This window comes from Durio zibethinus, chromosome 8, assembly GCF_047325235.1.
Source record: "Durio zibethinus cultivar Kanyao isolate XHJ-2024 chromosome 8, ASM4732523v1, whole genome shotgun sequence".
Classification (NCBI taxonomy): Eukaryota; Viridiplantae; Streptophyta; class Magnoliopsida; order Malvales; family Malvaceae; genus Durio; species Durio zibethinus.
In genome coordinates this window covers 19,480,472-19,552,560 of record NC_143169.1, presented here as the reverse complement: position 1 = coordinate 19,552,560, position 72,089 = coordinate 19,480,472, and the positions used below count along the sequence as shown (strand labels likewise).

The 72,089-nt window shown below is 49.2% G+C and overlaps 1 pseudogene; it reads left to right on the top strand.

Moving 5' to 3' along the window:
• Positions 1-22,616: 22,616 nt before the first annotated feature.
• Positions 22,617-51,781, top strand: LOC149517446 (TOM1-like protein 9; annotated as a pseudogene).
• The last annotated feature ends 20,308 nt before the right edge of the window (positions 51,782-72,089 follow it).

The window sequence follows — 72,089 nt, the reverse complement described above, 5'->3', positions numbered from 1 at the left end:
ATATTGGCCCCCTATCCCTCATCAAATCTCGAGAACTCACAGCCCCTTAAATAGTATTTGAGATTTTACAGGTTTGCTGCTAGTAGCCATTAAAGTGTTTGGAATGGGGACACATTTTTCAAATGGTCACAAAATCCTGTACACTTCGAGTTTTTAGCTGAATTTTTTTATGCATGCCAAAAAAATTACAAGGATCACGTCTACCAAGTTTGGGGCCAAAACTCCTTTTGAAAAAATTTTAAAAAAATCCCGAACCGTAAAAAGTTTCAAAAATCGTGAAAAATAAAAAACGAGTCGTCTTGCCATGAAACTTCACATGAAGGCTTAAGCTACCATTGTATGAATTTACAAGCCATAAAAATGGCATTGGCATGGTAGAAATATGAAGATGTGCCTAAACCCACCTACCACCCTATCGATCCACAGCTTGCGCATCCCGCCTCTCTGGCCGGCGTAGTGCCCGCACGCCCGCTCGTTTCGTCGGTTGGCTTAGGCATACGAAGTTCATTCCTAGTCTAAGATCAGACCAGACTAAGGGTTGCGGCAGCAGGATCGGTAGCACGTTGGGGGGGACCCAGCCGATCCCCGGCTTGTGCATCCTGCCCCTCTGGTCTGCTGAGCTCCCGTACGCTCATTTCATTGGTTGACTTAGGGATACGGAGTTCATTCCCAGTCTAAGCATACAGAGTTCATTCCTAGTGTAAGATCAGACCCGACCAAGGGTTGCGGGTGCACGGCTCGGGCATGTGCTGGTGCCGTATTTTTTTCTGCCCGGGGCACCATCGCCGGAGCGTCACCGGAGAACTTGACCGGCGGCATTGGGGTTCCAGCGAATGGGGGGGTTGTGTGCACATGATGTGCGATGGGTGCTGGTACTTGGCCCTTATATTGGCCTCCTATCCCTCATCAAACCTCAAGAACTCACAACCCCTTAAAGAGCGTTTGAGATTTTACAGGTTTGCTGCCAGTAGCCATTAAAGTGTCTGAAATGGGGACACCTTTTTCAAATGGTCACAACATCCTGTACACTTTGATTTTTTAGCTGAATTTTTTTGTGCATACCAAAAAAAATACAAGGATCACGTCTATAAAGTTTGGGGCCAAAAGTCCTTCTGAAAAAATTTTAAAAAAATCCTGAACCGTAAAAAGTTTCAAAAATCATGAAAAATTAAAAACGAGTCATCTTGCCATGAAACTTCACATGAAGGCTTAAGGGACCATTGTATGAATTTAGAAGCCACAAAAATGGCATTGGCATGGCAGAAATATGAAGATGTGCCAAAACCCACCAACCACCCTATCGATCCACGGCTTGCGCATCTCGTCTCTCTGGTCGGCGTAGTGCCCTCTCGCCCGCTCGTTTCGTCGGTTGGCTTAGGCATACGGAGTTCATTCCCAGTCTAAGATTGGACCAGATCGAGGGTTGTGGTAGCAGGATCGATAGCATGTAGGGGTGGACCCGATTGATCCTCGGCTTACGCATCCTGCCCCTCTGGCCAGCTGAGCGCCCGCACACTCGTTTCATGGGTTGACTTAGGCATACGGAGTTCATTCCCATTCTAAGCATACGGAGTTCATTCATAGTTTAAGATCAGACCGGTCCAAGGGTTGCAGGTGCACATGTGGGCTCGGGCATGTGCTGGTGCCGCATTTTTTTTTTGCCCGACGCACCATCGCTGGAGAACCTAACCGACGGCATTGGGGTTCCAGCGGTTGGGGGGGTTGTGCGCATATGATGTGCGATGGGTGCTGGTACTTGGCTCTTATATTGGCCCCCTATCCCTCATCAAACCTTGAGAACCCACATGCCCTTAAAGAGCATTTGAGATTTTACAGGTTTGCTGCCAGTAGCCATGAAAGTGTTTGAAATGGGGATACTTTTTTCAAATGGTCACAAAATCCTGTACACTACGAGTTTTTAGCTGAATTTTTTTGTGCATGCCAAAAAAAATACAAGGATCATGTTGACCAAGTTTGCTGCCAAAAATCCATCTGAAAAAATTTGAAAAAAATCTCGAACCGTAAAAAGTTTCAAAAATCGTGAAAAATAGAAAACGAGTCGTCTTGCCATGAAACTTCACATGAAGGCTTAAGGGACCATTGTATGAATTTACAACCCATAAAAATGGCATTGGCATGGCAGAAATATGAAGATGTGCCCAAACCCACCTACCACCCTATCGATTCGCAGCTTGCGCATCGCTGCTCTCTGGCCAGTGTAGTGCCTGCCCATCTGCTAGTTTCATCGGTTGGCTTAGGCATATGGAGTTCATTCCCAGTCTAAGATCAGACCAAATCGAGGGTTGTGGCAGCAAGATCGGTAGCACATAGGGGGGACCCGGTCGATCCCCGACTTGTGCATCCTGCCCCTCTGGCCGGCTGAGCGCCCACACGCTCATTTCGTGGGTTGACTTAGGCATACGGAGTTCATTCCCAGTCTAAGCATACAGAGTTCATTCCCAGTGTAAGATCAGACCGGAGCGAGGGTTGTGGGTGCACATGCTAGGATTAGGCATGTGCTGGTGCCATATTTTTTTTCGCTCGGGGTACCATCGCCAGAGCATCACCGGAGAACCTGACCGGCGGCGTTGGGGTTCTGGCAATTAGGGGGTGTGCGCACATGATGTGCGATGGGTGCTGGTACTTGGCCCTTATATTGGCCCCCTATCGCTCATCAAACCTCGAGAACTCACAGCCCCTTAAAGAGCACTTGAGATTTTATAGGTTTGCTGCCAGTAGCCGTTAAAGTGTTTGAAATGGGGACACTTTTTTCAAATGGTCACAAAATCCTGTACACATCGAGTTTTTAGCTCAATTTTTTATGCATGCCAACAAAAATACAAGGATCACGTCTACCAATTTTGGGGCCAAAAATCCTTCTAAAAAAATTTTAAAAAAATCTCGAGCCGTAAAAAGTTTAAAAAATCATGAAAAATAGAAAACGAGTCGTCTTGCCATTAAACTTCACATGAAGGCTTAAGGGACCATTTTATGAATTTAGAAGCCATAAAAACGACATTGGCATGACAGAAATATGAAGATTTGCCTAAACCCACCTACCACCCCATCGATCCACGGCTTGCGCATCCCGCCTCTCTGCCCGGCGTAGTGCCCGCCAGCCCACTCGTTTCGTCGGTTGGCTTAGGCATACGGAGTTCATTCCCAGTCTAAGATTGGATCTGACTGAGGGTTGCAGCAGCGAGATTGGTAGCATGCAGGGGGTGACCCGGCCGCCCCGACTTGTGCATCCTGCCCCTCTGGCCGGCTGAGCATCTGTAGGCTCGTTTCGTGGGTTGACTTAGGCATACGAAGTTCTTTCCCAGTCTAAGCATATGGAGTTCATTCCTAGTGTAAGATCGAACTGGACCGAGGGTTTCAGTGCACATTCTGGGCTTGGGCATGTGCTGGTGCCGCATTTTTTTTGCCCGGGGCACCATCACCGGACCATCGTCGGAGAACCTGATCGACGGCATTGGGGTTTCGACGACTGGGGGGGCGGGGGGGTGTGCGCACATGATGTGCGATGGGTGCTGGTACTTGGCCCTTATATTGGCCCCCTATCCCTCATCAAACCTTGAGAACTCACACCCCTTTAAAGAGCATTTGAGATTTTACAGGTTTGCTGCCAGTAGCCATTAAAGTGTCTAAAATGGGGACACTTTTTTCAAATGGTCACAAAATCCTGTACACTTTGAGTTTTTAGCTGAATTTTTTTATGCATGCCAAAAAAAATACAAGGATCATGTCTACCAAGTTTGGGCCCAAAAATCCTTCCAAAAAAATTTTAAAAAAATCCCGAACTGTAAAAAGTTTCAAAAATCGTGAAAAATAGAAAACGAGTCGTCTTGCCATGAAACTTCACATGAAGGCTTAAGGGACCATTGTATGAATTTAAAAGCCATAAAAATGGCATTGGCATGGCAGGACTATGAAGATGTTCCTAAACCCACCTACCACCATATCGATCCACGGCTTGCGCATCCCGTCTCTTTGGCCGACGTAGTGCCCGCCCGCCCGCTCGTTTCATCGGTTGGCTTAGGCATACGGAGTTTATTCATAGACTAAGATCAGATTGGATTGAGGGTTGTGGCAGCAGGATCAGTAGCACACAGGGGGGTCCCGACCGATCCCCGACTTGCGCATCATGCCCCTCTGGCCGTCTGAGTACCTGCACGTTCATTTCGTGGGTTGACTTAGGCATACGGTGTTCATTCCCAGTCTAAGCATACGGAGTTCATTCCCAGTGTAAGATCAGACCGGACCGAGGGTTGCGGTTGCACATGCTGGGATGGAACATGTGCTGGTGCCATATTTTTTTTCGTTCGGGGCACCATCGCCAGAGCATCGCCAGAGCATCGCCGGAGAACCTGATCGACGGTGTTGGGGTTTCGACGATTGGGGGGTGTACGCACATGATGTGCGATGGGTGCTGGTACTTGGCCCTTATTTTGGCCCTCTATCCCTCATCAAACCTTGAGAACTCACACCCCCTTAAAGAGCATTTGAGATTTTACAGGTTTCCTGCCAGTAGCCATTAAAGTATTTGGAATGGGGACACTTTTTTCAAATGGTCACAAAATCCTGTACACTTTGAGTTTTTAGCTGAATTTTTTTATGCATGCCAACAAAAATACAAGGATCATGTCTACCAAGTTTGGGGCCAAAACTCCTGAAAAAATTTTTAAAAAATCCCGAACCGTAAAAAGTTTCAAAAATCATGGAAAATAAAAAACAAGTCGTCTTGCCATTAAACTTCACATGAAGGCTTAAGGGACCATTGTATGAATTTAGAAGCCATAAAAATGGCATTGGCATGATAGAAATATGAAGATGTGCCTAAACCCACCTACCACCCTATCGATTCACGGCTTACGCATCCCGCCTCTCTGGTCGGCGTAGTACCCACCCGTCCGCTCGTTTCGTCGGTCGGCTTAGGCATACAGAGTTCATTCCTAGTCTAAGATCAGATCGGACAGAGGGTTATGGCAACAGCATCGACAGCACGTAGGAGGGGACCCAGTCAATCCCCAGTGTCATGAACCAACCTTGTATAGGGCCATGACCAAGACTTTGGTTGCCATGAGCCAACCATGTATAGGGCCATGGCCGGGTAGATCCGTTGTGCTAGGAAAAGTGTCCCCATTTCAAACATTGTAATGGTTACTGGTGGCATAGCTCTAAAATCTCTAAGGCTCTTTAGAAGGCGTGAGCCGACAGCGTAGTGTTGGGCTGTCTCATCGGTTGCTATACGAGCTTAGGCCACCCACCAAGGGCTGTCCCCCTGGCCCTGGTGATGGAAGGAGGTCCCGATGTATGATTCCTGTTTATAATAAACTCACCCCAATTGAATGTCTCGATTGTTACCTCGATGTGTTTTTCTTTTTCTCGATGCGAAGATGCCTTCTTGTGTGTGTGCTTGAGATTGATCTCGATATATTGTGTCCTATTGTGAATGCTTGGGACTAACCAGGGCTTATGGTTATTTGTTCAAATATCGATCTATTGAAGGTTGACTTGGTTGGGAGTGCCCATTTAAGTGCCGCACAGTCTATTGCTTGTTGAGAGAAAGCTTAGTCCGTGACACGTGGTATCAGAGCACGGTTGAGAAGTGCTAGAAAAATGAATGAGATGGCCACAAATTGTGGATCGAATCATCAATAGAGAATTGAGGAACTTGAGGCCGCGGTGGCCGAAATGAAAATTCATATGGCGACTAAAGATTGAGTGAGGGAGATCGAGACAACCCAGTGGGAGTTATTCGATACTCTCCATAATGTGAGTGAAGAGGCTAGAGACACCTTGAACATTCTCCAAAAGGAGTTTGAAGAGCTCAGAGCACAGGTGAGCATTCTACAAATGGCTGTGGCTAGATTGGGTTCGAGCTCGATGGAAAGGGGAAAAAGGCCCAAGGTGCCGGAGCCTTGATGCTATGAGGGGGCAAGGGATGCTAAGGAACTTGAAAATTTCTTGTTTGACATGGAGCAGTACTTTCGAGCTGTACACACAAATTCAGAGGAAGACAAGGTGACAATGGCATCGATGTACCTCGTAGGGGATGCCAAGCTATGGTGGTGCTCCAAGTTTGTCGATGACGAGTGCCCAATTAAGACTTGGATTGATCTGAAGCGAGAATTGAAAAACCAATTTTTCCCTGAGAATGTGGAGTATATGGCTCGAAGAAGACTTCAAAAGTTGGTGCAAACAAGAACGGTGCGAGAGTTTGTAAGGAGCTTTTCTATCCTGATGTTGGATATTCGAGACATGTCTGAAAAGGATAAGATGTTCTATTTTCTTGAGGGCCTCGAGCCTTGGGCGAGGATAGAACTACAAAGGCAGAAAGTGCAAGACGTGGCCACGGCCATGGCTGTAGCTGAATGTCTTCACGATTACAATGATGGCTCCTCAAAATGAAAAAATCCTCCATCAACTGGCAGTAGCTTTAACTTTGAGAGTGGGGGAAAGATGAGTAGGTTGGACTGGCCTTTTAGTGGGGGATCAGACAGGAGGTCCTTTGGTCGAGATAGCACCCAACCCAAGACAAGTAACGCAGGGATTTTCAAGCCTAGGCAACCGTTAGCTTGCTTTCTTTGCAAGGGGCCGCATCGAGTGGCTGAATTGAATGCCCGCACAGGGGAGCCCTTAATGCCTTAAGGACCTCATCTCAAGAGTATGTAAAAGTGCCAAAGAGCATTGAAGAAGCTGAAGAGGAGCCAGCTAGGACGGGTTCAATAAGGTTCCTCAATGCCTTTTGCACCCAATTAAACACTATAAAGAAGGAGCAGAGTAGAGGCTTGATGTATGTGAACTTGACGATCAATGAGAAAGCCACCAAGGCCATGGTGGATACGGGTGCAACCGACACTTTCATCACACCAAAAGAAGCAAAAAGGTGTGGTCTTCAGATTAGTAAAGACTTTGGATGAATGAAGGCAGTCAATTCACCAGCCTTTGCGATCAGTGGAAGCTCTAAGAGTGTGACAACCCGATTGGGGCCATGGGAAGGGAAGGTAGACTTTACAGTTTCCCCTATGGATGACTTTGATGTTGTTCTCAGATTGGACTTCATGATGTTGGATCAGGTTATCCCTATTCCTACCATTAGCTACATATTGTTCTTAGGGGAACACCCATGTGTGGTGTCAGCCAACATCTTACCAAAGAGTGGGAAGAAAATGATTTTTGCTTTGCAGTTCAAGAAAGGGGTAAAGAGAGGGGAACCCTCCTTTGTGGCGGTGTTGATCTACAAAAAAGGGTCGAAAGTAGAACCAATACCTGATGGTGTGGAAAAAGTGTTAGAAGAATTCGAAGAGGTGATGCCAGAGATGTTGCCTAAGGTTCTACCCCCTTGACGAGCAGTGGACCATGAAATTGAGCTCCTCCCAGAAGCGAAACCCCCTGTTATAGCTCCCTACCGCATGGCCTCGACAGAGTTGGTCGAACTAAGAAAGCAGTTAGATGAGCTACTATAAGCCGGGTTCATCAGACCATCAAAAGCTCTTTTCAGAGCACTAGTGCTATTTCAAAAGAAGCATGATGGAAGTTTGTGATTATGTGTTGACTACAGGGCCCTGAACAAAGTCACTGTAAGAAACAAATATCCCATTCCCCTTATAGCAGACTTGTTTGATCAATTGAGTCGGGCCAAGTACTTCTTCAAATTAGACCTGAGATCTGGCTACCATCAGGTCAGAATCGCTGAGGGAGATGAGCCAAAGACCACTTGTGTGACATGGTATGGTGCATTTGAATTTCTTGTTATGCCCTTTGGACTGACCAATGCTCCTGCCACATTTTGTACATTGATGAATCAGGTGTTCCATGACTACTTAGACAAATTTGTAGTCATCTATTTAGACGATATAGTGGTATTTAGCTCCATTTTGGAAGAACATCAAGAGCACCTGCGCTAGGTACTTCAAAGATTACAGGACCACCAGTTATACATAAAAAGGGAAAAATGTGCATTTGCTCAGACCCAAATCCATTTTCTTGGTCACATTATCAAACGTGGCCACATTCAAATGGACATGGAAAAGGTTAGGGCCATCAAGGAGTGGATAACACCGAAGAACGTTAGTAAACTCTGCTCATTTTTGGGACTAGCCAATTATTATAGAAGGTTTGTGGAAGGGTACTCTCACAAGACCACGACCCTCACGGAGCTATTGAAGAAGGAGCGTAAATGGTGTTGGACGAGTGAATGCCAAGAAGCCTTTCAGGGATTGAAGGATGCTATTATGAAGGATCCCATCTTAGCTCTCCCTGATATTAAAAAGCCCTCTAAAGTTCAGACGGATGCATCTGATTTTGCTATTGGAGGAGTACTTTTGCAACAACATCACCTGGTAGCATTTGAAAGTAGAAAGCTAAGTGAAGCTGAAAGGAAATATACGACCCAAAAAAAAGAACTCCTGGTAGTGGTTCACTGCTTGAGGGCTTGGTGACATTACTTGTTGGGTTCACACTTTGTCGTGAAGACAGACAATACGACTGTTAGCCATTTTCTCACCCAACCAAGGCTTATGGCAAAACAAGCTAGGTGGCAGGAATTTTTAGCGAAATTCAACTTTTATTTTGAGCACACCCCTGGAAAGACCAATCAAGTGGCTGATGCATTGAGCAGGCGAGCAGATTTAGCGGCCCTTAGAAGAATTACCCCAATGGTGGCTAGCAAAGCCACTATAGATATTCACAAGTTGATTGGAGATCTCTTAGGGAAGGACCCGTAAGCTTGTGCCATCCTGAAGCTAGTGGAAGAAGGGAAGTCCAAGTACTTCTGGCAAAAAAATGGAGTCTTATGGACCAAGGGGCCTTGAATGTTTGTGCCAAGAGCAGAAGGTCTGAGACAAATGCTAATGAGGGAATGTCATGAAACACCATAGGTAGGACACCCGGGTTGGCAACGTACTTTGGCGTTATTGAAATGGGGATACTATTAGCCTTACATGTGACAAGATGTGATGGACTATACGAAGACTTACCTCATTTGCCAACAAGACAAGGTTGAAAGAAAGAAATCTACAGGCATGCTTGAACCACTACCAGTACCCACCAGACCGTGGGAAAGCATCTCCCTCGATTTCATTTCGAGCCTACCCAAGGTTGGTGACCTTGGAGCTATTTTGGTAGTGATTGACCGATTCTCTAAGTATGCCACATTCATTCCCGCTTACAAGTATTGCACTGTGAAAGACACAGCTTGACTATTGTTCAAACATGTGGTCAAATACTAGGGCCTCCCTCAAAACATTGTCAGCGATCGAGATCCGAGATTCATGGGGTCCTTCTAGAGAAAACTTTTCAAGATATTGGGGTCCCAACTCAACATCTCCTTAAGCTATCACCCTCAAATCGATGGTCAAACGGAACGGTTCAACGGATTATTAGAGGAATACTTGAGGCATTTTGTTCAAGCCAATCAAAAATACTGGCCTTCATTATTGGACGTGGCTCAACTCTGCTTTAATTCCAACAAAAGCTCTTCTACCAATAAGAGCCCATTTAAGGTGGTCATCGAACAATTACCAAGGCTACCCCACACTTCCTTAGAACAATATAGAGGAAAGAATCTGAGAGCCTTCAATCTCAATAAAGAATGGAAGCAAAACACAGAGATTGTGTAAGCCTACCTGGAGAAAGCATCAAAGAGGATGAAGAAATGAACAGACAAGGGTCATAGAGCTCAACATTTTCAAGTTGGTGATTTGGTTCTTGTCTGACTAGTTCCTGAACAAACCAGTTTCTTGAGAAAGAGAGATCGTAGATTGGTGCACAAATATGAAGGTCCAGTAAGGGTCCTTTCCAAGGTGAGGAATGCTTCTTACAAAATCGACCCACCAAAGTGGATGAAGGTGCACCTAGTATTTCATGTGAGCAACCTGAAACATTTCCATACAGATCCTACAGATGCTAGTTGAAGAGAGCCAACCAGAGCCGCCATCACCATGAAGCCACCCTCAGAGCATCAAGTCAAAAAGATCTTAGCTGACAGGGAAACCAAGATATCTTGAAGACTAGTTCAGGAGTACTTAGTGAAGTGGAAGGGATTAGGACTAGAAGAAACCAGCTGGGAGAGAGAACACAACCTCCAGAGATTTCAAAGAAAGATCGAAGAATTTCAAGCCAGTAAGTTGGCGAGGACGTCGATAGAATAGGTGGGGGGAAGATGTCATGAGCCAACCTTGTATAAGGCCACGACTACGACTTAGGTTGCCATGAGCCACCCATGTATAGGGCCATGGCCGGGTAGATCCCTTGTGCTAGGAAAAGTGTCCCCATTTCAAACATTGTAATGGTTACTGATAGCATAGCTCTAAAATCTCTAAGGCACTTTAGGGGGGGCGAGCCGATAGTGTAGTGTTGTATTGTCTCACTGGTTGCTATGCGAGCTTAGGCCATCCACCAAGGGTTGCCCCCTGGCCTTGGTGATGGTGGGAGGTCCCGATGTATGATTCCCATTTATAATAAAACTTACCATGATTGAATGTCCTGATTGTTGCCTCGATGTGTTTTTCTTTTTCTCGATGCAAATATGCCTTCTTGTACGTGTGCTTGAGAATGATCTCGATATATTGTGTCTTATTGTGAATGCTTGGGACTAATCAGGGCTTATGGTTATTTATTCAGAAATCGATCTATTGAAGGCTGACTTGGTTGGGAGCACCCATTCAAATGCTGCACAGTCTATAGCTTGTTGAGAGAAAGCTTAGTCCGTGACACCCGGCTTGTGCATCCTGCCCCTCTGGCTGACTGAGCGCCCGTCCGCTCGTTTCATGGGTTGACTTAGGCATACAAAGTTCATTTCCAGTCTAAGCATACGGAGTTCATTCCCAGTCTAAGCATACGGAGTTCATTCCCAATATAACATCGAATCAGACCGAGGGTTACGGGTGCACATGCTGCGCTTGGGCATGTGCTGGTGCCGCATTTTTTTTTGCCTGGGGCACCATCACCGAAGCATCGCCGGAGAACCTGATCGACGACATTGGGGTTCCAGCGATTGGTGGAAGGGGGTGGTGTGCATACATGATGTGCGATGAGTGCTGCTACTTGGCCCTTATATTGGCCCCCTATCCCTCATCAAACCTCGAGAACTCAAACCCCCTTAAAGAGCATTTGAGATTTTATAGGTTTGCTGCCAGTAGCCATTAAAGTGTCTGAAATGGACATACTTTTTTCAAACAGTCACAAAATCCTGTACACTTCGAGTTTTTAGTTGAATTGTTTTGTGCATGCCAACAAAAATACAAGGATCACGTCTACCAGGTTTGGGGCCGAAACTCCTTCTGAAAAAATTTTAAAAAAATCTCGAACCGTAAAATGTTTCAAAAATCGTTAAAAATAGAAAACGAGTCGTCTTGCCATGAAACTTCACATGAAGGCATAAGGGACCATTGTATGAATTTACAAGCCATAAAAATGGCATTGGCGTGGTAGAAATATGAAGATGTGCCTAAACTCACCTGCCGCCCTATCGATCCACGGCTTATGCATCCCGCCTCTCTGGCCGGCGTAGTGCCCGCCTGCCCGCTCGTTTCATCGGTTGGCTTAGGCATACGGAGTTCATTCCTAGTCTAAGATCAGACCAGATCGAAGGTTGCGATAGCAGGATCGGTAGCATGTTGGGGGGACCTGACTGATCCCCAGCTTGTGCATCCTGCCCCTCTGGCCAGCTGAGCGCCCACACACTCGTTTCGTGGCTTGACTTAGGAATACGGAGTTGATTCCCAGTCTAAGCATACGGAGTTCATTCCTAGTGTAAGATCGGACCGGACCAAGGGTTGTGGTGCACATGCTGGGCTCGGGCATGTGCTGGTGCCACATTTTTTTTTGCCCGGGGCACCATCGTCGGAGCATCGTCGGAGAACCTAACCGGCGGCATTGGGGTTCCAACGATTGGGGGGGCTGGGGGTGTGCGCACATGATGTGCAATGGGTGCTGGTACTTGGCCCTTATATTGGCCCCCTATCCCTCATCAAACCTCAAGAACTCAGACCCCCTTAAAGAATATTTGAGATTTTACAGGTTTGGTGCCAGTAGCCATTAAAGTGTCTGAAATGGGGACACTTTTTTCAAATGGTCACAAAATCCAATACACTTTGAGTTTTTAGTTGAATTGTTTTGTGCAAGCCAACAAAAATACAAGGATCACGTCTACCAAGTTTGGGGCCAAAACTACTTCTGAAAAGTTTTAAAAAAATCCCGAACCTTAAAAAGTTTCAAAAATCATGAAAAATAAAAAACAAGTCGTCTTGCCATGAAACTTCACATGAAGGCTTAAGGGACCATTGTATGAATTTACAAGCCATAAAAATGGCATTGGCATGGTAGAAATATGAAGATGTGCCTAAACCCACCTACCACCCTATCGATCCATGGCTTACGCATCCCGCCTCTCTGGTCGGCGTAGTGCCCGCCCGCCTGCTCATTTCGTCGGTTGGCTTAGGCATACGGAGTTCATTCCTAGTCTAAGATCAGACCAGACCAAGGGTTGCGACAGTAGGATCTGCAGTACACAGGGGTGGACCCGATCGATCCCCAGTTTGCGCATCCTGCCCCTCTGGCCGACTGAGCGCCCACACGCTCGTTTCGTTGGTTGATTGAGGCATTCAGAGTTCATTCCCAGTCTAAGCATACAGAGTTCATTCCCAGTGTAAGGTCAGACCATACCGAGGGTTACGGGTGCACATACTGGGATCGTGCATGTGCTGGTGCTGCATTTTTTTCTCACCCGGGACACCATCGTCGGAGCATCACCAGAGAACCTGACCGACGGCATTAGGGTTCTGGAGATTGGGGGGGCGGGGGGTTGTGCGTACATGATGTGCGATGGGTGCTGGTACTTGGCCCTTATATTGGCCCCTTATCCCTCATCAAACCTCGAGAACTCACACCCCCTTAAAGAGCATTTGAGATTTTACAGGCTTGTTGCCAGTAGCCATTAAAGTTTCTGAAATGGGGACACTTTTTTCAAATGGTCACAAAATCCTGTACATTTTGAGTTTTTAGCTGAATGGTTTTGTGCATGCCAAAAAAAATACAAGGATCACGTCTACCAAGTTTGGGGCTGAAACTCCTTCTGAAAAAATTTTAAAAAAATCCCGAACCGTAAAAAGTTTCAAAAATGGTTAAAAATAGAAAACGAGTCGTCTTGCCATGAAACTTCTCATGAAGGCATAGGGGACCATTGTATGAATTTACAAGCCATAAAAATGGCATTGGCATGGCAGAAATATGAAGATGTGCCTAAACCCACCTGCCATCCTATCGATCCACGACTTGCGCATCCCGTCTCTCTAGCCGGCATAGTGCCTGCCTGCCCGCTCGTTTCGTCGATTGGCTTAGGCATACAGAGTTCATTCCCAGTCTAAGATTGGACCAGATAGAGGGTTGTGGCAACAGGATTGGCAGCACGTAGGGGGGACCTAGCCGATCCCCGACCTGCACATCCTACACCTCTGGCCGACTGAGCGCCCGCACGCTCGTTTTGTGGGTTGACTTAGGCATACGGAGTTCATTCCCAATCTAAGCATACGGAGTTTATTCCCAGTGTAAGATCGGATCGGACCAAGGGTTACGGGTGCACATGCTGGGCTCAGGCATGTGCTGATGCCGTATTTTTTTTTTGCTCGTGGCACCATCGCTGGGGCATCGTCGGAGAACCTGACCGGTGGCATTGGGGTTCCGGAGATTGGGGGGCTGGGGGGTGCGCGTACATGATGTGCGATGGGTGCTGGTACTTGGCCCTTATATTCGCCCCCTATCCCCCATCAAACCTCAAGAACTCACACCCCCTTAAAGGGCATATGAGATTTTACAGGTTTGCTGCCAGTAGCCATTAAAGTGTTTGAAATGGGGACACTTTTTTCAAATGGTCACAAAATCCTATACACTTGGAGTTTTTAGCTGAATTTTTTGTGCAAGCCAAAAAAAATACAAGGATCACGTTTACCAAGTTTAGGGCCAAAACTCCTTCTGAAAAAATTTTAAAAAAATCCCAAACCGTAAAATGTTTCAAAAATTGTGAAAAATAGAAAATGAGTCGTCTTGCCATGAAACTTCACATGAAGGCTTAAGAGACCATTGTATGAATTTACAAGCCATAAAAATGGCATTGGCATGACAGAAATATGAAGATGTGCCTAAACCCACCTACCACCCTATCATCCATAGCTTGCGCATCCCGCCTCTCTGGCCGGCGTAGTGCCCGCCCGCTCGCACGTTTCGTCGGTTGGCTTAGGCATACGGAGTTCATTCTCAGTCTAAGATCAGACCGAATCGAGGGTTGTGGTAGCAGGATCAGTAGAACACAGGGGGGACTCGACCGATCCTCGGCTTGGAATCTCCTTCATTGTGCCAAGTCAGCATAAAACACAAACGTGCGGGCACTAGAACAATGGGAAGGGCTGATTACGCAAGTTAAAGAGAAATAGGTTAAGAAGATAGAATTCTGGAAATGCTCTTGTATTCATTGAAACAAAAGTGTTTGATGGTGTACAAATGAGGGTAGAGCAGCCCTCTATTTATAGTTGAGGCTCTAGCTACAACTTAATGGCATATCCCTAGAATAAAGGCTAAAATCATGGGATTACAATCAATCAGGATGCTAACTCCTGATTTTCAAGGTCAACCAAATCTGCCAGGATGCTCCTACCTATTTCCAAAAGCTTCCCTTGCGTGTCCAGCACCTTGGGCCCTTTTGGATGTGGTGTGGCCAGCTTGTATGCTAGGCCTTGGTCTCACGGGCTGGCCTGCAAGTCGGGCAGGCGTTCTGAGCTCATTCGTTAGGCTTTTCGGGCCTCAACCTCTGGCTCACCTGTTGGCCTGCCTGATGTGCCTGGCGTTCCTACCCAGGGTGTGACATAGGGGGGGACTCGATCGATCCCTGGCTTGCGCATCCTGCCCCTCTGGCTAGCTGAGCACCCGCACACTCGTTTTATGGGTTGACTTAGGCATATGGAGTTCATTCCCAGTCTAAGCATACGGAGTTCATTCCCAGTGTAAGATCGGATCGAACCGAGGGTTACGGGTGCACATGCTGGGATCGAGCATGTGCTGGTACCGTATTTTTTTTCGCTCGAGGCACCATCGTCGGAGCATCGCCGGAGAACCTGACCGACGAGATTGGGGTTCCGGCGATTGGGGGAGCAGGGGGTGTGTGCACATGATGTGCGATTGGTGCTGGTACTTGGCCCTTATATTGGCCCCCTATCCCTCATCAAACCTCGAGAACTCACACCCCCTTAAAGAGCATTTGAGATTTTACAGGTTTGCTGCCAGTAGCCATTAAAGTGTTTGAAATGGGGACACTTTTTTCAAATGGTCACAAAATCCTGTACACTTCGAGTTTTTAGTTGACTCTTTTTGTGCATGCCAACAAAAATACAAGGATCATGTGTACCAAGTTTGGGGCCAAAACTCCTTCTGAAAAAATTTTAAAAAAATCCCGAACCATAAAAATTTTAAAAATCATAAAAAATAGAAGATGGGTCGTCTTGCCATCAAACTTCACATGAATTTACAAGCCAAAAAAATGGCATTGGCAGGGCAGAAATATGAAGATGTGCCTAAACCCACCTACCACCTTATCGATCCATGGCTTGCACATCCTGCCTCTCTGGCCGGTGTAGTGCCCGCCCGCCGCCTCGTTTCGTCAGTTGGTTTAGGCATATGAAGTTCATTCCCAATCTAAGATCAGACCGGACTGAGGGTTATGGCAGCAGGATCGACAGCACGCAGGGGGGACCCAACCGATCCTCAGCTTGCGCATCCTGCCCCTCTGGCTGGCTGAGCGCCCGCATGCTCGTTTGTGGGTTGACTTAGGCATACGAAGTTCATTCCCAGTTTAAGCATACGGAGTTCATTCCCAGTGTAAGATCAGACCGGACCGAGGGTTACGGGTGCACATGCTGGGCTCAGGCATGTGCTGGAGCTGCATTTTTTTCGCTCGAGGCACCATCGCCAGACCATCACTGGAGAACTTGATTGGCGGCATTGGGGTTTCGGCGATTGGGGGGGCGGGGGGGTGTGCACACATGATGCACGATGGGTGCTGGTACTTGGCCCTTATATTGGCCCCCTATCCCTCATCAAACCTCAAGAACTCACACCCCTTTAAATAGCATTTGAGATTTTGTAGGTTTGCTGCCAGTAGCCATTAAAGTGTCTGAAATGGGGACACTTTCTTCAAATGGTCACAAAATCCTGTACATTTTGAGTTTTTAGCTGAATTTTTTTATGCATGCCAATAAAAATACAAGGATGACGTCTACCAAGTTTAGGGCCAACAATTCTTCTAAAAAAAATTTTAAAAAAATCTTGAACCGTAAAAAGTTTCAAAAATCGTGAAAAATAGAAAATGAGTCGTCTTGCCATGAAACTTCACATGAAGGCTTAAGGGACCATTGTATGTATTTATAAGCCATAAAAATGGCATTGGCACAACGAAAATATGAAGATGTGCCTAAACCCACCTACCACCCTATCGATCCACGACTTGCTTATCCTGCCTCTCTGGCCGACATAGTGCCTGCTTGCCCGCTCATTTCATCGGTCAGCTTAGGCATACGATGTTCATTCCTAGTCTAAGATCAGACCGAACTGAGGATTGTGGTAGCAGGATCGATAGCATGCAGGGGGGGACCTGATCGATCCTCGGCTTATGCATTTTGCCGCTCTGGTCGGCTGAGCGCCCGAACGCTCGTTTCATGGGTTAACTTAGGCATATGGAGTTCATTCCTAGTCTAAGCATACGAAGTTCATTCCCAGTGTAAGATCGGACCGGACTGAGGGTTACGGGTGCACATGCTGAGCTCGAGCATGTGTTGGTGCCACCTTTTTTTTCATCCAGGGCACCATCACCGGAGAACCTGACCGGCGGCATTAGGGTTTCGACGATTGGGGGGGCAGGGGGTCTGCGCACATGATGTGCGATGGGTGCTGGTACTTGGCCCTTATATTGGCCAACCCTCGCCAGAAGTATTTGGACTTCCCTTTTTCCACTAGCTTCAAGATGGCACAGGCTTACGGGTCCTTCCCTAGGTGATCTCCAATCAACTTATGAATGTTCGTAGTGGCTCTGCTAGTTGCCATTGGGGCCATTCTTCTGAGGGCCACCAACTCTGGTCGCCTGCTCAATGCATCCGCCACTTGATTGGTCTTTCCAGTGGTATGCTCAAAATGAAAGTCGAACTCCGCTAAAAATTCCTGCCACCTAGCTTGTTTCACTGTAAGCCTTGGTTGGGTGAGAAAATGGCTAACAGCTGCATTGTCCATCTTCACGACAAAGTGTGAACCCAACAAGTAATGTCGCTAAGCCCTCAAGTAATGAATCACTGCTAGGAGCTCTTTTTCCTGGGTCGTATATTTCCTCTCCGCTTTGCTTAGCTTCCTACTTTCAAATGCTATCGGGTGATGTTGTTGTAAAAGCACACCTCCAATAGCAAAATTAGATGCATCCGTCTGAACTTCAAAAGGCTTTTCAATATCGGGGAGAGCTAAGATGGGATCCTTCATAATAGCATCTTTCAATCTCTCAAAGGCCTCTTGGCACTCGTTGGTCCAACACCATTTATGCTCCTTCTTCAATAACTCCGTGAGGGCCGTGGTCTTGCGAGAGTACCCTTCCACAAACCTTCTATAATAGTTGGCTAGTCCCAAAAATGAGCAGAGCTCACTAACATTCTTTGGTGTTGTCCACTCCTTGATGGCCCTAACCTTTTTCATGTCCATTTGAATGTGGCCACGTTCGACAATGTGATCGAGGAAGTGGATTTGGGTCTGAGCAAACACGCATTTCTCCCTTTTTACATATAATCGATGGTCCTGTAGCCTTTTAAATACCCGGTGTAGGTGTTCTTAATGTTCTTCCAAGGTGGAGCTGTACACCACTATATCGTCTAAATAAATAACTACAAATTTGTCAAGGTAGTCATGGAACACTTGATTCATCAATGTACAAAATGTGACAGGAGCATTGGTCAGTCCAAAGGGCATAATAAGAAATTCAAATGCGCCATACCATGTTACACAAGTGGTCTTTGGCTCATCTCCTTCAACGATTCTGACCTGATGGTATCTAAATCTCAGGTCCAGTTTGGAGAAGTACTTGGCCCCGCTCAATTGATCAAACAAGTCTGCTATAAGCGGGATAGGATATTTGTTTCTTATGGTGACTTTGTTCAGGGCCCTATAGTCAACACATAAGCGCAAACTCCCATCATGCTTCTTCTGGAATAGCACTGGCGCTCTAAAAGGAGCCTTCGATGGTCGGATGAACTTAGCTTGTAGAAGCTCATCTAACTATTTTCTCAGCTCGACCAACTCTGGCGGGGCCATGCGATAGGGAGCTCTAGCAGGGGTTTTGCTCCTAGGAGGAGCTCAATTTCATGGTCCACTGCTCGTCGAGGGGGTAGAACCTTGGGCAATATCTCTGGCATCACCTTTTCGAATTCTTCCAACACTCTCTTGACGCCATCGGGTATTGGTTCTACTTTTGACCCTTCTTTATAGATTGGCATGGCCATAAAAGAGGGTTCCCCTCTCTTTACCCCTTTCTTGAATTGCAAAGCCGAAATCGTTTTCTTCCCACTCTTTGGTAAGATATTGGCTGGCACCATACATGGGTGTTCCCCTAAAAACAACAAGCAGCTAGCAGCGGGGATAGGGATCACCTGAGCCAACGTCATGAAGTCCAATCCAAGAACGATATCAAAGTCATCCATAGGGGAGACTGTGAAGTCTACCTTCCCTTCCCATGGCCCCAATTTAGTTGTCACACCCTTGGAGCTTCCACTGATCGCAAAGGCTGGCGAATTGACTGCCTTCATTCGTCCACAGTCTTTGTTAACCTGGAGGCCACACCTTTTTGCTTCTTCTGGTGTGATGAAAGTATCGGTTGCACGTGTATCCACCATGGCCTTGGTGGCCTTCTCATTGATCATTAGATTCACATACATCAAGCCCCTACTTTACTCTTTCCTTATAGTGTTCAGTTGGGTGTGAAGGGCATTGAGGAACCTTATTGAGCCCATCCTGGCTGGTTCCTCTTTGATCTCTTCAACGCTCTCCGACGCTTTTGCAGACTCTTGAGATGAGGTCCTTAAAGCGTTAAGGGCTCCTCTGTATGGGCATTCGGCCACCCAATGCAGCCCTTTGCAAAGAAAGCAAGCTAGCGGTTACCTAGGCCTAAAAGTCACTGCATTGTTTGTTTTGGGCTGGGTGCTATCTCGATCGAAAGACCTCTTATCTAATCCCCCACTGAAGGGATAGTCCAATCTGGTCATCTTTCCCCCACTCCCAAAGTTGAACCTACTGCCAGCTGATGAAGGATTTTTCCATTTTAAGAAGCCATCGTTATAGTCTTGGAGACGTTCAGCTGTAGCCATGGCCGTGGCCACGTCTTGCACTTTTTGTCTTTGTAGTTCTGCTCTGGCCCAAGGCTTGAGGCCCTCAAGAAAATAGAACATCTTGTCCTTCTCAGACATGTCTCGAATATCCAACATCAGGGTAGAGAAGCTCCTCACAAACTCTCGCACTGTCCTTGTTTGCACCAATTCTCAGAGTCTCTTTCGAGCCATATACTCCACATTCTCAGGGAAAAACTAGTTTTTCAATTCCTGCTTCAGGTCCGTCCAAGTTTTAATCGGGCACTCGTCATTGACAAACTTGGAATGCCACCAAAGCTTGGCATCCCTTGCGAGGTACATCGATGCCATTGTTACCTTGTCTTCCTCTGAATACGTGTGCACCGCCCGAAAGTACTGCTCCATGTCAAACAAGAAATTTTCAAGTTCCTTGGCATCCCTTGCCCCCTCATAACATCGAGGCTCCGGCACTTTAGGCCTTCTCCCCCTATCCATCGAGCTCGAACCTGACCTAGCCACAACCAGTTGTAAGATACTCACCTGTGCTCTGAGCTCTTCAAACTCCTTTTGGAGAATATTCAAGGCATCTCTAGCCTCCTCGCTCACATTGTGGAGAGTATCAGACAACTCCCACTGGGTTGTCTCGATCTCCCTCACTCGATCTTTAGTTGCCATGTGAGTTTTCATTACGGCCACCGCGGCCTCAAGTTCTTCAATTTTCTGTTGATGATCAGGTCCACCACTTATGGCCATCTCATCCATTTTCTAGCACTTCTCAACTGTGCTCTGATACCACGTGTCACGGACTAAGCTTTCTCTCAACAAGCACTAGCCCGTACGGCACTTGAAAGGACACTTCCACCCAAGTCAGCCTTCAATAGATCGATATCTGAACAAATAACCATAAACCATTATTAGTCTCAAGCATTCACAATAAGGCACAATATATTGAGGTCAATCTCAAGCATACACACACAATAAGGCACATTCACATCGAGAAAGAAAGAACGCATCGAGGCAACAATTGGGCAATCAATCAGGGTGAATTTTATTATAAACGAGAATCATACATCGGGATCTCCCACCATCACCAGGGCCAAGGGGGCAGCCCTTGGTGGGTGGCCTAAGCTCGCATAGCACCCGGTGAGATAGCCCAACACTATGCTGCCGGCTCACCCCTCCTAAAGAGCCTTAGAGCTTTTAGAGCTATGCTCTACTAGTAACCGTTACAATGTTTGAAATGAGGACACTTTTCCTAGCACAAGGGATCTACCCGGCCATGGCCCTATATATGGGTGGCTCATGGCAACCTAAGTCCCGATCATGGCCCTATACAAGGGTGGCTCATGACACCCGACTTGTGCATCCTGCCACTTTGGCTGGCTGAGCGCCCGCACGCTCATTTCGTGGGTTGACTTAGCCATACAGAGTTCATTCCCAGTCTAAGCATATAGAGTTCATTCCCAGTGTAAGATCGGACCGAACCGAGGGTTGCGGGTGCACATGCTGGGCTTGGGCATGTGCTGGTGCCGTATTTTTTTTTCGCTCAGGGCACTATCGCCAAAGCATCGTCGGAGAACCTGACCAACGGCATTGAGGTTTCGACGATTGGGGGGTGGGGGCGGTGTGCGCACATGATGTGCGATTGGTGCTGGTACTTGGCCCTTATATTGGCCCCCTATCCCTCATCAAACCTCAAGAACTCACACCCTCTTAAAAGAGCATTTGAGATTTTACAGGTTTGCTGCCAGTAGCCATTAAAGTGTTTGAAATGGGGACTCTTTTTTCAAATGGTCACAAAATCCTGTACACTTTGAGTTTTTAGCTGAATTTTTTTATGCATGCCAACAAAAATACAAGGATCATGTCTACCAAGTGTGGGGCCAAAACTCCTTCTAAAAAAATTTTAAACAAATCCCAAACCGTAAAAAGTTTCAAAAATCATGAAAAATAGAAAACAAGTCGTCCTGCTAAAAAACTTCACATGAAGGCTTAAGGGACCATTGTATGAATTTACAAGCCATAAAAATGGCACTAGCATGGCATAAATATGAAGATGTGCCTAAACCCACCTACCACCCTATCGATCCACGGCTTGTGCATCCCGTCTCTCTGTCCGCCGTAGTGCTCGCCCACCCACTCGTTTCGTCGGTTGGCTTAGGCATACGGAGTTCATTCCCAGTCGAAGATAGGACCAGACTGAGGGTTACAGCAGCAGGATCGGCAGCACGTAGTGGGGGACCCGACCGATCCCTGGCTTGCGCATCCTGCCCCTCTGGCCGGTTGAGCACCCGCACGCTCGTTCCGCGGGTTGACTTAGGCATAAGGAGTTCATTCCCAGTCTAAGCATACGGAGTTCATTCCCAGTGTAAGATTGGACTGGACCGAGGGTTGTGGGTGCACATGCTGGGCTTGGGCATGTGCTGGTGCAGCATTTTTTTTTCGCTAGGGGCACCATCGCCGGAGCATCACCGAAGAACCTAACAGGCAGCATTGGGGTTTTGACGATTGGGGGGCGGGGGGGGTGTCCTCACATGATGTGAGCTGGGTGCTTGTACTTGGCCCTTATTTTGGCCCCCTATCCCTCATCAAACCTCGAGAACTCACACCCCCTTAAAAAACATTTGAGATTTTACAGGTTTGCTGCCAGTAGCCATTAAAGTGTCTGAAATGGGGACACTTTTTTCAAATGGTCACAAAATCTTGTACACTGGTAGCATAGCTCTAAAATCTCTAAGGCTCTTTAGGGGGGTGAGCCAACAGCATAGTGTTGGGCTGTCTCACCGGTTGCTATGCGAGCTTAGGCCACCCACCAAGGGCTGCCCCCTGTCCCTGGTGATGGTGAAAGGTCCCGATGTATGATTCCCATTTATAATAAAACTCACCCTGATTGAATGCCCCGATTGTTGCCTCGATGTGTTTTTCTTTTTCTCGATGCGAATATGCCTTCTTGTGTGCGTGCTTGAGATTGATCTCGATATATTGTGTCTTATTGTGAATGCTTGGGACTAACCAGGGCTTATGGTTATTTGTTCAGATATCGATATATTAAAGGCTGACTTGGTTGGGAGCACCCATTCAAGTGTCGCACGGTCTATTGCTTGTTGAGAGAAAGCTTAGTCCGTGACATGTGGTATCAGAGCACGGTTGAGAAGTGCTAGAAAAATGGATGAGATGGCCACAAATAGTGGATCGAATCATCAATAGAGAATTGAGGAACTTGAGGCCACGGTGGCCATAATGAAAATTCATATGGCGACTAAAGATCGAGTGAGGGAGATCGAGACAACCCAGCGGGAGTTGTCCGATACTCTCCACAATGTGAGCGAAGAGGCTAGAGACACCTTGAACATTCTCCAAAAGGAGTTTAAGGAGCTCAAAGCACAGATGAGCATTCTACAAATGGCTGTGGCCAGATCAGGTTCGAGCTCGATGGAAAGGTGAAAAATGCCCAAGGTGCCAGAGCCTCGATGCTATGAGGGGGCAAAGGATGCTAAGGAACTTGAAAATTTCTTGTTTGACATAGAGCAGTACTTTCGAGCTGTACACACAAATTCAAAGGAAGATAAGGTGACAATGGCATCGATGTACCTCACAGGGGATGCCAAGCTGTGATGGTGCTCCAAGTTTTTCGATGACGAGTGCCCGATTAAGACTTGGACGGATCTGAAGAGAGAATTGAAAAACCAGTTTTTCCCTGAGATGTGGAGTATATGGCTCGAAAAAGACTTTGAGAGTTGGTACAAACAAGAACGGTGCGAGAGTTTGTAAGGAGCTTTTCTATCCTAATGTTGGATATTCGAGACATCTCCGAAAAGGATAAGATGTTCTATTTTCTTGAGGGCCTCAAGCCTTGGGTGAGGACAGAACTACAAAGGCAGAAAGTGCAAGATGTGGCCACGGCCATGGCTACAGCTGAACGTCTTCACGATTACAATGATGGCTCCTCAAAACGGAAAAATCCTCCATCAGCTGGCAGTAGCTTTAACTTTGGGAGTGGGGGAAAGATGACTAGGTTGGACCGACCCTTCAGTGGGGGATCAGACAGGAGGTCCTTTGGTCGAGATAACACCCAACCCAAGACAAGCAACGTAGGGATTTTCAAGCCTAGGCAACCATTAGCTTGCTTTCTTTGCAAGAGGCCGCATCAGGTGCCTGAATGCCCGCACAGGGGAGCCCTTAATGCCTTAAGGACCTCATCTCAAGAGTTTGTAAAAACACTAGAAAGCATTGAGGAAACTGAAGAGGAGCCAGCTAGGATGGGTTCAATAAGGTTCCTCAATGCCCTCGGCACCCAATTGAACACTATAAAGAAAGAGCAGAGTAGAGGCTTCATGTATGTGAACTTGACGATCAATGAGAAAGCCACCAAAGCCATGGTGGATACGGGTGCAACCGACACTTTCATCACATCGAAAGAAGCAAAAAGGTGTGGTCTTCAGATTAGTAAAGACTGTGGATGAATGAAGGCAGTCAATTCACTAGCCTTTGCGATCAGTGGAAGCTCAAAGAGTGTGACAACACGATTGGGGCCATGGGAAGGGAAGGTAGACTTTACAGTTTCCCCCATGGATGACTTTGATGTTGTTCTCAGATTGGACTTCATGATGTTGGCTTAGGTCATCCCTATTCCCGCCGCTAGCTACTTGTTGTTCTTAAGGGAACACCCATGTGTGGTGCCAGCCAACATCTTACTAAAGAGTGGGAAGAAAATGATTTCTGCATTGTAGTTCAAGAAAAGGGTAAAGAGAGGGGAACCTTCCTTTGTGACGGTGCCAATCTACAAAGAAGGGTCAAAAGTAGAACTAATACCTGATGGTGTGGAAAAAGTGTTGGAAGAATTTGAAGAGGTGATGCCAGAGATGTTACCTAAGGTTCTACCCCCTCGACGAGCAGTGGACCATGAAATTGAGCTCCTCCCAGGAGCAAAACCCCCTGCTAGAGCTCCCAACCGCATGGCCCCGACAGAGTTGGCCGAACTAAGAAAGTAGTTAGATGAGCTACTACAAGCCGGGTTCATCAGACCATCAAAGTTTATTTTCGAAGCGTCAGTGCTATTTCAAAAGAAACATGATGGAAGTTTGTGATTATGTGTTGACTACAAGGCCCTGAACAAAGTCACCATAAGAAACAAATATCCCATTCCCCTTATAGCAGACTTGTTTGATCAATTGAGCTGGGCCAAGTACTTTTCCAAATTGGACCTGAGATCTGGCTACCATCAGGTCAGAATTGCTGAGGGAGATGAGCCAAAGACCACTTGTGTGACACGGTATGGTGCATTTGAATTTCTTATTATGCCTTTTGGACTGACCAATACTCCTGCCACATTTTGTACATTGATGAATTAGGTGTTCCATGACTATCTAGACAAATTTGTAGTCATCTATTTAGACGATATAGTGGTATTTAGCTCCACCTTGGAAGAACATCAAGAGCATATGCACCAGGTACTTCAAAGATTACAGGACCACCAATTATACATAAAAAGGGAGAAGTGTGCATTTGCTCAGACCCAAATCCATTTTCTTGGTCACATTGTCGAATGTGGCCACATTCGAATGGACATGGAAAAGGTTAGGGCCATCAAGGAGTGGACAATATCGAAGAACGTTAGTGAACTTTGCTCATTTTTAAGACTAGCCAATTATTATAGAAGGTTTGTGAAAGGGTACTCTCGTAAGACCACGGCCCTCATGGAGCTATTGAAAAAGGAACGTAAATGGTGTTGGACGAGTGGATGCCAAAAGGCCTTAGCTCTCCCTGATATTGAAAAGCCCTTCGAAGTTCAGACGGATGCATCTGATTTTGCTATTGGAAGAGTACTTTTGCAACAACATCACCCCGTAGTATTTGAAAGTAAAAAGCTAAGTGAAGCTGAAAGGAAATATATGGCCCAAGAAAAAGAACTCCTGGCGGTGGTTCACTACTTGAGGGCTTGATGACATTACTTGTTGGGTTCACACTTTGTCATGAAGACAGACAATACGGCTGTTAGCCATTTTCTCACCCAACCAAGGCTTACGACAAAACAAGCTAGGTGGCAGGAATTTTTAGCAAAATTTGACTTTTGTTTTGAGCACACTACTGGAAAGACCTATCAAGTGGCTGATGCATTAAGCAGGTGAGCAGATTTAGTAGCCCTTAAAAGAATTGCCCCAATGGCGGCTAGCAGAGCCATTACAGACATTCATAAGTTGATTAGAGATCACTTAGGGAAGGACCCACAAGCTTGTGCCATCCTGAAGCTAGTGGAAGAAGGGAAGTCCAAGTACTTCTGGTAAGAAATTAGGGTCTTATGGACCAAGGGGCCTCGAGTGTTTGTGCCAAGAGCAGAAGGTCTGAGACAAATGCTAATGAGGGAATGTCATGACACACCATGGACGGGACACCCGGGTTGGCAACGTACTTTGGCGTTATTGGAACAGGGATATTATTGGCCTCACATGCGAAAAGATGTGATAGACTATACGAAGACTTGCCTCATTTGCCAACAAGACAAGGTTGAAAGGAAGAAATCTACAGGCATGCTTGAACCACTACCAGTACCCATCAGACCATGGGAAAGCATCTCCCTTGATTTCATTTTGAGCTTACCCAAGGTTGGTGACCTTGAAGCTATTTTGGTGGTGATTGACCGGTTCTCTAAGTATGCCACATTCATTCTCGCTCATAAGTATTGCACTGTGAAAGACACAGCTCGACTATTGTTCAAACATGTGGTCAAATACTGGGGCCTCCCTCAAAACATTGTCAGTGATCGAGATCTGAGATTCACGGGGTCCTTCTGGAGAGAACTTTTCAAGATATTGGGGTCCCAACTCAACATCTCCTCAACCTATCACCCTCAAACTGATGGTCAAACGGAATGGTTCAATTGATTATTAGAGGAATACTTGAGGCATTTTGTTCAAGCCAATCAGAAAGACTAGCCTTCATTATTGGACATGGCTCAACTCTGCTTTAATTCCAACAAAAGCTCTTCCACCAATAAGAGCCCATTTGAGGTGGTTATCGAACAATTACCAAGGCTACCCCACACTTCCTTGGAATAATATGGAGGAAAGAATCTGGGAGCCTTCAATCTCAGTAAAGAGTGGAAGCAAAACACAGAGATTACGTAAGCCTACATGGAGAAAGCATCAAAGAGGATGAAGAAATGGGCAGACAAAGGTCGTAGAGCTCAACATTTTCAAGTTGGTGATTTGGTTCTTGTTCGACTAGTTCCTGAACAAACTAGGTTCTTGAGAAAGAGAGATCGTAGACTGGTGCATAAATATGAAGGTCCAGTAAGAGTCCTTTCCAAGGTGGGGAATGCTTCTTACAAAATCGACCCACCAAAGTGGATAAAGGTACACCCAGTATTTCATATGAGCAACCTGAAACCTTTCCATGTAGATCCTACAGATGCTAGTCGAAGGGAGCCAACCAAGGCCGCCATCACCATGAAGCCACCCTCAGAGCATCGAGTCGAAGAGATCTTAGCTGATAGGGAAATCAAGATATCTTGAAGACTAGTTCGGGAGTACTTAGTGAAGTGGGAGGGATTAGGACTAGAAAAAACCAGTTGGGAGAGAGAACACGACCTCCAAAGATTTCAAAGGAAGAACGAAGAATTTCAAGCCAGCAAGTCGACAAGGACGTCAATAGAATAGGTGAGGGGAGGATGTCATGAGCCAACCTTGTATAGGGCCATGACTAGGACTTAGGTTGCCATGAGCCACCCATGTATAGGGCCATGGCCGGGTAGATCCCTTGTGCTAGGAAAAGTGTCCCCATTTCAAACATTGTAATGGTTACTGGTAGCATAGCTCTAAAATCTCTAAGGCTCTTTAGGGGGTGAGCCGACAGCATAGTGTTGGGCTGTCTCACCGGTTGCTATGCGAGCTTAGGCCACCCACCAAGGGCTGCCCCTTGGCCCTGGTGATGGTGGGAGGTCCCGATGTATGATTCCCATTTATAATAAAACTTACCCTGATTGAATGTCCTGATTGTTGCCTCGATATGTTTTTCTTTCTCTCGATGCGAATATGCCTTCTTGTGTGTGTGCTTGAATTGATCTCGATATATTATGTCCTATTGTGAATGTTTGGGACTAACCAGGGCTTATGGTTATTTGTTCAGATATCGATCTATTGAAGGCTGACTTGGTTGGGAGTGCCCATTCAAGTGCCGCACGGTCTATTGCTTGTTGAGAGAAAGCTTAGTCCGTGACACCTGGCTTGTGCATCCTACCCCTCTGGCCGGCTGAGCACCCGTACGCTCGTTTTATGGGTTGACTTAGGCATACAGAGTTCATTCCCAGTCTAAGCATACAGAGTTCATTCCCAGTGTAAGATTGGACCAGACCGAGGGTTACGGGTGCACATTCTGGGCTCGAACATGTGCTGGTGTCACATTTTATTTTCGCTCGGGGCACCATCGTCGAAGCATCGTAGGAGAACCTGACCGGCGGCATTGGGGTTCCGGCGATTGGGGGGTGGGGGGGTGGTGTGCGCACATGATGTGCGATGGGTGCTGGTACATGGGCCTTATATTGCCCCCTATCCCTCATCAAACCTCGAGAACTCACGCCCCCTTAAAGAGCATTTGAGATTTTACAGGTTTGCTGCCAGTAGCCATTAAAGTGTTTGAAATGGGGACACTTTTTTCAAATGGTCACAAAATCCTGTACACTTCGAGTTTTTAGCTGAATTTTTTTGTGCATGCAAACAAAAATACAAGGATCACGTCTACCAAGTTTGGGGCCAAAACTCCTTTTGAAAAAATTTTAAAAAAATCCCAAACCATAAAAAGTTTCAAAAATCGTGAAAAATAGAAAACGAGTCGTCTTGCCATGAAACTTCACATGAAGGCTTAAGGGACCATTGTATGAATTTACAAGCCACAAAAATGGCATTGGCAAGGCAGAAATATAAAGATGTGCCTAAACCCACCAACCACCCTATCGATCCACGGCTTGCACATCCCACCTCCCTGGCCGACGTAGTGCCCGCCCGCCCGCTCGTTTCATCGGTTGGCTTAGGCATACGTAGTTCATTCCCAGTCTAAGATCGGATCAGACCAAGGGTTGCGGTAGCAGGATCGACAGCACACAGGGGGGACCCATCCGATCCTCGGCTTGGGCATCCTGCCCCTCTGGTCGGCTGAGCACCCGCACGCTCATTTCATGGGTTGACTTAGGCATACGGAGTTCATTCCCAGTCTAAGCATGCGGAGTTCATTCCCAGTGTAAGATCGGACTGGAACGAGGGTTGTGGGTCTGCATGCTGGGCCCGAGCATGTGCTGGTGTCACATTTTTTTTCACCCGGGGCACCATCGTCGGAGCATCGCCAAAGAACCTGACCGACGGCGTTGGGGTTCCGACCACTAGGGGGCAGGGGGTGTGCGCACATGATGTGCAATGGGTGCTGGTACTTGGCCCTTATATTGGCCCCCTATCCCTCATCAAACCTCGAGAACTCACACCCCCTTAAGGAGCATTTGAGATTTTACAGGTTTGTTGCCAGTAGCCATTAAAGTGTTTGAAATGGGGACACTTTTTTCAAATGGCCACAAAATCATGTACACTTCGAGTTTTTAGCTGATTTTTTTTTTGCATGCCAACAAAAATACAAGGATCATGTCTACCAAGTTTGGGGTCAAAAATCCTTCTGAAAAAATTTTAAAAAAATCTTGAACCGTAAAAAGTTTCAAAAATTGTGTGAAATAGAAAACGAGTCGTGTTGCCATGAAACTTCACATGAAGGCTTAAGCGACCATTGTATGAATTTACAAGCCATAAAAATGGCATTGGCATGGTAGAAGTATGAAGATGTGCCTAAACCCACCTACCACCCTATCGATCCGCGGCTTGCGTATCCCGCCTCTCTAGCCGGCATAGTGCCCGCCCGCCCGCTCGTTTCGTCAGTTGGCTTAGGCATACGGAGTTCATTCCTAGTCTAAGATTGGACCAGACCAAGGGTTGCGATAGCAGGATCCGCAGCACACAGGGAGGCCCCGGCCGAACCCCAGCTTGCGTATCCTGCCCCTCTAGCTAGCTTAGTGCCCGCACGCTTGTTTCGTGGGTTGACTTAGGCATACGGAGTTCATTCCCAATCTAAGCATATAGAGTTCATTCCCAGTGTAAGATCAGACCGGACCGAGGGTTGCAGGTGCACATGCTGGGCTCGAGCATGTGCTAGTGCCGCATTTTTTTTCGCTCGCGGCACCATCCCCGAAGCAACGTCAGAGAACCTGACCGGCGGCATTTGAGTTCCGACGATTGGGGGGTGTGGGGGGTGTGCACACATGATGTGCGATGGGTGCTGGTACTTGGCCCTTATATTGGCCCCTATCCCCAATCAAACCTTGAAAACTCACACCCCCTTAAAGTGTGTTTGAGATTTTACAGGTTTGCTGCCAGTAGCCATTAAAGTGTCTGAAATGGGGACACTTTTTTCAAATGGTCGCAAAATCCTGTACACTTCATGTTTTTAGCTGAATTTTTTTTTATGGATGCCAAGAAAAATACAAGGATCATGTCTACCAAGTTTGGGACCAAAACACCTTCTGAAAAAATTTTAAAAAAATCTCAAACCGTAAAAAGTTTCAAAAATCATGAAAAATAGAAAACGAGTCGTCTTGCCATGAAACTTCACATGAAGGCTTAAGAGACCATTGTATGAATTTACAAGCCATAAAAATGGCAATGGCAAGGCAGTAATATGAAGATGTGCCTAAACCCACCTACCACCCTATCGATCCATAGCTTGCGCATCTTGCCTCTCTGGCCGACGTAGTGCCCGCCCATCCACTCATTTTGTCAATTGGCTTAGGCATACGGAGTTCATTCCCAGTCTAAGATTAGACCAGACTGAGGGTTATAGTAGCAGGATCGACAGCACGTAGGGGGGGATCCGATCGATCCCCGACTTGCTCATCCTGCCCCTCTGGCCGACTGAGCACCCGTACGCTCGTTTCGTGGGTTGACTTAGGCATACGGAGATTAATCCCAGTCTAAGCATACGGAGTTCATTCCCAATGTAAGATCGGACTGGACCGATGGTTACGGGTGCACATGCTAGGCTCGGGCATGTGCTGGTGCCGCATTTTTTTTCACTCGAGGCACCATCATGGAAGCATCATCGGAGAACCTGACCGGCGACATTGGTGTTCCGACGATTGGGGGCCAGGGGGTGTGCGCACATGATCTGTGATGGGTGCTGCTACTTGGCCCTTATATTGGGCCCCTATCCTTCATCAAACCTCGAGAACTCACACCCCCTTAAAGAGCATTTCAGATTTTACAAGTTTGCTGCCAGTAGCCATTAAAGTGTCTAAAATAGGGACACTTTTTTCAAATGGTCATAAAATCCTGTACACTACGAGTTTTTAGCTTAATTTTTTTATGCATGCCATAAAAAATACAAGGATCACGTCTACCAAGTTTGGGGCCAAAACTCCTTTTGAAAAAATTTTAAAAAAATCTCGAACCGTAAAAAGTTTCAAAAATCATGAAAAATAGAAAACGAGTCGTGTTGCCGTGAAACTTCACATGAAGGCTTAAGGGACCATTGTATGAATTTACAAGCCATAAAAATGGCATTGGCATGACAGAAATATGAAGATGTGCCTAAACCCACCTACCACCCTATCGATCCACGGCTTGTGCATCCCGTTTCTCTGGCCAGCGGTAAGATCGACAACACGCAGGGGGGACCCGACCGATTCCCAACTTGTGCATCCTGCCCCTTTGGCTGGCTGAGCGCCCGTACGCTTGTTCCGTTGGTTGTTTTACGCATACGGAGTTCATTCCCAATGTAAGATCGAATCGGATCGAGGGTTACGGGTGCACATGTCGGGCTCAAGCATGTGCTGGTGCCACATTTTTTTCGCCTGAGGCACCATCGTCGGAGCATCGCTGGAGAACCTGACCGACGGCATTGGGGTTCCGACGATTGGGGGGCGGGGGGTGTGCGAAAATGATGTGTCATGGGTGCTGGTACTTGGCCCTTATTTTGGCCCCCTATCCCTCATCAAACCTCGAGAAGTCACACCCGCTTAAAGAGCATTTGAGATTTTACAGGTTTGCTGCCAGTAGCCATTAAAGTATCTGAAATGGGGATACTTTTTTCGAATGGTCACAAAATCCTGTACACTTCGAGTTTTTAGCTGAATTTTTTTGGGCAAGCCAATAAAAATACAAGGATCACATCAACCAAGTTTGGGGCCAAAACTCCTTCTGAAAAAAGTTTTAAAAAATCCCGAATTGTAAAAGGTTTCAAAAATCGTGAAAAATAGAAAACGAGTCGTCTTACCATGAAACTTCCCATGAAGGCTTAAGGGACCATTGTATGAATTTACAAGCCATAAAACTGGCATTGGCATGGCAAAAATATGAAGATGAGCCTAAACCTACCTACCACCCTATCGATCCGTGGCTTGCGCATCCCGCTTTTTTGGCCGGCATAGTGCTCGCCCGCCCACTCATTTTATCGGTTGGCTTAGGCATACAGAGTTCATTCCTAGTCTAAGATTGGACCAAACCGAGGGTTGTGGCAGCAAGATCGGTAGCACGCACGGGGGGACCCAGTCGATCCCCGGCTTGCGCATCCTACCCCTCTGGCCAACTGAGCGCCCACACGTTCATTTCATGGGTTGACTTAGGCATACGGAGTTCATTCCCAGTCTAAGCGTACGGAGTTCATTCCCAGTGTAAGATTGGACCGGATCGAGGGTTGCAAGTGCACATGCTGGGCTCGAGCATGTGCTGGTGCCATATTTTTTTTTGCCCGGGGCACCATCGTCGGAGCATCACTGGAGAACCTGACAGCGGCATTGGGATTCCGGCGATTGGAAGGTGTGCACATATGTGCAATGGGTGCTGGTACTTGGCCCTTATATTGGCCCCTTATCCCTCATCAAACCTCAAGAACTCACACCCCCTTAAACAGCATTTGAGATTTTACAAGTTTGCTGCCAGTAGACATTAAAGTGTCTGAAATGGGGACACTTTTTTCAAATGGTCACAAAATCCTATACACTTCAATTTTTTAGCTGAATTTTTTTGTGCAAGCCAAAAAAAATACAAGGATCACATCTACCAAGTTTGGGGCCAAAACTCCTTCTGAAAAAATTTTAAAAAAATCTTGAACCATAAAAAGTTTCAAAAATCATGAAAACGAGTCATCTTGGCATGAAACTTCACAGTAAGGCTTAAGGGACCATCATATGAATTTACAAGCCATAAAAATGGCATTGGCATAGCAAAAATATGAAGATGTGCCTAAACCCACCTACCACCATATCAATCCACGGTTGCGCATCCCGTTTATCTGGCCGGCATAATGCCCGCCCGTCCGCTCGTTTCGTCGGTTGGCTTAGGCATACGGAGTTCATTCCTAGTCTAAGATCAGACCGGATAGAGGGTTGTGGTAGCAAGATTGGTAGCACACAGGGGGGACCCGACCGATCCCCGGCTTGCGTATCCTTCCCCTTTGGCCGACTGAGCGCCCGCACGCTCGTTTCGTGGGTTGACTTAGGCATACGGAGTTCATTCCCAGTCTAAGCGTACGGAGTTCATTCCTAGTGTAAGATCGGATCGGACCGAGGGTTGCAGGTGCACATGCTGGGTTCGGGCATGTGCTGGTGCCAAATTTTTTTTGCCCGGGGCACCATCGTCGGAGCATCGCCGGAGAACCTGACCGACGGCATTGGGGTTCCGACGATTGGGGGGCGGGGGGTGTATGCACATGATATGCGATGGGTGCTGGTACTTGGCCCTTATATTGGTCCCCTATCCCTCATCAAACCTCGAGAACTCACACCCCTTAAAGAGCATTTGAGATTTTACAGGTTTGCTGCCAGTAGCCATTAAAGTGTTTGAAATGGGGACACTTTTTTGAAATGGTCACAAAATCCTGTACACTATGATTTTTTAGCTGAATTTTTTTATGCGACCAAAAGCAGGATCGACAGCAAGCGGGAGGGACCGGGCCAATCCCCGGCTTGCACATTTTGCCTTTCCGATCAGCCTCTTCGACCGACTGAGTGCCCGCACGCTTGTTTCGTGGGTTGACTTAGCCATACGGAGTGCATCCCCAATCTAAGCATATGGAGTTCGTTCTAGTCTAAGATGTAATTGGACCGAGCGTTGCGGCAGCAGGATCGGCAGCACGCATGGGGACTGGGTCGATCCCCGACTTGTGCATTTTGCCTCTTCAGTCGGCTGAGGGCCCGCACGTCCGTTTCGTGGGTTGGATTAGGCATAGGGAGTTCATTCCATGTCTAAGCCTCAGTCAGATCGAGGGTTGTGGTAGTGGGACCGGCAGCACACAGAGGGGGACTGGGCCGATCCCCGTGTTACGCATTCTGCCTCTTCAGTTGACTGAGCGCCTGTGCGCTCATTTCATGGTTTGACTTAGGCATACGGAGTTCATCCTAGTCTAAGCATGTGGAGTTCATTCCCAGTCTAAGATCAGACTGGACTGAGGGTTACGGCAGCAGGATCGGCAACACACAAGAGGGATCGGGATGATCCCTAGCTTGCGCATTCTGCCTCTCCGTCCGACTGAATGCCCTCACGCTCGTTTCGTGGGTTGGCTTAGGCATAGGGAGTTCATTCCATGTCTAAGCCCTAATCAGATCGAGGGATGTGGCAGTGGAACCGACAGCACGCAGAGGGGGACCGAGCCGATCCTCGACTTGTGCATTATGCCTTTTCGGTCGACTCAGCGCCCGCACGCCCGTTTCGTGGGTTGGCTTAGGCATAGGGAGTTTATTCCATGTCTAAGGCCCAGCCAGACCGAGGGTTGTGGTAGCGGGACCGGCAACACGTAGAGGGGGACCGGGCCGATCCTCGACTTGCGTATTATGCCTCTCCGGCAGGCTTCATGCCCAAATGCTCATTTCGTGCGTTGACTTTGGCATACGGAGTTCATTCCCAGTTTAAGATTGGACCGGACCGATGGTGATGGCAGCAAGATCGACAGCATGCAGGGGGGACGGGGTTGGTCCCCGGGTTTCACATGCTGCCTCTTCGATCGGTTGAGCGCCCGCACGCTCATTTCGTGGGTTGGCTTAGGCATGCCGAGTTCATTCCATGTCTAAGCATATGGAGTTCATTCCCAGTCTAAGATCGGATCGGACCGAGGGTTGCGGCAGCAAGACCAACAGCAGGATCGACAGCACGCTGGGGGGACCGGGCCAATCCCTGGCTTGTACATTCTGCCCCTTCGGTCGGCCTCTCTGGCCCACACGCTTGTTTTATGGGTTGAATTAGGCATACGAAGTTCATCCCCAGTCTAAGCATACGGAGTTCATTCCCAGTCTAAGATCTAACCGGACCGAGGGTTACGGCAGCATGCAAGGGGGGTCGAGCCGATCTTCGGCTTTCGCATTCTACCTCTTCAGTAGGCTGAGCACCCGCACATCCATTTCATGGGTTGGCTTAGGCATAGAGAGTTCATTCCATGTGTAAGCCCCAACCAGACCGAGGGTTGTGGCAACGGAATCGACAGCACGCAGAGAGGGAACGGGCCGATCCCTAGCTTGAGCATTCTGCCTCTTCGATCGGTTGAGCGCCTGTACGTTCATTTCATGCGTTGACTTAGGCATACGTAGTTCATCCCCAGTCTAAGCATATGGAGTTCATTCCCAGTCTAAGATCGAACTGGATCGAGGGTTGCGGTAGCAAGATTGGCAGCACGCAAGAGGGACCAGACCGGTCCCCAGCTTGCGCATTCTGCCTCTCCGGTCGGCTGAGCGCCCGGACGCTCATTTCGTGGGTTGGCTTAGGCATAGGGAGTTCATTCCATGTCTAAGCCCCAGTGAAACCGAGGGTTGTGGTAATGGGATCGGCAGCACACAGAGGGGGAGCGGGTCGATCCCTGGCTTGCACATTATGCCTCTTCGGTCGGCTCAGCACCTGTACGCTCATTTCGTGGGTTCATTTATGCATACGGAGTTAAATCCCAGTCTAAGATCAGACCGAACCAAAAGTTACAGTAGTAGGATAGACTGAACACAGGGGGGATCGGGTCAATCCCCGGCTTGCGCATTCTGCCTCTCCGGTCGGCTGAGCGCCCGCAGGCTCATTTCGTGGGTTGGCTTAGGCATACGGAGTTCATTCCATGTCTAAGCATACGGAGTTCATTCCCAGTCTAAGATTTTGAGCCACAGTACACATGCTGGGCTCGAGCATGTGCTGGTGCTGCATTTTTTTCGCCTAGGGCACCATCGTCGGAGCATCGTCGGAGAGCCTAACTGGCGGCATTGGGGGTTCCGGCCATTGGGGGGCCGGGGGGTGTACGCACATGATGTGCGATGGGTGCTGGTACTTGGCCCTTATATTGGTCCCCTATCCCTCATCAAACCTCGAGAACTCACACCCCCTTAAAGAGCATTTGAGATTTTATAGGTTTGCTGCCAGTAGCCATTAAAGTGTCTGAAATGGGGACACTTTTTTCAAACGGTCACAAAATCTTCTCCACTTCAAGTTTTTAGCTGAATTTTTTTGTGCATGCCAACAAAAATACAAGGATCAACTCTACCCAATTTGGGAACAAAATTCTTTCTAAAAAAGTTTTAAAAAATCTCGAACCGTAGAACGTTTTGAAATTTGTGAAAAATAGAAAACGGGTCGTCTTGCCACGAAACTTCACATGAAGGCTTAGGGGACCATTGTATGAATTTACAAGCCATAAAAATGGCATTGGCATGGAAAAAATATAAAGATGTGCTTGAACCCACCTACCACCCGTTCAATCCCCGGCTTGCGCATCCTGCCTCTTTGGTCGGCTGAGCGCCCGCACGCTCGTTTCATAGGTAGGCTTAGGCATATGGAGTTCATCCCCAGTCTAAGCATACGGAGTTCATTCCCAGTCTAAGATTGGACCGGATCGAGGGTTGCGGCAGCAGGATCAGCAGCACGCAGGGGGGACCAGGCTGATCCCAGACTTACGTACTCTGCCTCTCTGACTGGCTGCACTCCCACACACCCATTTCGTTGGTTGGTTTAGGCATAGGGAGTTCATTCCATGTCCAAGCCCCAGCCGAGCCAAGGGCTGTGGTAGCGGGATCGGCAGCACGCAGAAGGGGACCGGGTCGATCCCCGGCTTGCGCATTATGCCTCTCCGACCGGCTCAGCGCTCACACGCTCGTTTCGTGGGTTGACTTAGGCATAGGGAGTTCATTCCATGTCTAAGCCCTAGCCAGACCAAGGGTTGTGGTAGCAGGACCGGCAGCACGTAGAGAGGGATCGGGTCAATCCCCGGCTTGCGCATTATGCCTCTCCGGCCGGCTCAGCGCCCATACGCTCGTTTCGTGGGTTGACTTAGGCATACGGAGTTCATTCCTAATCTAAGATCAGATCGGACCGAGGGTTCCGATAGCAAGATCGACAGCACGTAGGGGGGATCGAGCCGGTCCCCGGCTTGCGCATTCTGCCTCTTCGGTCGGTTGGGTGCCTGTACGCTCGTTTCGTGGGTTGGCTTAGGCATACGGAGTTCATTCCATGTCTAAGGATACGGAGTTCATTCCTAGTCTAAGATTTGAGCCACAGTGCACATGCTGGGCTCGGGCACGTGCTGGTGCCATTTTTTTTCGCTTGGGGCACCATCGTCGGAGCATCGTCAGAGCATCACCGAAGAGCCTAACCGACGGCATTGGGGGTTCCGACGATAGGGGGCCGGGGGGTGTGCGCACATGATGTGCGATGGGTGCTGGTACTTGGCCCTTATATTGGCCCCCTATCCCTCATCAAAGCTCGAGAACTCACACCCCCCCTAAAAAGCATTTGAGATTTTATAGGTTTGCTGCCAGTAGCCGTTAAAGTGTCTAAAATGGGGACACTTTTTTCAAACGATCACAAAATCTTCTCCACTTCGAGTTTTTAGCTGAATTTTTTTGTGCATGCCAACAAAGTACAAGGATCACCTCTACTAAATTTGGGGACAAAACTGTTTCTAAAAAAATTTTAAAAAATCTCAAACCGCAAAAAGTTTTGAAAATTATGAAAAATAGAAAATGGGTCGTCTTGCCACGAAACTTCACATGAAGGCTTAGGGGACCATTGTATGAATTTACAAGCTATAAAAATGGCATTGGCACGGCAGAAATATGATGATGTGCTTGAACCCACCTACCACCCGTTCGATCCCCAGCTTGCGCATCCTGCCTCTCTGGTCGGCTGAGCGCCCGCACGCTCATTTCGTTGGTTGACTTAGGCGTACGGAGTTCATCCCCAGTCTAAGCATATGGAGTTCATTCCTAGTCTAAGATCGGACCGGACCCAGGGTTACGGCAGCATGATCGACAGCACGTAGGGAGATCGGGCTAGCTGCGCGTCCGCACGCCCGTTTCATGGGTTGGCTTAGGCATAGGGAGTTCATTCCATGCCTAAACCCCAGTCAGATCGAGGGTTGTGGTAGTGGGATCAGCAGCACGCAGAGGGGGACTGGGCTGATCCCCAGCTTGCGCATTATGCCTCTCCGGTCGGCTCAGTGCCCGCACGCTCGTTTCGTGGGTTGACTTAGGCATACGGAGTTCATTCCCAATCTAAGATTGGACTAGACCGAGGGTTGCGGCAGCAGAATCGACAGCACGCAGGGTGGATCGGGCCGATCCCCGGCTTCCACATTCTGCCTCTTCGATTGGCTGAGCGCCTGTACGCACGCTCATTTCATGGGTTGGCTTAGGCATACAGAGTTCATTCCATGTCTAAGCATACGGAGTTCATTCCCAGTCTAAGATCGGACCAGACCGAGGGTTGCGACAGCAAGACCTGCAGTAGGATCGACAGCATGCAGGGTGGGACCGGGTCGAACCTCGGCTTGTGCATTATGCCTGTCCGGTCGGCTAAGTGCACGCACGCTCGTTTCGTGGGTTGGCTTAGGCATACGAAGTTCATTCCATGTCTAAGCCCCAGTCGGACCGAGGGATGTGGCAGCAAGAGAGGTAGCGGAATCGCCAGCACGTAGTGGGGGATCGGGTTGATCCCCGGCTTGCACATTATGCCTCTTCGATTGGCCTCTCCATCCGGCTGAGCGCCCACACGCTCGTTTTGTGGTTTGACTTAGGCGTACGGAGTTCATCCCCAGTCTAAGCATATGGAGTTCATTCCCAGTCTAAGATCGGACTGGACCGAGAGTTACGACAGCAGGATCGATCCCCGACTTATGCATTCTGCCTCTCTGACCGACTAAGCACCCGCACGCCCGTTCATGGGTTGGCTTAGGCATAAGGAGTTCATTCCATGTCTAAGCCCCAGTCAGACCGAGGGTTGTGGTAGCGGGATCGAAGCACGCAGAGGGGGACCGGGCCGATCCCTGGCTTGCATATTATGCCTCTTCGGTCGGCTCAATGCCCGCACGCTCATTTCATGGGTTGACTTATGCATACGGAGTTCATTCCCACTCTAAGATCAGACCAGACCGAGGGTTGTGGTAGCAGGATCGACAGCACGCAGGGGGGGATCGGGCCGATCCCCGACTTACGCATTCTGCCTCTTCGACCGGCTGAGTGCCTGTACGCTCATTTCGTGGGTTGGCTTAGGCATACAGAGTTCATTCCTTGTCTAAGCCCTAGCTGGACAGAGGGTTGTGGTAGCAGGACCGGCACTGGGATCGGCAGCATGCAGAGGGGGACCAGGCTAATTCCTGGCTTGCGCATTATGCCTCTCCGGTCAGCTGAGCGCCCGCATGCTCGTTTCATGGGTTGACTTAGGCATACGGAGTTCATCCATAGTCTAAGCATACGGAGTTCATTCCTAGTCTAAGATCGGACTGGACCGAGGGTTGCGACAGTAGGATCGGTAGCACGTAAGGGGACCGAACTGATCCTCGGCTTGCGAATTCTGCCTCTCCAACCGGTTGAGCACCTGCACGACCATTTCATGGGTTGGCTTAGGCATAGGGAGTTCATTCCATGTCTAAGCCCCAATCAGACTAAGGGTTGTGGCAGCGGGATCGACAGCACACAGAGGGGGACCACATCGATCCCCGACTTGCGCATTCTGCCTCTCCGGCTGGCTAAGCGCCAGCACGCTCGTTTTGTGGGTTGGCTTAGGCAAACGAAGTTCATTCCAAGTCGAAGCATATGGAGTTCATTCCCAATCTAATATTTCAAGCCACGGTGCACATGCTGGGCTCGAGCATGTGCTGGTGCCGCATTTTTTTCGCCCGGGGTACCATCGTCGGAGCATCGTCGGAGAGCCTAACCGGCGGCATTGGGGGTTCCGACGATTGGGGGGGATGGGGGGGTGTGCGGACATAATGTGTGATGGGTGCTGGTACTTGGCCCTTATATTGGCCCCTATCCCTCATCAAACCTCGAGAACTCACACCCCCTTAAAGAGCATTTGAGATTTTATAGGTTTGCTGCCAATAGCCATTAAAGTGTCTGAAATGGGGACACTTTTTCAAACGGTCACAAAATCTTCTCCACTTCGAGTTTTTAGCTTAATTTTTTTGTGCATGCCAACAAAAATACAAGGATCGCCTCTACCAAAATTTGGGACAAAACGCTTTCTAAAAAATTTAAAACAATCTGGAACCGCAAAAAGTTTTGAAAATCGTGAAAAATAGAAACGGGTCGTCTTGCCACGAAACTTCACATGAAGGCTTAGGGGACCATTGTATGAATTTACAAGCCATAAAATGGCATTGGCATGGCAAAAATAAGAAGTTGTGCTTGAACACACCTACCATCCGTTCGATCCTCGGCTTGCGCATCCTGCCTCTTTGGTCGGTTGAGCGCCCACACGCTCGTTTCGTGGGTTGACTTAGGCATACGGAGTTCATCCCCAGTCTAAGCATATGGAGTTCATTCAAAATCTAAGGTCAGACCAGACTGAGGGTTACGGCAGCAGGATCATGCATCATCGGAGAGCCTAACCGACGGCATTGGGGGTTCCGACGATTGGGGGGCCGGGGGGTGTACGCAGATGATGTGCGATGGGTGCTGGTACTTGGCCCTTATATTAGCCCTATCCCTCATCAAACCTCGAGAACTCACACCCCCTTAAAGAGCATTTGAGATGTTATAGGTTTGCTACCAGTAGCCATTAAAGTGTCTAAAATAGGGACACTTTTTTCAAACGATCACAAAATCTTGTCCACTTCGAGTTTTTAGCTGAATTGTTTTGTGCATGCCAACAAAAATACAGGGATCACCTCTAAATTTTTGGGGACAAAACTCTTTCTAAAAAAATTTTAAAAAATCTCGAACCGTAAAAAGTTTCAAAAATTGTGAAAAATAGAAAACGGGTCGTCTTGCCACGAAACTTCACATGAAAGCTTAGGGGACCATTGTATGAATTTACACACCATAAAAATGGCATTGGCATTGCAGAAATATGAAGATGTGCTTGAACCCACCTACCACCCGTTCGATCGCCGGCTTGCGCATCCTGCCTCTCTGGTCGGCTGAGCGCCCACATGCTCGTTTCGTGGGTTGACTTAGGCATACGGAGTTCATCCCAGTCTAAGCATAAGGAGTTCATTCTCAGTCTAAGATCAGACTGGACCAAGGGTTGCAGTAGCAGTATCGGTAGCACGCAGGGGGGATCGGGCCGATCCCCGACTTACGCATTCTGCCTCTCTGGCCGACTGAGTGACCGTACGCCCGTTTCGTGGGTTGGCTTAGGTATAGGGAGTTCATTCCAAGTCTAAGCCCCAGTCGGACCGAGGGTTGTGGCACCGGTACCGGCAGCACGCAGAGGGGGACCGGGTCGATCCTCGACTTGCGCATTATGCCTCTTCGACTGGCTCAGCCCCTACACACTCATTTCGTGGGTTGACTTATGCATATGGAGTTCATTCCTAGTCTAAGATTGGATCGGATTGAGGGTTGCAGTAGCAAGATCGATAGCATGCAAGAGGGGATCGGGTCGATCCCTGGCTTGTGCATTTTGCCTCTTCGATCGGCTGAGTGCCCATACACCCGTTTCATGGGTTGGCTTAGGCATAGGGAGTTCATTCCATGTCTAAGCGCCAGCCAGACCGAGGCTTGTGGCAGTGGGACCGGCAGCACGTAGAGGGGGACTGGGTCGATCCCCAGCTTGTGCATTATGCCTCTCGGATCGGTTCAGCTCCTGCACACTCATCTCATGGGTTGACTTAGGCATACGGAGTTCATTCCTAGTCTAATATCCGACCGGACTGAGGGCTGCAGCAGTTGGATCGATAGCACGCAGGGGGGGACCGGACCGATCCCCGACTTGCGCATTCTGCCTCTCCGGTTGGCTGAGCACCCGTACGCTCATTTCGTGGGTTGGCTTAGGCATACGGAGTTCATTCCATGTCTAAGCATACGGAGTTCATTCCATGTCTAAGCATACGGAGTTCATTCCCAGTCTATGATTTTGAGCCATGGTGCACATGCTCGGCTCGGGCATGTGCTGTTGCCGTATTTTTTTTGCCCGAGGCACCATCGTCGGAGCATCACCGGAGAGCCTAACCGACGGTATTGGGGGTTCTGGCCATTGGGGGGGTCGGGGGGTGTGCGTACATGATGTGTGATGGGAGCTGGTACTTGGCCCTTATATTGGCCCCCTATCCATCATCAAACCTCGAGAACTTACACCCCCTTAAAGATGATTTGAGATTTTATAGGTTTGCTGCTAGTAGCCATTAAATTGGCTGAAATGGGGACACATTTTTAGAACGGTCACAAAATCTTCTCCACTTTGATTTTTTAGCTGAATTTTTTTGTGCATCCAACAAAAATACAAGGATCACCTCTACCAAATTTGGGGACAAAACTCTTTCTAAAAAAATTTAAAAAAATCTTGAACCGTAAAAAGTTTTAAAAATCGTGAAAAATAGAAAACGGGTCGTCTTGCCATGAAACTTCACATGAACTCTTAGGGGACCATTGTATGAATTTACAAGCCATAAAAATGGCATTGGCATGGCAAAAATAAGAAGATGTGCTTGAACACACCTACCATCTGTTCGATCCTCGGCTTGTGCATCCTGCCTTTCTAGCCGGTTGAGCACCCGCACGCTCGTTTCGTGGGTTGACTTAGGCATAAGGAGTTCATCCCCAGTCTAAGCACATGGAGTTAATTCCCAATCTAAGATCAGATCGGACCGAGGGTTACGGCAGTAGGATCATGCATCATCGGAGAGCCTAACTGGCGGCATTGGGGGTACATGATCTGTGATGGGTGCTGGTACTTGACCCTTATGTTGGCCCCCTATCCCTCATCAGACCTCAAGAACTCACACCCCCTTAAAAAGCATTTAAGATTTTATAGGTTTGCTGCTAGTAGCCATTAAAGTGTCTGAAATGGGGACACTTTTTTCAAATGCTCACAAAATCTTCTCCACTTCGAGTTTTTAGCTGAATTTTTTTTTGCATGCCAACAAAAATACAGGGATCGTCTCTACCAAATTTGGGGACAAAACTCTTTCTAAAAAATTTTAAAAAAATCTTGAACCGTAAAAAGTTTTGAAAATTATGAAAAATAGAAAACGGGTCGTCTTGCCACAAAACTTCACATGAAGGTTTAGGGGACCATTGTATGAATTTACAAGCCATAAAAATGGCATTGGCATGGCAAAAATATGAAGATGTGCTTGAACCCGCCTACCACCCATTTGATCCCCGGCTTGCGCATCCTACCTCTTTGGTCGAGTGAGCGCCCGCACGCTCGAATTGTGGGTTGACTTAGGCATACAAAGTTCATCCCCAGTCTAAGCATACAAAGTTTATTCCCAGTCTAAGATTGGGTTGGACCGAGTGTTGCAATAGCAGGATCGGTAGCACGTAGGGGGGGACCAGATCGATCCCCGGCTTGCGCATTCTGCATCTCCGGTTGGCTGAGCGCCTGCACACCCGTTTCGTGGGTTCGCTTAGGCATAGGGAGTTCATTCCTTGTCTATGCCTCTCTGGTCGGCTTAGTGCCCGTACGCTTATTTCGTGGGTTGACTTAGGCATACGGAGTTCATTCCAAGTCTAAGATCGGACCGGACCAAGGGTTACGGTAGGCGGGACCAAGCTGATCCCTGGCTTGCGCATTCTGCCTCTCCGATCGGCTGAGCGCTCGCACGATTATTTCATGGGTTGGCTTAGGCATGCGGAGTTCATTCCCAATCTAAGATCAGATCGGACCAAGGGTTGTGGTAGTAAGACCAGTAGCAAGATCAACAGTACGCAGGAGGGACCGAGCTGATCCCTGACTTGTGAATTCTACCTCTCCAGCTAGCTGAGTGCCTGCACGCTTGTTTCGTGGGCTGGCCTAAGCATACAGAGTTCATTCCATGTCTAAGCCCTAGTCAGACCAAGGGTTGCGACAGCAGGACTGGCAGCGGGATCAACAGCACTCAGAAGAGGATCGGGCTGATCCTCGACTTACGCATTATGCCTCTCCGATCGACTGAGCGCCCGCACGCATGTTTCATGGGTGGACTTAGGCATACAGAGTTCATCCCCAGTCTAAGCATACGGAGTTCATTCCCAGTCTAAGATCAGACCGGATCGAGGGTTGCGATAATAGGATCGGCAGTACGTAGGGGGGACCAGGCCAATCCTCGGCTTACGCATTCTGCCTCTCCAGTCGGCTAAGTGACCGCACGCCCGTTTCATGGGTTGGCTTAGGCATAGGGAGTTCATTCCATGTCTAAGCCCCAGCCGAACCGAGGGTTGTGGTAGTGGGACCGACAACACGCAAAGGGGGATTGGGCTGATCCCGGCTTACGCATTATGCCGCTACGGTCGGCTCAGTGCCCGCACGCTCGTTTCGTGGGTTGACTTATGCATACGAAGTTCATTCCCAGTCTAAGATCAGACTGGACCGAGGGTTACGGTAGCAAGATCGACAGCATGTAGGGGGGACCGGGTCGATCCCCGGCTAGCGCATTCTGCCTCTCTGACTAGCTGAGTGCCCGTACGCTCATTTCGTGGGTTGGCTTAGGCATACGGAGTTCATTCCCAGTCTAAGATTTTAAGCCACGGTGCACATGTTTGGGTCGGGCATGTGCTGGTGCTGCATGTTTTTCACATGGGGAACCATCGCCGGAGTAGCGTCGGAGAATCTAATCGACGGCATTGGGGGCTTTGATGATTGGGGGACCGGGGGGTGTGCGCACATGATCTGTGATGGGTGCTGGTACTTGACCCTTATGTTGGCCCCCTATCCCTCATCAGACCTCAAGAACTCACACCCTCTTAAAGAGCATTTGAGATTTTATAGGTTTGCTGCCAGTAGCCATTAATTTGTTTGAAATGGGGACACTTTTTTCAAACGGTCACAAAATCTTCTCCACTTCGAGTTTTTAGCTGAATATTTTTGTGCATGCCAAGAAAAATAAAAGGATCACCTCTACCAATTTTGGGGATAAAACTCTTTCTAAAAAAATTTTAAAAAATCTCAAACTGCAAAAAGTTTTGAAAATCGTGAAAAATAAAAAATGGGTCGTCTTGCCACGAAACATCACATGAAGGCTTAGGGGACCATTGTATGAATTTACAAGCCATAAAAATGGCATTGGCAAGGCAAAAATATAAAGATGTGCTTGAACCCACCTACTACCCATTCGATCCGAGGCTTACGCATCCTGCCTCTCTGGTCGGTTGAGCGCCCGTACGCTCATTTCGTGGGTTGACTTAGGTATACGGAGTTCATCCCCAGTCTGAGCATACGGAGTTCATTCCCAATCTAAGATCGGATCGGACCGAGGGTTGCAGCAGCAGGATCGACAGCACGTAGGCGAGACCGAGCCGATCCCTGGTTTACGCATCCTGCCTCTCTGGCCGACAGCCCGCCTGCACACCCGTTTCATTGATTGGCTTAGGCATAGGGAGTTCATTCCAAGTCTAAGCCCCAGCTGGACCAAGGGTTGTGGCAGCGAGACTGACAGCGCGCAAAGGGGGACCGGGCCGATCCCCGGCTTGCGCATTCTACCTTTTCGGCTGGCTGAGCGCCCTTACGCTCGTTTCGTGGGTGGCTTAGGCATACGGAGTTCATTCCATGTCTAAGCATATGGAGTTCATTCCCAGTCTACGATTGGATCGGACCAAGGGTTACGGCAGTAGGATCGACAGCATGTAAGGGGGATCGAGCCGATCCCCGGCTTGCGCATTCCGCCTCTCCGGCCGGCTGAGTGCCAGCACGCCCGTTTCGTGGGTTGGCTTAGGCATAGGGAGTGCATTCCATGTCTAAACCCGAGCCAGACCGAGGGTTCTGGCAGGGGACCGACAGCACGCAGAGGGGGACCAGGCCGATCCTCGGCTTGCGTATTATGCCTCTCCAGTTGACTCAGCACCCGTACACTCGTTTCATGGGTTGACTTAGGCATACGGAGTTCATTCCTAGTCTAAGATTGGATCAGACCGAGGGTTACGACAGTAGGATCGACAGCACACAGGGCGGGACTGGGTCGATCCTCGACTTGCGCATTATGCCTCTCCGATCGGCTGAACGCCCGCACGCTCATTTCGTGGGGCATACAGAGTTGATTCCATGTCTAAGCATACGAGTTCATTCCCAATCTAAGATCGGATCGGACCGAGGGTTACAGCAGTAGGACCAACAGCAGGATCAGTAACACGCAGGGGGGATCGAGTCGATCCCTGGTTTACGCATTCTGCCTCTCCGACCAGCTGAGCGTACGCACGCTCGTTTCGCGGGTTGGCTTAGGCATACGGAGTTCATTCCATGTCTAAGCCCCAGCCGAATCGAGGGTTGTGGCAGCAGGACTGGTAGCGGGATCGACAACACGCAGAGGGGGACTTGGTTGATCCTCAGCTGCGCATTATGCCTCTCCGGCCGGCCTCTCCGACCGGCTAGCCCCCGCACGCTCATTTCGTGGGTTGACTTAGGCATACGGAGTTCATCCCCAGTCTAAGCATACAGAGTTCATTCCCAGTCTAAGATCAGATCAGTCTGAGGGTTGCGACAGTAGGATCGACAGCACGCAGGGAGGACCGGGCTTATCCCCGGCTTGCGTATTCTGCCTCTCTGGCCGGTTGAGCGCCCGCACGCCTGTTTCATTGATTGGCTTAGGCATAGGGAGTTCATTCCATGTCTAAGCCCCAACCGGACCGAGGGTTGTGGCAACGGGACTGACAGCATGCAGAGGGGGACCGAGCCGATCTTCGGCTTGCGCATTATCCCTCTTCATCCGGCTCAGTGCTGGAACGCTTGTTTCGTGGGTTGACTTATGCATACGGGGTTCGTTCCCAATCTAAGATCGGACTGAACTGAGGGTTACGGCAACAAGATCGATAGCACGTCAAGAGGGACCAGGTTGATTCCCGGCTTGCGCATTCTACCTTTTTGGTCGGCTGAACGCCCGCACGCTCGTTTCGTGGGTTGGCTTAGGCATACGGAGTTCATTCCATGTCTAAGCCTACGGAGTTCATTCCCAGTCTCAGATTTTGAGCCATGGTGAACATGCTGGACTTAGGCATGTGCTGGTGCCACATTTTTTTCACCCGGGGCACCATCGCTGGAGAGCCTAACCAGCAGCATTGGGGGTTCTAGCGATTGGGGGGGCCGGGGGGTGTGCGCACATGATGTGCGATGGGTGCTGGTACTTGTGTCACGGGCTCCAAACTTAGACTCAGAAACCGTGCGACCTTAGGCTTGGAATCTCCTCCTTTATGGCTAAGTCAGCCTAAAACACAAGTGTATGGGCACTAGAACAACGGGAACGGCTGATTACGCAAGTTAAAGAGAAACAGGATAAGAAGGTAGAATTCTGGAAATGCTCTTGTATTCACTGAAGTGGAAGTGTTTGATAGTGTACAAATGAGGGAGGAGCAGCCCTATATTTATAGTTGAGGCTCCAGCTTACACTTAATGGCAATATCCTTAGAATAAAGGCTAAAATCATGGGATTATACAGATTACAATCAATCAGGATGCTAACTCCTGATTTTCAAGGTCAACCAAATCTACCAGGATGCTGCTGCTGATGCTGCCTACTTCCAGAAGCTTCTCTTGCGTGTCCAGCACCTTGGGCCCTTTTGGATGTGGTGCGAGTAGCTTGTATGCCAAGCCTTGGTCTCACGGGCTGGCCTGCAAGTTGGGCGGGCCTTCTGAACTCGTTTGCTAGGCCTTGCGCGCAGATACCCACCAGCATGCTTGGTCTACGGGCCTCAACCTCTGGCTCACCTGTTGGTGCGCCTGATGTGCCTGGCGCACCCGTCCAGGGTGTGACATTCTCCCCTACTTGATTGCACAATGCCCTTATTATGTCTTCTACATGATACTACCTATTTTGGTCCCCGAACTGCCATAAGTCATCTGCTAGTTCCCAGCTCACCTCACTGTTTGGAAGTCCCTTCCAGTGCACCAAGTACTCTTGTCTTGGCTGATAGTTCTTCTATCTCACCTCTTGATCAGCTATGATGCTCTGGACCTCCTTCTCATATGAGGCCCTTGCTCCCAATGTCACACGCTTTGACTCTGCCCATCCTGGATCTCCCTCATCCTCATGGAATGGCCTGAGCATGCTCACATGGAACATCGGGTATACCCTCAGCTTGGGTGGTAAATCCAGCTTGTAGGCAACCTTGCCTACCCTCTTGACTACTCGAAAAAATCCCTCATACCTCTAAACTAGGCCTTTGTGTAGCCTCCTATGGCGCACAATGGGATGCAGCTTCACCAACACTAAGTCTCTAACTTGGAACTGCACGTCCCACCTATTTTGGTCTGTCCACTTCTTCGACCTCTTGGCCGCCTTGTGTAGACAAACTCTGGCCATGTCAGTTTGCTCCTGCCATGCCTTGGCAAACTTGTATGATGCTGGATTAGGCCCTGTATAACCTGTAGTAATTGAATTGGGTGTTAGTGGTTGTTGCCCTGTCACAACCTTTAATGGGCTCTGGTTCGTTGCCTCGTTCCTTTGCAAGTTGTAGGAAAACTGCGCAATATCTAGCAGCTTTGGCCAGTCCCTTTGTGTGGCACTCACATAGTGCCTGAGGTAGACCTCCAATAGTCCATTCACTTGTTTTGTCTGCCCGTCGGTCTGCGGATGCATGCTGGTGGAAAAGTTTAAGTCTGACCCTAACAGCTTGAGCAACTCAGTCCAGAACTTGCCCGTGAAACACCTGTCCCGATTACTAACAATGGTCATCGGCACTCCCCAGTACTTAACCATGTTCTTCAGGAACAATTGAGCTGCCTCTTCGACTGGGCACTCCTTGGTTGCTGGAATGAAGATTTCGTACTTGGAAAACCTGTCCACCACTACCATGATGCTTCTGAACCCTTCTGCTTTGGGTAGACCGACTATAAAGTCCAGAGAAACACTCTTCCATGGTCACGCTGGCACTGGCAATGGCTCCAAGAAACCGCCTGGTTTCTTGAGCTCCACCTTGTCCTGTTGGCACACAAGACAAGTCTTCACATAGGCCTCCACATCATCCCTCATGTGCGGCCAGTAGTATCGGTCCTCGATCAGTGCCAAGGTACAGCTCACTCCGGGGTGTCCAGCCCACCTTAAATCATGGCATTCTTGCAAAACTTCCTTGTGGAGCTTCTCGTGCTACGGCACAAATAGTCTACTACCCTTGGTATACAGCAAGCCATCCTATAACCAAAACTGCCTATTCTTACCTTACTGGGTGTACTCCATCAAAGCCTTGGTTGTAGGATCATGCGCAAGTCCCTCTTTGATGCACGACACCAGTGACCCCTCTGGTTGGCTAATGGCAGCAAGGTTAGCCTTCCTGCTCTGGGCGTCTACCACTAGGTTCGCCCACCCCGGCTTGTACTCCATCTGGAAATCAAATTTCGTAAGAAAATCTTACCATCTCGCCTGCTTGAGGGATAGCTTCTTCTGCGTCTGGAAGTAGCTGGTCGCCACATTGTCTATCCTAACCATGAACCTCGACCCCAACAGGTAATGGCACCAAGTGCGCAAGCAGTGCACCACTGCAGTCATCTCTTTCTCTTGGATCGTGTACTTGCACTCAGTCTCGTTCAACTTCCTACTCTCGAATGCGACTGGACATCCCTCCTACATCAACACACCCCCTATGGCAAAGTCTGATGCATCTGTATGCACCTCATACGGCTTGGCATGGTCTGACAAGGCCAAGACTAGCTCCTTGATCACAGCCCGCTTCAACCTATAAAAGGCTTCCTGGCACCCTGCGTTCCACTCCCACGCTTTCCCTTTCTTGAGCAAGTCAGTCAATGGCATGGCTATTGCTGAGTGACCTTTGATGAAGCGCCTGTAGTAGTTGACCAGCCCAAGGAACGATCTCAACTCAGTGACCTTGGCTGGCGGTTGCCACTCTAGGATGGCGTGTATCTTGCCTTTATCTATGCGTATCCTCCACTTCCCACTATGTGGCCAAGGAATGGGATAATGAGCACTTTTCCCTCTTGACAAACAGCTTGTGTGCCTGCAACACCTCGAACACCTGTCTCAAGTGGTCTACATGCTCTCCCAAAGTCTGGCTATAGATCACAATGTCATCCAAATAAGCCATAACAAACCGATCAAGGAATGACTGAAGTACCTTGTTCATAAGGGTGCAGAATGTTGCTGGGGCATTCGTGAGTTCGAAAGGCATCACCAAGAACTCATACAAACCATACCGAGTGACACATGCTATCTTTGGCTCATCTCCCTCCGCGATCCTGACTTGATAGTAGCATGACCTCAAATCCAGCTTGGTGAACCACCTTGCGCTCCCAAGTTGATCGAACAAGTCCACAATGAGTGGGATAGGGTACTTGTTCTTGATGGTCAGCTTGTTCAAAGCCCGGTAGTCTATGCACAGTCGCAATGACCCATCATGCTTGCACTGAAATAGAACCAGTGCATCATAGGGTGCCTTCGATGGCCTGATAAAGCCAGCATCAACTAACTTTTTGAGCTGCTTCCTCAACTCCTCCAACTCTGGTGGAGACATTCGGTAAGGGGCTCTAGCTGGTGGCTTGGCCTCGGACACCAGCTCGATCTTATGGTCCACCTCCCTCTTAGGTGGTAGCTTGCTAGGTAGCTTTCCGAGCATCACATCACTAAAGGTCTTCAGCACCTTTAGCACCTCTAAGGGTGACTCGGTCTCTTTCTCCCTTGGCTCATCATATTTCAGGGCTGTCAAGAAGGTGTCTTCTTTTCTGCTTACTGCCTTGGCAAATTGGATGGCTGACACCACCTGCGACCTAACTCTAAACCCTCTCTTCAATGGCACTAGGCATTGGCACCGTGCATCCAAGATGCAAACACAATCGACAAAAGGCACAAAGAGGGCGTTAATCCGAACAAGGAAATCCAACCCAATCACAAACTCATAGTCGTCAAGGGGTATTACCTCAATGGTCTCCTTGCCTTTCCAGTCTTCAAGCTGTAACTCCACTCCCCGTGCTACTCCAATGGCTGGAACTTCGTTGGAGTTCACCATTTTGATGGTGTAGACACCCTATTTTGTCGGGGATTCTTTGTCAATTGAGACTAATCCAAGCTCAGTTGCAGGGATTTTTATTCATTTTTATTTTAGATTTTTTTATTTCATATTTATCATTTTTTTATTATCTGATTATTTTTAAAAAAAAAAAAAGAAAAAAGATTGAGATTAAGGTGGATGATGATCAGAAAGCATGATTAGTGGCTAATCTTTAGCATTGGATGACTAATTGGAGTTGAATTGAAACTCTATCAGCATGGATTTATATATCAATAATGAATATACAAGTTGGAAAAGGGGGAGAAAAGATAGGATAAGGATTCGAATAGGAGAGAAGAAGAATCCGAATAGGAGAGGGAAAAAAATAAAGAAAAAAGATGAGTCTGCACCCAGTTTGCATACCAAGAGTTGTTGCGCGCTAGGGTAGTATTTCCCCCAAGATCTGAGAGTTCTGCACCTGTACTTACTCCTCCTCAAACACAACATTTGTCTTCTTATCCCCAAAACATTTGCAATTCTGATCGGCACGAGACGGCTGAGTCTTCTGCGGTGCATGAGTTTCCAACCCTCAGTTTGACAGAAATTCAGAATGCGCGGGATATTATGGATGTCCTTTCAGAAATGCTAAATGCATTAGACCCTGGAAACAAGGAGGGACTTAGGCAGGAGGTGATTGTTACCTAGTGGAGCAGTGCCATACCTACAAACAAAGAGTTGTACACCTCGTTAATTCAACAGCAGAAGAGTCACTTCTATGTCAAGGTTTAGCATTGAATGATGTTTGCAGCGTGTACTAACAAAGCATGAAGCAATAGCTTCATGGAGTTCTTCTCAAGCGGACAAACCATAGCGAACGTTGAGCTTTGAGAGATCAAAAATAATAAAAATGAAGAGCAGTAAGGGGCCACTGACGTACTCAAAACCTAGAATGATCGGACAGTGAAAAGGAACCAAAACAGTGAAGAAAGTTCATAGATTCCTTTCTAGATCTACGCTGTTGGAGGATGGTTGGTGAGAAACCGACCATAAATAGGAGATGAGTAGGTCGACGGGAGGTTCATGGTGAATTTTCAGCATCAACGGTGGGCAACTGTAGCGGCATGCAGAGGTGACAGTGTTGGAGCTTCGTCGATTTTTAGAAGAACCGGTTGGTGTCCATTTATGGGAGCGAAGGTTGTTGATGGGAATTTTAAAGACCAGAGACGACAACCTACTCAGCAGCAGTAGAATTTTCATGCGACTGGAGCTGCACCAAACACGGGATCACCTCGAATGAGCAGTCATATGCTCAAGGCATAGGTTCTGCCTGGAATGGTCAATTGGTTCTACAACAATAGCCCTCTTCACCTGTCTATGGTGCTCAGAGAAGTGGCTTGCTACCACCACCACTTTGGGAAGCATAGGCGGTAGACTCTAACGCAGTTACGGGTGATCAATATCCTCAGTCAATGGTTACTCAAGTTAGTGTAACACATGGCCAACCTCAAGGACCTCAACATATGAGAGGTGATCAGGTGGTGGGTATGTACATTCAGCCAATCACAACTGATCATTTGTCAGCAATTAATAACGAGGTTGTTCAGGGAAACTGGTTTGCTGGTTTTCATCCTCAACCAGTTCTGGAAGCACAGTATATGGACATACTTTCACAGCAAATGGCTCCTATGTATCCTCAACAAATGTATGGCAACCAAATGGGAGTATATGGTTATGTTCAGCAACACTTCAAGCCATTATTTCCTTCATGGAAAATGGAGGAGATCGTGTCAAATTGGTGAAGGCTATGGACAATTTAATGGAGCCGCATCGAATTCTTCAAGTCAAGATAATCTTTTTTTTTGGTATTTTATTTATTTACTTATTATTTTTTTGTGTTAGTTATTTTCAAGAGTATTATTCTTATTTTTATTTTATTTTATTTTTATTTTTATTTTTTGCAAAAAAATAAAAAATTTCAAAAAGAAATATTTTTGAGGAAAAGTTGAAAGTATCAATTTTCCTTAAAAATAAATTTTTAAAAAAAAGGTTTTTGAGGAAAAGTTGAAAGTATCAATTTTCCTTAAAAATAAATTTCCAAAAAATATTTTTGGGGAAAAGTTGAAAGTATCAATTTTCCTTGAAAATAAATCTTCCAAAAATATTTTTGGGGAAATTTGAAAGTATCAATTTTCCTTAAAAATAAATTTCGAAAAAATATTTTTGAGAAAAAGTTGAAAGTATCAATTTTTCCTACACGAGAACAATCATCATTTCCTTCCTTTCTATTTTGATTTTGATTTTGATTTTTCTTCAAATAATCCGATGACGGAGCCTCTACAAGTGAAACAGTAGTTTTTCTGGCATACTCTTGAGGTGAGGGAATTTTCTCAATTTTCTGCTAAAAGTATTAGAGTCAATTGAGAATAATTTCCAACAATTAATTACTTGGTAAAATTTTAAGGCTTTTTGGATAACACAAATTTAAGCTGGTACCATCTTTTGATAGGTGTTGTGAGGGTGCTATAACCTTCCTCACACATAATCGAACTCTCGAACTCTGTTCTGGTTAGTAGACCTGAACCTATTCTTTTAGGGACCCTTAAATTTAGGTGTTCCCTGAAAGGATAGATTCCTTAAGTGGCCAATCGCACCTAGATAAAAAAGATTGGTGGTTACTCCCTTAAGTCAATGTCTAGTGATAGATCCCTGAATCTAGACGTTATGGCAGATGGTACCAGTCCCTTTCTACACCTTTAGTCTGAGCTTTCGAGCTCTATCTCATGAAATAAAAAGATGTGAGGCACCTGTGTCCACCAGTGCGCTCACCTTTTGACCCACAACCATCAGATCCATAAACATCAAGCTCTTTGGCTTCATCTGCCCCTGACTCTGGCTCCTCGTCAGACTCCTTGTCTACAGCAGCCAGCTTACCCTTCTGCGGGTAATTGCACGCTATGTGGCTCCCTCCACATAGGTAGCATGCTAGTGGCTCTCGATCCCCCTTTGCTTTCCACTTGCCTACTGGTGGCTTCCTTTTGCCATTCTTGGTTGAACGGTCTCGATCTCCATCCTTGGACTCTCGATCACGGTCCTTCCCCTTGGACTGCTTCTTTCGGTCCCTATCATCCCTGCCCTTACCCTTGGGCTTGGTAGACTCGAACTTGTTCAGAGGCTTGAACTCTATCAAGGCCTCAGCAGTAGTCATAACTTTAGCCAAGTCATGAACTCCTCTCCTTTATAGCTCATGCTTCACCCATGGCTTCAGCCCATCCATGAAAGCAAATAAGGCATCCTTCTCACCTAGATCTGAGATCAGTAGCATCAGTTTAAAGAATTTTTGGACATACTCCCTTACGTCCCCTTGTTGGCTCAACCTGCGCAACTTTGCCCGTGCCTCATCATCGGCATACTCCAAGTAAAATTGTTCTCTGAACTCCTTTCGGAACTTTGCCCAGGTTCCAATCTTGGCGCTCCCACACCTGACATCATCACACCTGCGCCTTTACCATAATAAGGCTACATCAGTGAGATACATAGCAACGGTGCTTACCTGTATCATCTCATCTTGCATGCCCATGGCTTGAAAGTACTGCTCCATACCCCAAAGGTAGTTATCTACTTTTTTGGCTGCCCTAGTCCCCTTGAACTCCTTAGGCTTGGGGACATCCAATCTGGACTTGGACACTCCAGCAAACATGCCATTCCCAATGGCAGTCTTGCAAGCAATGAGCTCACTGGTAATCTCATCCATCCACTCGCGTATGGCCTCCATGCCATCGCGCAAGGTCAGCACTTTAGCCTCAAAGGTCTGATTCTTTTGGGTGAACACGTCCAAGCCTTTGTTGAGAGCAGCTTGTAGCTCACTTTGGATCTCCTCCTCCATGGAGTCTAGTGATGCAATGTGAGTCTCTGCCCCCTCAAGCTTCTCCCTTATGTCGCCCATGGTCACCTCCACCTTGGCCAGCCTACCGTCCATGGTAGACCAGATATCTCTAGAACTGGCTTTTCTCCCCCTTCCATGCCCATGCTCCTGGGCCTCTGGTTGTTGGTCAGCAGCATCACTTTGGGATGCCATCTCCTCTAACCTGCACAACACAAACACGCAGAATCAAACTTGCTCTGATACCAACTGTCATGAGCTTCGACCTTAGACTCAAAAACCGTGCGGCCTTAGGCTTGGAATCTCCTCCTTTATGCCTAAGTCAGCCTAAAACACAAGCGTACGGGCACTAGAACAACAGGAAAGGCTGGTTACGCAAGTTAAAGAGAAATAGGATAAGAGGGCAGAATTTTAGAAATGCTTTTGTATTAACTGAAATAGAAGTGTTTAATGGTGTAAAAATGAGGGAGGAGCAGCCCTCTATTTATAGTTGAGGCTCCAGCTTACACTTAATGGAAATATCCTTAGAATAAAGGCTAAAATCATGGGATTATACAGATTACAATCAATCAGGATGCTAACTCTTGATTTTTAGGGTCAACCAAATCTGCCAGGATGCTGCTATTGATCCTGCCTACTTCCAGAAGCTTCCCTTGTGTGTCCAGCACCTTTGGCCCTTCTGGATGTGGTACGAGTAGCTTGTGTGCCAGCCCTTGGTCTCACGGGCTGGCCTGCAAGTTGGGCGGGCATTCTGAACTTGTTTGCTAAGCTTTACGCGCAGATACCCGCCAGCACGCCAGGTCTGTGGGCCTCAACCTCTGGCTCGCCTGTTGGTGCGCCTGATGCGCCTGGTGCGCCCCCCCCAAGGTGAGACACTTGGCCCTTATATTGGCCCCCTATCCTTCATCAAACCTCAAGAACTCACACCCCCTTAAAGAGCATTTGAGATTTTATAGGTTTGCTGCTAGTAGCCATTAAAGTGTCTGAAATGGGGACACTTTTTTCAAACAATCACAAAATCGGACCGGACCCCTAAGATCGGACCGAATCGAGGGTTGCGACAGCAAGATCGACAGCATGTAAGGGAGACCAGGTCGATCCCTGGCTTTCGCATTATGCCTCTCCGGTCGGCTCAGCACCTGCACACACATTTTATGGGTTGACTTAGGCATACGGAGTTCATTCCCAGTCTAAGATCAGACTGGGCCAAAGGTTGTGGCAGCAGGATCGACAGCACGCAGGGGGTACCGAACTGATCCCCAGGTTGCGCATTCTGCCTCTCCGGCCGGTTGAGCGCCTGCACGCTCGTTTTGTGGGTTGGCTTAGGCATACAGAGTTCATTCCATGTCTAAGCATATGGAGTTCATTCCCAGTCTAACATTGGACTAGACCGAGGGTTATGATAGCAGGACCAACAGCAGATTGACAGCACACAGGGGGGAATCGGGTCGATCGTCGGCTTGCACATTCTGCCTCTCCGACCAGCTGAGCGCCCTCACGCTCGTTCCGTGGGTTGGCTTAGGCATATGGAGTTGATTCCATGTCTAAGTCCCTGTCAGACCGAGGGTTGTGGCAAAAGGACCAACAACGGGATCGACAGCATGCAAAGGGGGACTGGGCTGATCCTCGGCTTACGTATTATGCCTCTCCGACTGACTTTTTTGATCGACTGAGCGTCCGCACATTGATTTCATGGGTTGACTTAGGCTTACAGAGTTCATCCCCAGTCTAAGCATACGAAGATCATTTCCAGTCTAAGATCAGACTGGATCGTAAGTTACGGCAGTAGGATCGACAGCACGCAAAGGGGACCGAGTCAATCCTCGACTTGCGCATTATGCCTCTCCGACCGGCTCAGTGCCTGCATGCACGTTTTATGGGTTGACTTTGGCATATAGAGTTCCTTCCCAGTCTAAGATCAGACCAGACCGAAGTTTATGGTAGCAGGATCGATAGCATGCAGGGGATGACTAAGCCAATCCCCGGTTTACGCATTCTGCCTCTCCGATCGGTTGAACACCTGCACGCTCGTTTCATGGGTTGGCTTAGGCATACAGAGTTCATTCCATGTCTAAGCATACGAAGTTCATTCCCAGTCTAACATCGGACTGGATCAAGGGTTGCGATAGCAAGACCAGTAGTAGGATCGACAGCACACAGGGGGGACCGGGCCGATCCCCAACTTGCACATTCTGCCTCTCCAACCGACTGAGCACCCTCACACTCGTTTCATGGGTTGGCTTAGGCATACGAAGTTGATTCCATGTCTAAGCCCCAGCCAGACCGAGGGTTATGGTAGCAGAATCGGTAACGAGATCGACAGCAAGCAAAGGGGGACCAGGCTGATCCCTGGCTTGTTCATTATGCGTCTTCGACCGACTTCTCTGACCGATTAAGCGCTCGCACACTCGTTTTGTGGGTTGACTTAGGCTTACCGAGTTCATCCCCAGTCTAAGCATACTGAGTTCATTCCTAGTCTAAGATCGGATCGGACTGCGAGTTGCGGTAGCAGGATTGGCAGCATGCAGGGGGGATCGGGTCGATCCCCAGCTTGCACATTCTGCCTCTCCGATCAGCTGAGCCCTCGCACGCCCGTTTCATGGGTTGGCTTAGGCATAGGGAGTTCATTCCATGTCTAAGCCCCAGCCAGACCAAGGGTTGTGGGAGCAAGACTGGCAGCACATAGAGGGGGACTGAGTCGATCCTCGACTTACGCATTATGCCTCTTCGACTGGCTCAGCGCCCGCTCGCTCTTTTCGTGGGTTGACTTATACATACAGAGTTCATTCCCAGTCTAAGATCAGACCGAACTGAGGTTTGTTGTAGCAGGATCAACAGCACGTTAGGGGGGACCGGGTCGATCCCTGGCTTGTGCATTCTGCCTCTCCAGTCGGCTGAGCACCCGCACGCTCATTTCGTGGGTTGGCTTAGGCATACGGAGTTCATTCCATGTCTAAGCATACGGAGTTCATTCGTAATCTAAGATTTTGAGCCATGGTGCACATCTTGGGCTCGGGCATGTGCTGGTGCCGTATTTTTTTTGCCTAGGGCACCATCGTCGGAGCATCACCGGAGAGCCTAACCGACGGCATTGGGGGTTCCAACGATTGGGGGGGCCGGGGGGCTGTACGCACATGATGTGTGATGGGTGCTGGTACTTGGCCCTTATATTGGCCCCCTATCCCTCATCAAACCTCGAGAACTCACACCTCTTTAAAGAGCATTTGAGATTTTATAGGTTTGCTACCAGTAGCCATTAAAGTGTCTAAAATGGGGACACTTTTTTCAAATGGTCACAAAATCTTCGCCACCCATTCGATCCCTGGCATACGCATCCTGCCTTTCTGGTCAGCTGAGCGTCGCATGCTCGTTTCGTGGGTTGACTTAGGCATACAGAGTTCATCCCCAGCCTAAGATAGGATCAGATCGAGGGTTGCGACAGTAGGATCGGCAGCACGTAGGGGGGATCGGGTCGATCCTCGGCTTGCACATTCTACCTCTCCAGCCGGTTGAGCGCCCGCACGCCTGTTTCATGGGTTGGCTTAGGCATAGGGAGTTCATTCAATGTCTAAGCCCCAGCCGGACCGAGGGTTGTGGCAGCGGGACTGGCAGCATGCAGAGGGGGACTAGGTCGATCCTCGGCTTGTGCATAATGCATCTCCGACTGGCTCAACGCCCGTACGCTCGTTTCATGGGTTGACTTAGGCATACGAAGTTCATTCCCAGTCTAAGATCGGATCGGACCGAGGGTTGTGGCAGTAGGATCGACAGCACGAAGGGGGGATCGGGTCGATCCTTGATTTGTTCATTCTGCCTTTCCAACCGGCTGAACGCCCGTACGCTCGTTTCATTGGTTGGCTTAGGCATACGGAGTTCACTCCATGTCTAAGCCCCAGCCGGACCAAGGGTTGCGACAGCAGGACCGATAGCGGGATCGATAGCATGCAGAGGGGGATTGGGCTGATTCACGGCTTACGTATTATGCCTCTTCGACCGACCTCTCTGGCCGACTGAGCACCCACATGCTCGTTTCGTGGATTGACTTAGGCATACGGAGTTCATCCCCAGTCTAAGCATACGGAGTTCATTCCTAGTCTAAGATCAGACCGAACCGAGGGTTGCGGCAGTAGGATCGATAGCACGTAGGGGGGGCCGAGTCGATCCCCGACATGCGTATTTTGCCTCTCCGATCGGTTGAGCACCCGCAGGCCCATTTCGTGGGTTGGCTTAGACATTGGGAGTTCATTCCATGTCTAATCCCCAGTCGGATCGAGGGTTGTGGCAGCGGGATTGGTAGCACGCAGAGAGGGATCGGGTCGATCCCCGACTTGCGCATTATGCCTCTCCGACCGGCTCAGCGCCCACACACTCGTTCATGGGTTGACTTATGCATATGGAGTTCATTCCCAGTCTAAGATCGGATCAGACCGAGGGTTACGGTAGTAGGATTGACAGCACGCAGGGGGGAACCGAACCGGTCCCTGGCTTACGCATTCTGCATCTCCGGCCGGTTGAGCGCTCGCACGCTTGTTTTGTGGGTTGGCTTCGACATACGGAGTTCATTCCATGTCAAAGCAAATGGAGTTCATACCCAGTCTAAGATTAGATTAGATCGAGGGTTGCAGTAGCAGGACCAGCAGCAGTATCGATAGCACGCAGGGGGGATTGACTGATCCCTGGCTTGTGCATTCTGCCTCTCGGTCGGTTGAGCGCCTACACGCTCGTTTCGTGGGTTGGCTTAGGCATACGGAGTTCATTCCTTGTCTAAGCCCCAGTTGGACCGAGGGTTGTGACAGCTGGACCGGTAGCAGGATCGACAGCACGCAGAGGGGGATCGAGCTGATCCCTGACTTACGCATTATGCCTCTCCGGCTGGCCTCTCCGGTCGGCTGAGCTTCCGCACGCTCATTTAATGGGTTGACTTAGGCATACAGAGTTCATCCCCAGTCTAAGCATACAGAGTTCATTCCCAGTCTAAGATCAGATCAGACCAAGGGTTGTGACAGCAGGATCGATAGCACACAGGAGGGATCAGGCTGATCCCCGGCTTGCACATTCTACCTCTCCGACCGATTGAGTGCCCGCACGTCCATTACATGGGTTGGCTTAGGAATAGGGAGCTCATTCCATGTCTAAGCCCCAGCCAGGTCTAGGGTTGTGGCAGTAGGACCGACAGCATGCAGAAGGGGACCAGATCGATCCCTGGCTTGTGCATTATGCCTTTTCAATCGGTTCAGCGCCCATACGCTCATTTCATGCGTTGACTTATGCATACAGAGTTCGTTCCTAGTCTAAGATCGGACCAGATCGAGGGTTACGGCAGCAGGATTGACAACACACAGTGGGGGATTAGGCCAATCCTCGGCTTGCACATTCTGCCTCTCCGGCCGGCTTAGCACCCTTGGCCCATTCATTCCATGTCTAAGCATACGGAGTTCATTCCCAGTCTAAGATCAGACCGGACCAAGGGTTGTGGCAGCAGGATCGGTAACACGCCCGTTTCGTGGGTTGGCTTAGGAAGAGGGAGTTCATTCCATGTCTAAGCCCCAGCCAGATCGAGGGTTGTGGCAGTGGGATCGACAGCACGCAGAGGGGAACCGAGCTGATCCCCGGCTTACGCATTATGCCTCTTCGATCGGCTCAGCACCCGCATGCTTGTTTCATGGGTTGACTTATGCATACGAAGTTCATTCCCAGTATAAGATCGGACCGAACCAAGGGTTGTGGCAGCAAGATCAACAACACATAGGGGGGATCGAACCGATCCTCGACTTGCGTATTCTGCCTCTCTGGTCGGCTAAGCGCCTGTACGCTCATTTCGTGGGTTGGCTTATGCATACGAAGTTCATTCCATGTCTAAGCATACGGAGTTCATTCCATGTCTAAGATTTTAAGCCACGATGCACATACTGGGCTCGGGCATGTGCCGGTGCCATATTTTTTTTACTCGGGGCACCATCGCTGGAGCATCGTCGGAGAGCCTGAATGGTGACATTGGGGGTTCTGGCGATTGGGGGTCCGAGGTTGTGTGCGCACATGATGTGCGATGGGTGCTGGTACTTGGCCCTTATATTGGCCCCCTATACCTCATCAAACCTCGAGAACTCACACCCCCATAAAAAGCATTTGAGATTTTATAGGTTTACTGCCAGTAGCCATTAAAGTGTCTGAAATGAGGACACAAACAGTCACAAAATCTTCTCCACTTTGAGTTTTTAGCTGAATTTTTTTGTGCATGCCAAAAAAAATACAAGGATCACCTCTACCAAAATTGGGGACAAAACTCTTTCTAAAAAAAGTTTAAAAAATCCTGAACCGTAAAAAGTTTCAAAAATAATGAAAAATAGAAAACGGGTCGTCTTGCCACGAAACTTCACATGAAGGCTTAGGGGACCATTGTATGAATTTACAAGTCATAAAAATTTCATTGGCATGGCAGAAATATGAGGATGTGCTTGAACCCACCTACCACCCGTTCGATCCCCGGCTTGCGCATCCTGCCTCTCTGGTCGGCTGATCACCCGTATGCTCGTTTCGTGGGTTGACATAGGCATATGGAGTTCATCCCAGTCTAAGCATATGGATTTCATTCCCAGTCTAAGATCGAATTGGACCGAGGGTTGTGGTAGCAAGATCGGCAGCACGTAAGGGGGATCGGGCCGATCCCCCCTTACGCATTCTGCCTCTCTGATCGGCTGAGCGCCCGCACACCCATTTTGTGGGTTGGCTTAGGCATAGGGACTTCATTCCATGTCTAAGCCCCAGTCGGATTGAGTGTTGTGGCAACGGGACTGGCAGCACACAGAGGGGGACCGGGTCGATCCTCGGCTTACGCATTATGCCTCTTCGACCGGCTCAGCGCCCGCACGCTTGTTTCATGGGTTGACTTATGCATACGGAGTTCATTCCCAGTCTAAGATCAGACCGAACCAAGGGTTGTGGCAGTATGATTGACAGCACATAGGGGGGGATCGAGCTGATCCCCGACTTGCGCATTCTGCCTCTCCGATCGGTTGAGCGCCCACACGCTCATTTCATGGGTTGGCTTAGGCATACGGAGTGCATTTCATGTCTAAGAAAACGGAGTTCATTCCCAGTCTAAGATTTTGTGCCACGGTGCACATGCTAGGCTCGGGCATGTGCTGGTGCTACATTTTTTTTGCCCGGGGCACCATCATCGGAGCATCACCGGAGAGCTTAACCAACGGTATTGGAGGCTTTAACGATTGGGGGGCCGGGGGGTGTGCACACATGATGTGCGATGAGTGCTAGTACTTGGCCCTTATATTGGCCCCCTATCCCTCATCAAACCTCGAGAACTCACACCCCCTTAAAGAGCATTTGAGATTTTATCGTTTGCTGCCAGTAGCCATTAAAGTGTCTGAAATAGGGACACTTTTTTCAAACGGTCACAAAATCTTCTCCACTTCAAGTTTTAAGCTGAATTTTTTTGTGCATGCCAAAAAAAAAAATACAAGGATCACCTCTACCAAATTTGGGACAAAACTCTTTCTAAAAAATTTTTAAAAAAACTTGAACTGTAAAAAGTTTTAAAAATCGTGAAAAATAGAAAACGGGTCATCTTACCACGAAACTTCACATGAAGGCTTAAGGGACCATTGTATGAATTTACAAGCCATAAAAATGGCATTGGCATGGTAAAAATATGAAGATGTGCTTGAACGCACCTACCACCCGTTCGATCCCCGGCTTTCACATCCTACCTCTCTGGTTGGCTGAGCGCCCGCACGCTTGTTTTGTGGGTTGACTTAGGCATACAGAGTTCATCCCCAGTCTAAGCATATGGAGTTCATTCCTAGTCTAAGATCGGACCGGACCTAGGGTTGCGACAGTAGGATCGGCAGCATGCAGGGGGGACCGAGCCGATCCTCGACTTGCGCATTCTACCTCTCCAGTCGGTTGAGTGCCCGCACGCCCGTTTCGTGGGTTGGCTTAGGCATAGCAAGTTCATATCATGCCTAAACCTCAACCGGACCAACGGTGGTGGCAGCGGTACTGGCAGCACGAAGAGGGGGACCGGGTTGATCCTCGACTTATGCATTATGCCTCTCCGATCGGCTCAGTGCCTACACGCTCGTTTTGTGGGTTGACTTAGGCATACAGAGTTCATTCCTAGTCTAAGACTAGACCGAAATGAGGGTTACGACAGCAAGATAGACAGCACATAGGAGGGGACCGGGTTGGTCCCCGGCTTGCGCATTCTACCTCTCCGATCGACTGAGCGCCCTCAAGCATATGGAGTTCATTCCATGTCTAAGCATATGGAGTTCATTCCCAGCCTAAGATCGGACCGGACTGAGGGTTCCGGCAGTCAGACCAACAGTAGTATCGGCAGCACGTAGGGGGGACCGAGTCTATCCCCAGCTTGCACATTTTCCCTCTCCGACCGGCTGAGCACCTGCACGTTCATTTCGTGGGTTGGCTTAGGCATACGGAGTTCATTCCATGTCTAAGCCCTAGTTAGACTGTGGGTTGTGGCAGCAGGATCGGCAGTGAGATTGGCAGCACGCAGAGAGGGACTGGGCTGATCCTCGGCTTATGCATTATGCCTCTCCGACCGGCTGAGCGCCCACATGCTCATTTTGTGGGTTGACTTAGGCATACGGAGTTCATCCCAAGTCTAAGCATACGGAGTTCATTCTCAGTCTAAGATCCGACCGAATCGAGGTTTACGACAGCAGGATCGGTAGCACACAGGGGGGATCGGACCGATCCCCGGCTTGTGCATTCTGCCTTTCCAATCGGCTGAGCGCCCGTACACCCATTTCATGGGTTGGCTTAGTCATAGCGAGTTCATTCCATGTCTAAGCCCCAACAGGCCCGACGGTTGTGCCAGCGGGACCGACAGCACGTAGAGGGGGACCGAGCCGATCCCTGGCTTGCGCATTATGCCTCTTCGACCGGCTCAGCGCCTGCACGCTCGTTTCGTGGGTTGACTTATGCATACGGAGCTCATTACCAGTCTAAGATTGGACCAAACCGAGGGCTGTGGCAGCAGGATCGACAGCACGCAGGGGGGGACTGGGTCGATCCCCAGCTTGCACATATGCCTCTCCGGTCGGCTAAACACCCGCACGCTCGTTTCGTGGGTTGGCTTAGGCATACGGAGTTCATTCCTTGTCTAAGCATACAGAGTTCATTCCCAGTCTAAGATTTTGAGCCATGGTGCACATGCTGAGCTCGAGCATGTGCTGGTGCTACATTTTTTTCGCCTGGGGCACCATCGTTAGAGCATCGTCGGAGAGCCTAACCGGTGGCATTGGGGGCTCTGGTGATTGAAGGGGCCGGGGGGTGTGCGCACATGATGTGCGATGGGTGCTGGTACTTGGCCATTATATTGGCCCCCTATCCCTCATCAAACCTTGAGAACTCACACCCCCTTAAAGAGCATTTGAGATTTTATAGGTTTGCTGCCAGTAGCCACTAAAGTGTCTGAAATAAGGACACTTTTTTCAAATGATCACAAAATCTTCTCCACTTTGAGTTTTTAGCTGAATTATTTTGTGCATGCCAAAAAAAATACAAGGATCACCTCTACCAAATTTGGGGATAAAACTCTTTCTAAAAAAATTTTAAAAAATCTCGAACCGTAAAAAGTTTCAAAAATCTTAAAAAATAGAAAACGGGTCGTCTTGCCTCAAACTTCACATGAAGGCGTAGGGCACCATTTTATGAATTTGCAAGCCATAAAATGGAATTTTCACGACAGAAATATGAAGATGTGCTTGAATGCACCTACCACCCGTTCGATCCCCGACTTGCGTATCCTGCCTCTTTGGTTGACTGAGCATCCGCACGCTCATTTTGTGGGTTGACTTAGGCATATGGAGTTCATCCCCAATCTAAGCATACGAAGTTCATTCCCAGTCTAAGATCGGATCAGACCGAGGGTTACGGTAGTAGGATCGACAGCACGTAGGGGGACCGGGTCGATCCTTGACTTACACATTCTGCCTCTTCGACCGGCTGAGCGCCCGCACGCCCGTTTTGTGGGTTGGCTTAGGTATAGGGAGTTCATTCCATGTCTAAGCCCCAGCCGGACCGAGGGTTGTGGCAGCGAGACCAGCAGCATGCAGAGGGGGATCGGACGGGTCGCCGACTTGCTCATTACGCCTCTCCTGCTGGCCCAGTGCCCGTACACTCATTTCATGGGTTGACTTAGGCATACGGAGTTCATTCCTAGTCTAAGATCAGATCAGACCGAGTGTTGCTGTAGCAGGACCAGCAACAGGATCGACAGCACGCAAGGGGGATTGGGTCGATCCCCGGCTTGTGCATTCTGCCTCTCTGACTGGCTGAGCGCCCGCACGCCCATTTCTTGGGTTGGCTTAGGCATAGGGAGTTCATTCCATGTCTAAGCCCCAGCTGGACCTTAGGTTATGGCTGCGGGACTCGCAGCATGCAGAGGGGGATTGGATCGATCCCCGGCTTGCGCATTATGCTTCTCCTTTTGGCTCAGTGCCCGTATGCTCCTTTCGTGGGTTGACTTAGGCATACGGAGTTCATTCCCAGTCTAAGATCAGATCGGATCGAGTGTTGCGGTAGTAGGACCAGCAGCAGGATCGACAGCACGCAGAGGGGATCGAGCCAATCCCTGGCTTGTGTATTCTGCCTCTCCGATCGACTGAGCACCCGCACGCTCATTTCATGGGTTGGCTTAGGCATACGGAGTTCATCCCTAATCTAAGCATACAGAGTTCATTCCCAGTCTAAGATCAGATTGGATCGAAGGTTGCAGCAGCAGCATCGACAGCACGTAGGGGGGATCGGGTTGATCCCCGGCTTGCGCATTCTGTCTCTTCGACCGGCTAAGTGCCCGCACACACGTTTTATGGGTTGGCTTAGGCATAGGGAGTTCATTCCATGTCTAAACCCCAGCTGGACCTTGGGTTGTGGCTACGGGACTGACAGCACGCAGAGGGGGATTGGGTCGATCCTCGGCTTGCGCATTATACCTCTCTTGCCCGCTCAGTGCCCGTACGCTCGTTTCGTGGGTTGACTTTTGCATACGGAGTTCATTCCCAATCTAAGATCAGATTGGACCAAGTGTTATGGTAGCAGGACTAGCAGCAGGATCGACAGCACGCAGGGGGGACCGAGCCAATCCTCGGCTTACGCATTCTGCCTCTCCGACTGGTTGAGCACCCGCACACTCATTTCATGGGTTGGCTTAGGCATACAGAGTTCATTCCATGTCTAAGCCCCAGTCGGACTGAGGGTTGTGGTAGTAGGATCGACAGCAGGATCGGTAGCATGCAGAGGGGGATCGGGCTAATCCCTAGCTTGCACATTATGCCTCTCCGACTTGCGCATCCTGCCTCTCTGGTCGGCTGATCACTCGCACGCTCGTTTCATAGGTTGACTTAGGCATACGGAGTTCATCCCCAGTCTAAGCATATGGAGTTCATTCCCAGTCTAAGATTGGACTGAACTGAGGGTTGCGGCTATAAGATCGGTAGCACGCAGAGGGGATCGGGGCTGATCCCAGGCTTGCACATTCTGACTCTCCGGCCGACTAAGCGCTCGCACACCCATTTTATGGGTTGGCTTAGGCATAGGGAGTTCATTCCATGTCTAAACCCCAGCCGGATTGAGGGTTGTGACAGCGGGACTGGCAACACGCAAAGAGGGACCGGGTCGGTCCCCGGCTTGCTCATTATGCCTCTCCGATCAGCTCAGTGCCCGAACGCTCGATTCGTGGGTTGACTTAGGCATACGGAGTTCATTCCTAGTCTAAGATCAGACCGGATTGAGGGTTACGGTAGCAGGATCGATAGCACGTAGGGGGGATCGGGCCGGTCCCCAGCTTGTGCATTCTACCTCTCCGGCCGGCTGAACGCCCGCACACTCGTTCCGTGGGTTGGCTTAGGCATACAGAGTTCATTCCATGTCTAAGAATAAGGAGTTCATTCCCAGTCGAAGATCAAACTAGACCGAAGGTTACGGTAGCAGGACTAGTAGCAGGATCGACAGCACGTAGGGGGTCTGGGTTGATCTCCAACTTACGTATTCTGCCTCCCAACTAGCCTCTCCGACCGGCTAAACGCCTGCACACTTGTTTCGTGGGTTGACTTAGGCATACGGAGTCATCCCTAGTCTAAGCATACGGAGTTCATTCCCAGTCTAAGATCAAATCGGACCGAGGGTTGTGGTAGCAGGATCGACAGCACGCAGGGGGGACCGAGCAGATCCCTGGCTTATGCATTCTGCCTCTCCGACCTGCTGAACGCTCGCACGCTCATTTTGTGGGTTGACTTAGGCATACGGAGTTCATCCCCAGTCGAAGCATACGGAGTTCATTCCCAATCTAAGATCGGACTGAACTGAGGGTTTTGGCAACACGATCGGTAGCACGGAGGGGGGACTGGGCTGATCCTCGACTTGCGCATTCTGCCTTTTCGACCGACTGAGCACCTGCACGCACGTTTCATGGGTTGGCTTAGGCATAGGGAGCTCATTCCATGTCTAAACCCCAACCGGACCGAGGGTTATGTAGCAGGACTGATAGCACGCAGAGGGGGATCGGGCTGACCCTCGACTTGCGTATTATCCCTCTCCGGTAGGCTTAACGCCAGCACACTCGTCTCGTGAGTTGACATTGGCATACGGAGTTCATTCCCAGTCTAAGATCGGATTGGATAGAGGGTTGTGGTAGTAGGATCGACAACACGCAGATGAGACCGGATCGGTCCCCGGCTTATGCATTCTGCCTCTCTGGCCGGCTGAGCGCCCGTACGCTCGTTTCGTGGGTTGGCTTAGGCATACGGAGTTCATTCCATGTCTAAGCATACAGAGTTCATTCCCAGTCTAAGATCAGACCGGACCGAGGGTTGTGACATTAGGACCAGTAGCAGGATCGGTAGCACGCAGGAGGGGACCGGGCCAATCCTTAGCTTGCGCATTCTGCCTCTCCGGCCGAGTGAGCGCCCGCACGCTCATTTCATGGGTTAGCTTAGGCATATGGAGTTCATTCCATGTCTAAGCCCCAGCGGACCGAGGGTTATGGCAGCAGGACCGGCAACGAGATCTACAGCACGCAGAAGGGGAACGGGCTAATCTCTGACTTACGCATTATGCCTCTTCGGTCGGCCTCTCCGGCTGGCGGAGCGCCCGCACGCTCGTTTCGAGGGTTGACTTAGGCATACTGAGTTCATCCCCAGTCTAAGCATACGGAGTTCATTCCCAGTCTAAGAGTGAACCAGACTGAAGGTTGCGGCAGCAGGATTGGCAGCATGTAGGGGGGATAAGGGCGATCCTCAGATTACGCATTCTGCCTCCCCGGTCGGCTGAGCGCCCGCACGCCCGTTTCCTGGGTTGGCTTAGGCATAGGGAGTTCATTCCATGTCTAAGCCCCAGCTGGACCGAGGGTTGTGGCAGCGGGACCGGTAGCACACAGAGGAGGACCAGGCCAATCCCCGACTTACGTATTATACCTTTCCGGTCATCTCAGCACCCGAACGCTAGTTTCATGGGTTGACTTAGGCATACGGAGTTCATTCCCAGTCTAAGATCGAACCAGATCGAGGGTTGCGGCAGCAGGATCGATAGCACGCAGGGGGGATCGGGTCAGTCCCCTGCTTTCATATTCTGCCTCTTCGAACGGCTGAGTGCCCGTACGCTCGTTTCATGGGTTGGCTTAGGCATACGGAGTTCATTCCATGTCTAAGCATACAGAGTTCATTCCCAATCTAAGATCGGACCGAACCGAGGGCTACGACAGCAGGACCAGTAGCAAGATCGGTAGCACGTTGGGGGGGACCGGGCCGATTCCCGTAAGCTCGTTTCATGGGTTGACTTAGGCATACGGAGATCATCCCCAGTCTAAGCATACAGAGTTCATTCCTAGTCGAAGATCGAACCGGACCGAGGGTTGCGGTAGCAGGATCGGTAGCACGTAGGGTGGATCAAGTCGATCCTCGACTTGCGCATTCTGCCTCTTCGGCATGCTAAGCGCCCGTACGCCCGTTTCCTGGGTTGGCTTAGGCATAGGGAGGTCATTCCATGTCTAAGCCCCAGCTGGACCGAGGGTTGTGGCAGCGGGATCGACAGCATGTAGAGGGAGACCGAGTTGATCCCCGGGTTGCACATTATGCCTCTACAGTCGGTTTAGCACCCGAACGCTCATTTCGTGGGTCGACTTAGGCATACAGAGTTCATTCCCAATCTAAGATCAGACCAGACCGAGGGTTACGATAGCAGGACCAGCAGTAAGATAGGCAGCACGCAGGAGAGACCAGGCCGATCTCCGGCTTACGCATTCTGCCTCTCTGTCGGCCTCTCTGGTTGACTGAGCACCTGCACGCTCATTTTGTGTGTTGAATTAGGCATACGGAGTTCATCCCCAGTCTAAGCATATGGAGTTCATTCCCAGTCTAAGATAGAACCAGACCGAGGGTTGCGGTAGCACGCATGGGGGACCGAGCTGATCCCCGGCTTGCGCATTCTGCCTCTTCCGTTGGCTGAGCGCCCGCACGTCCGTTTCATGGGTTGGCTTAGGCATAGGGAGTTCATTCCATGTCTAAGCCCCAGTCGGACCGAGGGTTATGGCAGCGGGATCGACAGCACGTAGAGGGGAGCCGAGCCGATCCCCGGCTTGAGCATTCTGCCTCTCCGGCAGGCTAAACACCCACACGCTCGTTTCGTTGGTTGGCTTAGGCATACGGAGGTCATTCCATGTCTAAGCATACAGAGTTCATTTCCAGTCTAAGATCGGACCGAACCGAGGGTTACGGCAGCAGGATCGGTAGCACGTTGAGGAGGATCGGGCTGATCCTTGCTTACGCATTCTGCCTCTCCGGACAGCCTTTTCGGTTGGCTGAGGGCCCTCACGCTCGTTTCATGGGTTGGCTTAGGCATACGCAGATCATCCCCAGTCTAAGCATACAAAGTTCATTCCCAGTCGAAGATCGAACCAGACCGAAAGCATACAAAGTTCATTCCCAGTCGAAGATCGAACCAGACCGAGGGTTGGGGTAGCAGGATCGGTAGCACCCAGGAGGGATCGACCCGATCCCTAACTTGCATATTCTGCCTCTCCGACCTGCTGAGCACCCGCACGTCCTTTTCGTGGGTTGGCTTAGGCATAGGGATTTCATTCCATGTCTAAGCCCTAGCTGGACCGAGGGTTGTGGCAGCGGGACCGGTAGCACGTAGATGGGGACCGGGTCGATCCTCTGCTTACGCATTATGCCTCTCCGGTTGGCTTAGCGCCCGAACGCTCATTTCATAGGTCAACTTAGGCATACGAAGTTCATTCCCAATCTAAGATCGGACCAGACTGAGGGTTATGGCAGCGGGACCAGCAGCAGGATCGGCAGCACGTAGAGGGGGACCAAGCCGATCTCTGGCTTACACATTCTGCCTCTTCAGCTAGCCTCTCTGGCTGACTGAGTGCCCACACGCTCGTTTTGTGGGTTGACTTAGGCATGCGGAGTTCATCCCCAGTCTAAGCATACGGAGTTCATTCCCAGTCTAAGATAGAACCGGATCGAGGGTTGCGATAGATGTAGAGGGGACTGAGCCGATCCCTGGCTTACACATTCTGCATCTTCGGCTGGCTGAGCACCCGCACGCCCATTTCGTGGGTTGGCTTAGGCATAGGGAGTTCATTCCATGTCTAAGCCCCAATCGGACTGAAGGTTGTGGTTGCAGGATCGGTAGAACGTAGAGGGGGACCAGGTCGATCCCCAGCTTGCGCATTCTGCCTCTCCGGCTGGCTGAGCACCCGCACGCTCGTTTCGTGGGTTGGCTTAGGCATACAGAGTTCATTCCATGTCTAAGCATACGGAGTTCATTCCCAGTCTAAGAGTTTGAGCCACAGTGCACATGCTAGGATCGAGCATGTGCTGGTGCCGCATTTTTTTTGCCCGAGGCACCATCGTCGAAGCATCACCGAAGAGCCTAACCGACGACATTGGGGGTGCGCACATGATGTGCGATGGGTGCTGGTACTTGGCCCTTATATTGGCCCTCTATCCCTCATCAAACCTCGAGAACTCACACCCCTTAAAGAGCATTTGAGATTTTATAGGTTTGCTGCTCTCCGGTCGGCTGAGCGCCTGCACGCTCGTTTCATTGGTTGTCTTAGGCATAGGGAGTTCATTCCATGTCTAAGCCCCAACCGGACTGAGGGTTGTGGCGGTGGGACAGGTAGCACGCAGAGGGGGATCGGGCCGATCCCCGACTTGTGCATTATGCGTCTCCGACCGGCTCAGCGCCCGCACACTCATTTCGTGGGTTGACTTAGGCATACGGAGTTCATTCCCACTCTAAGATCGGACTAGACCGAGGGTTGAGGCAGCAAGAAAGACAACACGCAGGGGGGACCGGGTCGGGCCCCGGCTTGGGCATTCTGCCTCTCCGACTGACTGAGCACCGGTATGTTCGTTTCATGGGTTGGCTGAGGCATACGGTGTTCATTCCATGTCTAAGCATACGGAGTTCATTCCCAGTCTAAGATCGGACCGGACCAAGGGTTACAGTAGCAGGACCAGTAGCATGATCGACAGCACGCAGGGGGGATCGGGCCAATCCTCGACTTGTGCATTCTTCCTCTTCGACCGACCTCTCCGGTCAGTTGAGCACCCGCACGCTCGTGTCATCGGTTGACTTAGGCATACGGAGTTCATCCCCAGTCTAAGCATATGGAGTTCATTCCCAGTCTAAGATCAAACCAGACCGAGGGTTGTGACAGTAGGATCGACAGCACGCAGGGGGGATTGGGCCGATCCTCAGCTTACGCATTCTACCCTCCGATCGGTTGAGCGCCAGCACGCCCGTTTCATGGTTTGGCTTAGGCATAGTGAGTTCATTTCATGTCTAAGCCTCAGTCGGACTGAGGGTTATGGCAGCGGGACTTGCAACACGCAGAGGAGGATCGAGCTGATCCCCGGCTTGCACATTCTACCTCTTCGGTCGGTTGACCACCCGCACGCTCATTTTGTGGGTTGACTTAGGCATACGGAGTTCATCCCTAGTCTAAGCATATGGAGTTCATTCCCAGTCTAAGATCGGACCGGACTGAGGGTTGCGGCAGTAAGATTGACAGTACGTTGGAGGGATCGGATTGGTCCCCGGCTTGCGCATTTTGCCTCTCCGGTCGGCTGAGCACCAGCACGCTCGTTTCTTGGGTTAGCTCAGGCGTACGAAGTTCATTCCATATCTAAGCATACGGAGTTCATTCCCAGTCTAAGATCGGACCGGATCGAGGGTTGCGGTAGCAGGACCAGTGACAGGATCGGCAGCATGTAGGGGGGGACCGGGCTGATCCCCGGCTTGCGCATTCTACCTCTCCAGCTGGCTGAGCACCCGCCTGCTCGTTTCATGGGTTGGCTTAGGCATCGAACTTTATTCCATGACTAAGCCCCAACCGAACCGAGGGTTGTGGCCGCAGGATCGATAGCGGGTCGACAACACACAGAGGGGGCCCTGGCTGATCCCCGACTTATGCATTATGTCTCTCCGGTCGACCTCTCCGGCCGGTTGAGCACCA